The sequence below is a fragment of the Carya illinoinensis genome, chromosome 14, assembly GCF_018687715.1.
Source record: "Carya illinoinensis cultivar Pawnee chromosome 14, C.illinoinensisPawnee_v1, whole genome shotgun sequence".
In the NCBI taxonomy this organism is placed as follows: domain Eukaryota; kingdom Viridiplantae; phylum Streptophyta; class Magnoliopsida; order Fagales; family Juglandaceae; genus Carya; species Carya illinoinensis.
The window spans coordinates 17,996,843-18,068,931 of record NC_056765.1 but is presented as its reverse complement, the minus strand read 5'-3'; the positions used below and the strand labels follow the sequence as shown (position 1 = coordinate 18,068,931).

Here is a 72,089-nt window from a genome sequence, read left to right as displayed (position 1 = left end):
TAACACTGGTACAAATTTCCCAAAGAGTGCTCTTGCTCTTTTGGCCTAGATGGCGGCACTTGCATTGCTACAGTTTGCAACAAGAATGGCCTATTGAGGTGTTTGGGCATGCAATGGTGGATCGGGGTGCATACTAGATTGACTTCTCAATGGTCACAAATTCATCTTCGCAGCTTCTAATTTGCAAGTTCTTCTTTTCATCTTCTTTCTCTCATCTTCCCTCTCTTTCTCAATTTGATTCCTTCAAATGTTTTTGTCTGGGGTTTAATTTAGGTTGTTAAGGACATGTTTCACCGCCACCTACCACACGGATCACCTGCAACAAATGAAGAGGCAGCATTGGTTGCCCTGTGAAAACTCCGATGCCAAAGTCAGAAATATAATATAAGAGTAAGAGCAATAAATCAAGTTAAGTTGAGAATTTGTTACCTCTTGTAGGCTATTTATAGAGGTTATTTCCTTGGAATAATAGGAGTCTGATTAACCTTGTGAATTCTTTTCTTTTTAGGAGTGTAAGTCCATATCTTGCTAGAAGTGGGAGTCTATCTTCTGTTAGGAATCTAAGTCTGTTTCCTCTTAGGAGAGTGAGTTGATCTATCTTATCTCTTCTTGATTTTATCTCTTAGCTAAAGTTGTGGGGACTCAAATATCCCCTACGGTTATCCCACTAATTTCCTTCGTGAGCATCACGTGGAAAATTAAATACCTTGCATTCTTTGTACCTGTCTTTTACCCCGCTAGCTCATGGGCGTATGCTTGCTTTCATTTTTCCCTACCCCACTGAAGATCCATGCTAGTTAGTGCATGTGGGTGTCTTCACTTCCTTTTGGTTAGCTATCAGTTGGCTGCACTGTGCATGAGGCTCGACCTTTGGTAGCTCGGCCTTTTGGTTGTCTTAGTAGTCTTCAAGTCAACCGTAATTGAGGTAACTTACAAAAAAAGCAGGTCTGGTAACTGTGAAGCCTTATAAGGTCTTGAGAATCTTCAAGTCAATAATCTAAAAAATAAATTTAGAAACTTGGTCACTGGTATCCCGTTCGATCCCTAGTTTGTTGGACAGTCCCTGGTTTTTTATTTGTTTCATGTTGAGCAGTGAGAGGCTCAGCTTGGAGAGATAGGCGGGATATGTATTCGACCGCATTGAGTGTGAGCGTGGAGGTCAGTTTTGAATCTGTGGATGTTTGCCCAGAGTTGTTGGTCGTATTGCTCGCCTAGAGGCATTTGTCCTTTTGCTCGCCTAGAGGTGTTTGTATGACTCGCCCGGAGGCGTTTGTACAGTTGCTCGCCTGGAGGCATTTGTATAGTTGACCGCCTACAGGTGTTTGTATAGTTGACCGCCTAGAAGCATCTATATTCTTGCTTGCCTATAGGTGTTTGTGTTGTTGCTCGCCTGGAGGCGTTGATTTACTAAAACCAAAATTGGTTAGTATAATAAAAATGTACAAAGTTGAAATTTAAATACCTGAGCCTTGCTCTAGTGGTGATGGGCTTCCTAGTGAGAAGACTAACTTGGGTGTCGACGAGTTTCCTTTGTACATGGCACTGCGAGGCCGATAGCTCGCCATTGGTATTTAATAGTTGGGCAATCCCTAACCTTTCTCGCCTTTTTTTTCATGGCACCGCAAGCTGCTAAGGCTTGCCTTTGGTGCTTAGGGTCGGTGCAGTTTGAGGACCTACGCGTGTTTTTTTTCATGGCACCACGAGGTTGATAGCTCGCATTTGGTGTTTAGGGTCGGTATGGTCTGAGGACCTACACACCCATTTTTCATGGCACCACGAGGTTGATAGCTCGCCTTTGGTATTTAGGGTCGGCGTGGTCTGAGGATCTACAGGCCCTTTTTTTTATGGCACCGCAAGGTTGATAGCTCGCATTTGGTGTTTAGGGTCCGCGTGGTCTAAGGACCTACAAGCCCTTTTTTCATGGCACTGCGAGGTTGATAGCTCGCCTTTGGTGTTTAGGGTCAGCGTGGTCTGAGGACCTATGCTCTCTTTTTTTCATGGCACCGCAAGGTTGAAGGCTCGCCTTTGGTGTTTAAAAGTTGGGCAGTCCCTGACCTTTCCTGCCTTTTTACATGGCACCACAAGGTTGATTGCTCGTCATTGGTGTTTAATGATTGTGTGGTCCCTGACCTTTCCCTTTTGCAATGTCATGAAGACTTGACTGCCATCCGCTTCTATGGGTAGAGCGAGACTGATCTGTAAGGGGCACTTTATTTAGGACACAAATAGAATTGTTAATTTTAATGTTTTCCAGATGTTCCAGAAATATGCAAAAAGAGTCTCATCAATAAAACAATAAATCAAATAGAAAATAAAAACTTTGTTATCATGGGTAAGGTTCTCCAAGTGCTCTGTATTCCCTGTGCAAGAAGGTTGCTTGCCATATGTTTCTCTTGTCCCGACGTTGCTCGAGAAACTTCATTTGATTTCAGCTCGATGCCCTATCTCTATCATCATTTGAGAGCACTCTATCTCTATTGCTACCACGAGTATCTTGCCGCCTACCTGGGCTGCCCTCTCTTTGCTGGCTGTGTTCTCATTCATACCATCTCTTTGGCTTTGAGCGTTCTGCGACCATTTGCTCTAACTCTCCTATGCCTGCCAGTTCAGTGATCCTTTTCTTCATGGTCGTGCAGTCTTCTGTCCAATGTGAACTCGTCTAGTGGTATTTGCAATAACGATTGCCTGCTCTAGACTGGCGATACTCTCTATCCGACTCCTCCCTTTCTTGCACATATAGATTGTTGTACATCAATCTATTATTGTGCTCTGGTCGCCTTTCTTGTCTTCTATCCTGATGATTTGACGTAAGTTTCTTGTCACCTAGGTTGGTCTTACGGTTTGCCCTCTGCTTATCTCTTCTCGGTTCTACAAGGGCTTACAGTGTATCTTCAACATTTACAAAATCATTTGCCCTGTCCTTGAACTCCCTCAAAGTAGATGGGGTCCTCCTGGCTAACTTGGCCATAAAAGGGTTGCGTGGCCAGATCCCACCTAGGAGGGCGGCCAGAGTGATCTTCTCGTCTTGATCTTTGGTTGTCAACCTCTCTATATTAAAACGAGTGAGGTATGTCTTCAGATTCTCTTCTTCTCTTTGCTTGACTGTTAAAAGGTATGCCGATGGGCACCGTCGCCTTCTACTTGGCATAAATTTTATTAAGAACTGTTTAGCCAATTCCTCAAAGCTGTTGATTGATCTAAGTTGGAGGGTTCTAAACCACCCTCGCGTTGTTCCCTTTAGGGTCAAGGGAAAAGCTCGACATGCGATTTCTTCAGAGAAGCCGTGGAGTGTGATATGCGCCTTAAAGTTCTCCAAGTGTTCCACCGGGTCTTTAGACCCATCATACAAGTCAATCTGGGGAACCTTGAATTTAGGCGGGAGGGGCACTGCCATAATTTCATCATTGTAAGGGAGGTCTGTACGGTTCAATAGCTATTCTACCGAGGAAGATCCTCCCATCTTCCTCGCCAACTCTTCATATTTGTCAACAAGACTTTTTAGCTCGTCGTGCAATTTCTTCTTTTCCAACTCCTCAGTATCGACCCCGCCTGCACTATGGGCATCCTCTTTCGTTTGTCCATCGACTAGCAGTGCAGCACCATGCTGTCGCCTTAACTCCTCGTTTTCTTTTTGCAGTTGCTCTACTAGATCTGTCACCTTCTTCAGTTTTTCTTCCATATCTACCCACCTCGCCTCCATCTCTGTTGTGTTCCCTTCTCGGTCTCTAGTTGTTTGTGATCGCGTAGTAGTAGGCATGTGAAAAGCACGTTGGTTGCAGGAAATATATATCCCACAGACGGTGCCACTGTTAAGGACGTGTTTCACCGCCACCTACCACACGGATCACCTGCAACAAATGAAAGGGCAGCACTGATTGCCCTGTGGAAACTCTGATGCCAAAGTCAGAAATATAATATGAGAGTAAGAGCAATAAATCAAGTTAAGTTGAGAATTTGTCACCTCTTGTAGGCTATTTATAGAGGTTATTTCCTTGGAGTAATAGGAATTTGATTAGCCTTGTGAAGTCTTTTCCTTTTAGGAGTGTGAGTCCATATCCTGCTAGAAGTGTGAGTCTATCTCCTGTTAGGAATTTGAGTCTGTTTCCTCTTAGGAGAGTGAATCTGTCTTATCTTTTCTTGATTTTATCTCTTAGCTAAAGTTGTGGGGACTAAAATATCCTCTACAGTTACCCCGCTAATTTCCTTCATGAGCATCACGTGGGAAATTAAATATTTTACATTCTTTGTACCTGTCTTTTACCCCGCTAGCTCATGGGCATATGCTTGCTTTCATTTTTCCCTACCCCACCGAGGATCCATGCTAATTAGTGCGTGTGGATGTCTTCACTTCCTTTTGGTTAGCTATCAGTTGGCTGCACCGTGCATGAGGCTCGACCTTTGGTAGCTCGGCCTTTTGGTTGTCTTGGGAGTCTTCAAGTCAACCGTAATTGAGGTAACCTGCAGAAAAAATCAATTCTGGTAGCTGTGAAGCCTTAGAAGGTCTTGAGAATCTTCAAGTCAATAATCTGCAAAATAAATTTAGAAACTTGTTCACTGGTATCCCGTTCGATCCCTAGTTTGTTGTACAGTCCCTAGTTTTTTGTTTTTTTTCATACTGAGCGATGAGAGGCTTAGCTTGGAGAGATAGGCAGGAGATGTACTCAACCGCATTGAGTGTGAGTGTAGAGCTTAGTTTTGAATCTGTGGATGTTTGCCCATAGTTGTTGGTCATATTGCTGGCCTAGAAGCATTTGTCCTTTTGCTCGCCTAGAGATGTTTGTATGGTTGCTCACCTGGACGCATTTGTACAGTTGCTCGCCTGGAGGCATTTGTATAGTTGACCGCCCAGAGGCATCTATATTCTTACTTGCCTATAGGTGTTTGTGTTGTTGCTCGCCTGGAGGCGTTGGTTTACTAAAAACAAAATTGATTAGTATAATAAAAATGTACAAAATTGAAATTTAAATACTCATTCGCAACTGCATGTGGCAAAGCTGTATAACTAATTAGTAAATAGATTTCCTTTTACTACTTGTCTCAATTACTTTGGAGTGGACCTTAAAAAAGCATGACCGGCAAAAAGAATATAATTTCCTCCATTTAAGGTAAAATCATATGTCATGAATTGCAATTCTCTAAAAAAAAATTTGATTTAAATACTTTTTACCATTCAAAGAAAGATAGTGCAATTCTCTACAATATTAAATGTAATACATAAATAACATAAATTTTAATCTTATTTGTCGGCTCGAAATACTTTTTATAATTTGAAGATGGATACATATAATATCTAAATCTTAATATATTAGATATTATTAACACGCAATGTAGATCCCGACATTTACCACAGTGGCATCAATATATATATATATATATATATTGTGTCATTTACTATTTATAAAACTATGAAAAAATTGTACTAAATCCTAAAATTCATTTATGAAAAAATAAATCCTATAAAAAAATTCATAATTTTTATAATAAAATTCACTTTTTTTAGTTTGATACTTTTATATATCGTTATTCATATTTTAATTTGGGGACGAGTGGCATGAAAATTAGCAACAAGTGACAAAAGGCACCGTGGCCATCACGTGGCAATGTGTCCCCGTCCGTACAATCTGCATTACCTTTCACGCGAAAAGCACCGTCATTCGGCATTCCCACGTGACACCATCCCCTCTGTGGTCCCAGTGTCCTACCACATGACAAGCGCCCTCTCTCTCTCTCTCTATTTACAACTTTTTCCTGTCACATCATTGCCAGGATCGAAAGCTGTGCAGCCTTAGCCATAAAAATACAAATGGAACGTCGTATATACGTAAGCTATGAAGCATAAATTACTAGGTCAATAAAAAGAGAAATGGTAAATTTTCGAATTTGTTTTACCGAATTTTTATTTTTTTATTTAATCATTAAGTAAAATTTTTTAAGTGGTATTGCGTTAAAAATATATATATAAGAATATAAAAAAATAATTGAAAAAATTAAATTTAAAAAAAACAAATTTAATAAGTTTTCAATATTTTTTCAATATACATAGCACTGCTCAATAAAGTGATTTTTTAATAATCTTTGTTAAAATAAAGTTAAAGATACAGAGGGACGACAACAAATTCAGATATTTATGTCCGTTTATATTAGTTATGAGGGAAAATTTCATAATTCAGTTCTGTTAGGTACAGTCGCGACGTGCAACGGTAGTGCAGTCGACTGACGTCAGTTGAAATATTTTAATAAAAAAAAAAACGAGCTGACAAATAGTATCTCACACTCTGACATTTCCTAAGTCAGTCAGCATTGTTGGTCACCCAATTGGAAAGAGCAAAGGTTGCTAGCAGTGATGGGAGAAGCAATCTTCGAATGTCAGACCGACGAGCCCCTCCAAACCCACAACAAAATCATTGCTCAAAACCTGTGGATATCCCAAACTCGTCTTCTTCCTCGCCCAAGTAGCACTTCGAGCTGCTATTATTCAAAGCCCCTATTATTTAAAGAAGAATATCAACAAACAAACAAAATTAAATTAAAAATTAATGTAAATAAGAGTTTTCTGGAAGATGAATTATTTGAAAAATAAGAGTGAGATTTAAAGAGACCAACCTCGAATATGGGGAGCCTTGGATGGGTTTTTTACCATATTTAAAGAGAAGGGCGAGATTGGTGAGGTTTTGGGAAAGAGAGGCTGGGGTTTGGGGAAGAAAGGTTGGTAAAGCTCATGCAATTCCTCATAAACAAATCTTGCATCAAAATGATCTAGAAATGAGAGAAGTTGGCTGGCTTGTTCACCAACGACACCAAAATCAAAGAGCTAGGAATTTGAATAAAAATTTTTCAAAAAAGAAGCAATAGTGGTGGCGGTGGCTTTTGTGATTCCATAAGTTTTCTTGAACGCAGACGGCTTTGGTGACAATGTCATTCACAGTAATTTTGATCAGGAGTTACGTCTTTAGAGCACTGTCATTTTTTCCCATCGGTTCTCCTATACCTCCATGGCTTTGGATTCAAGTTAGAAGAGAAGAAAATGCAAAGACGAAACGTGGGTTAGAAGTTGCAAAGATAAAGTTGTGAAAACCAGTACTCTGTTTGGAAGGAAGGCTTGAAGGACACTAAAGAAATAGCACAGGAAAATTTGTCTGTGAAAAGATGAAGGCAAGAAGGGAAATGAAATGGAATGGTTCATTTTGATACAAATAAAACGCTGCGTTTCATTTTCCACGTTGGCAGCGACTCCCAGCACTTACGCTGGGCGACTGTATTAAGCATTTTTGCTTAACTGATACACATTATTTTCTCCTACATCTAGAGAGAGAGGCTCCTACATCTCTCTAGAAAACACAACAGATAAACAAAGCCGAGGGAGGTGGGAGCCTCGGCTCCTCCCTCCCTCCCTCCCTCCTCTTTTTCCTTTCTTTCTTGCTTTCTCCAAGCTCTCTACTTTGGGTTGTTTTTTTGTGTTTGTGTGGGTCAATAAGGCGATGGTGGCTGTGGTTATGGAGGCTTGAAAGCCCATCACCATGCACGGATCTGAGGCTTTCCCCCTAAAAAAAAAACATGCTACTGGGCATGGGTCCTTGCACGATGACGGTAGAGGCTCTTGGTTGGCTATCTCACCAAACAGAAATGCACTGCGGGGCGTGGAGGTCTTGCACGATGGGGGTGGAGGGGCTGGGTTTTGCTGGCTGACTCCAAGTTTGTCACCAAAATATAACACGTGAATGGGCATGGCGATCCGGCTCGATGGTGGTGGAGGGCCTCGGAGTGAGTTGGCCATGGGTGGTGGCGCTCTCAGATGCATGTTTTGGAAGGCTCAAACTGGGCGGAATGCATGGGTGGATGGCTCTGTGTTGGTCATGAAATGCTCTGTCTTTGGCCAAGGAAAACAGAGGAATGCATGCTGATGTGCATGGGTAATGCTCTGTTTCTATTTCTGGGATGGGCTGGACCACATGAAGACAGCCGGCGATCGGGGTTGAGGTGATGCATGATTCATGAACCGTCGTGAGCCCTGGAAGCAGCACCTTAAGGCAGCGTCGTTATGACGTTTTTCTGCAACTTTGGTGCGGCACAAGGGGTAGTACATTTTTACAATTTTGGAGCTCACAGGGCAAACCTTTCCGACAAGCTTGGGGCGTGGTGATCGGTGCTAGCGTGAGTTGAGGGGGAGAACAACCCCTGCGGCTGAGCGTTGGGCTTTGGGAGAGTGCCAAACGGAGAGGGAGTAGATGTGAGTGGCAGGTGCTAAACGCAGAAGAACGTGGGTGTTGTGTCAGGCAATCACGGTCAAAATGGGAGTGGGTAGACGACGTGGGTTAGGCACTCACAGCCTGTTGTGTCAGGCACTCACAACCTGTTGGTTGGTGGGCCATGCCGCCATAGTGTTTATTTTATTGTTTTCGTTAGGGTTTTGTGAGTGTTGCTTTATTTTATTTTACTATGTCAGTTAGGTTTAAATAAAATAAATTGAAATAGTAGTCCCTCTCCTCTTTGGAGGATGAGGGTTGTGAGTCCCTCTCTTCTTTGGAGGAGGAGAGATGTGAGTCCCTATCCTTCTTTGGAGGATGAGGGTTGGAATGAGTTTTTCTCGCAGACAAGTCGAGATTGACCCTTTTGTTTTACAGAGTCTCACATCTCAGAATGGTCTTGTCATTAGAGAGTTTTGAAGTTTAGACATTGTCCGGCACAATGAAAGTTGTGTACGGGAAAACTTATAACCGATGAGTAGTTGGCTTGTAGTCGGAGTTTGTTACCCATACTTATTAGTCACAGCTGTAACTTCCTTCATGAATGAATTGAAGTCTATTTAAAAAAAAAAAGTGAGTGTTTTATTATAGAAGTGCTAAATCAATAGAGATCATAAAAAATAAATAATAAAAAAATCAGTTGATATAACTTGATATTATACATCATATCTATTTTTCTAAAAAAAAATTTATAATATGATATACTATATTAATTTATAAATTTATTTTTATAAAATTTATTTATAAATAAATTATTTCTCTCTTCTTTTTTGAAGTGCTTCACAATGGGCAATGCATGCTGCCCCGCTACTACCCCACCTGCATAATGGGTGGCGGGAACCTAGCCTGTAGTTTGACTCGTAGGTAGGGGCGAGGGCAGTATGGGGTGGTCTCCCACCCCGTAAATATCCCGCCCTGCCCCAGTTTCATATATATAATTATAATATTATATTATATAATTATATAATATATTTATTAAAAAAAACCCTTTGGTGACCAAAACAACCTCGTTTTAGCACCTAAGGCCGTTTTGGTCACCGTTTTGGCTTTATTGAGTTTTGTCCTAACCCCCCCAGCCCCCAATACCCATAACCCACCCCCCCTCGAAGAGAAGCTGTCGGGCCCCCCAGCTCCCCCTCACCTCGCGTCATGACTCCTATCGCCGTCATCTGTGCCCCTTATCGCCACCGTAACTGCCTCCTCGAGTCCTCGTCATTGTCGCCAGAGGTAAGTCTGTCCGAATTCTCATCTCTCTCTCTCTCTCTCTCTCTCTCTCTCTTTCTCTTTTAATTTTAAATTTTTATGGAATTAAATGGAGGATGAGATTGTGAATTGTATATTGTGGAGGATTAAATTTGCATGTGTGTGATGAGTGATCAGTGATGAATCCGATTGTTTAAAATGGTTTTGTGATTTATTTCGATTTTGTGTAAATTTGTTTTTATAAAATCATTTTGGTTGGATTTTATGGAATGATCCAATTGTGGCATGATCCGATTGTTTAGAATATTTTTAGGATTTTGTGATTTATTTCGATTTTGTGTAAATTACAAAATATATAGTTATTTATTGTCCTTTTTATTGCAATTTACAATATAAATAAATATAAATGGTGCAATTTGGTGGGTAATACATAGTTATTTATTTTCATTTTTATTACAATTTACAGTATAAATAAATATAAATGGTGCAATTTGATGGGTGTTCTTTGTTTCATTTGCATTTCAGAGATAGCCAGATTGTATTTAAATACATGTTCTTTATATTTGATTGTAAAATTTGTTCAACTGAAAGCTAAACTTCCAAGGTGGACAAAAGACACTATCTAAGTAATTAAAACAGAAACCATTGATTAAAAAAAAAAGTAATTAAAATAGAAATCAAGCATGACGGAAATAATGTTTATTTGAAATAAGAACAAAACAAATACATATACACGGCTGGAAAGAAAGAAGCAACAATGGAAATCAAACAAACACAATAAATAGAAATTACCTTTCTATACATGCAGCTTTTTTGCAATGCTTATAAAACCGTGGGTGCTTATAGGAAAATAACATAGCTAAACTATATGAAATGCTTTTATTTTTAACAATTAAATTAGTTGGAATCATTCAAAATATCCTCAGATCCTAGAAAGAGTTCTTTGAACTGACTTGGTGCCACTTTAGATTTTAAGGTTGCAGATCCATAACTTCAAGGTTTACATACAAGATTTTACAGACCAAAGAATCTGATTTATTAAGGAATCTAATTTTTACTATTAAAAATGATTATTACAATGTGTTTATTTCAAATAGATATGATTTTCTCTGTGTGTACGTAGTAGTGCTGGTACGTAATTATTTCATCGATGATAATTAATATCCCCACTCCCCATTATCAAACTTTTTTTTTAATTTTCTTTTAATTTAAAAACTATATAATTTTATTAATAATCATTTTCTTAACTATTAACAAATAAATTAATAAATAATATGTTTTATAAAAGTGTCTTGCAAGTTGAACAAGAAATATGTTATATATAGGGCACAGTACTTCATATGTTTAGCATGTTATTAATTTATGTGGCTTGAAATTAATCAGGATGCTTAATTACAATTATAAACCTATTTTGGAATGCATTGCACTTGGTTGAATGTTAATACTTTTCATGTTTGATATAATTTCAAATTTATTATTTGCTTGAGTTAATGAAAATGCCGACGGATTCTAGTGCAAGCTATTGAGGGTACCCCTGCCTCTTCCCCTACCCCTACTCCTACTCCTTGCCCCGCCCCCAAATCTAACAAAAAACCTGCTTCCATATTTTGGTCTCACTTCACCAAATTAGAGGGTGGTGATCCTAGTAACCCTCAAGCCAAATGTAACCATTGCAGTAAAATTTATGGATGTCACTATAGGAAACATGGCACCTCACAATTAAATATGCACTTAGAAGAGCAATGTAAAAAAAGTCTAATTCTAAGATCTTTACAAGAGGAGTCAATTTAGATTAGAAATTGGACTCAAAAAAATGGAGGATGAGAGTAGTGGGGGTATTGAGTTGAAGGGGTACATGAAGTATGATTCTAAGGAGTGTAGGATACACCTAGCTTGTATGGTCATCATGGATTAGCTACCTTTTCAAATTGTGTATGGGGAAGGGTTCCAAGCGTTTTGTCACTACATGGAACCAAGGTTTCAACTTCTTTCTCGTCACATGGTAGTAAAGGATGTAAAAAAACATTACTGATCTGAAAAGGAGAAGTTGAGGGGTTTTTTGGTGGGTCAGTTTGTTTGCCTCACCACTGGTTGTTGGACATCGGTCCAAAATTTTAATTATATGTCTTTGACTTGTCATTTTGTTAATGAAAATTGGACATTGTATAAGAAAATTCTCAAATTTTGTCAAATTACCGATCACAAAGGTGAGACAATTGGAAGGGCCTTAGAGGCCGCTATAAAGGAGTAGGGGTTGACACGCATTGTGACATGCATAGTTGATAATGTCTCGCCTAATAATGCCGCATTGGGATATCTTAAAACCTTTCTTAGAGAGACAAATAAGACAATCTTGGGTGGTGAGTATTTGCATGTGAAGTGTACGACACATATTTTTAATCTTATTGTCAGTGACAATATGAAAAATCTTCATGACTCTATTGCTCGGGTCAGGACTGCTATGAGATGGGTGAGATCTTCTCCTATGAGATTGGAGAAATTCAATGTTGCTGCAAGATCTGCGAGCATAACATCAAAGAATGGGCTTTGTACTGATTTGACTATGCGATGCAACTCAACATTTTTTATGTTGGAGGCAGCCCAAGAGTATAAGTTGGCATTTGCCTTATTGGGTGAGGAAGACATCCAATATGTAAAATATTTTGAAGATTAAGCGGGATTGGAAAAGCCTATGACTGATGACTGGGATGTTGTATCTACTTTTGTAGATTTTCTAAGACTTTTCTATGAGGTTACCACGATTTTATCTGGTTCTTTGTATCCTACATCCCATCATTTTTGTCAACAAATATGGAAGATATATGGATTGGGTATTACCTATGGGCAAGTATGGGCGGAGCATATTGCATCAAGGGTTAGGAAAACCCTTGATAGATTATTTGATGAGTTTACCATCTTGCGGGGTGGTAATATTGCGGCACCTGCTCCTATCCCCCCAGCAGTTCCAGATGCTAGGGTTGAGAAAAAACGTAGAATGGACTGGGCTGACAGGATGGAAGGGACCCCATTCACGAAGAGTACTATAAAGGCTAAGTCAAAGATAGACAGATACTTTGGTCTAGATCTTGAACCATATGTATGAGATTTTAATATCTTAGCTTGGTAGAAGATACATGCCCCCAAGTATCTCGTCCTTGCACAAATAGCCCGCAGTATTTTGGCCATCCCTATTAGTACTGTAGCCTCGAAGTCGGCCTTTAGCATCGGAGGGTGCGTATTGGATCCATTCCGAAGCTCATTAGATCCTACCACTGTTGAGGCTTTGATTTGCACCTCAAACTAGATCATAGGGAGTCAAATTCATGTTCCGGATGTTGTTATTGATTATGATCAGGTCAACATCGAGGAGGAGGGTGATGATGCACCTGGATCTGGTAATGTCACCTGAATTCAATTCTCTTTTTATTTATCTATTTCTTTCATTTAATTGGTGTTAATTTCAAATTTAATTGTTGTAGTGATACGTGGGACGGAGTCTACAACTACCTCTGCTGCAGTATGACTTCGTTTATATTAGACTCTAGACTCACCATTACTCATGGTTTGTACAATTAATCCCTTAATTTATAAGTTAAAACTTTATATTTATAATTCTAATTCGTTTTATTTTTAACTTATTATTATTGCAGGATTTATGATCTTAAATTTGATTCTCACATAACTCAACACAACTCAGAGTCTTAGTGAACTCATTGCCACCCAAAATTGATCAAACTTCCTAATATTATAATTTTGTTAATTTATAATTAGTTGTACTGTTAATCATTAATGGTACAATTTATAGTATTTATTATTTTTATGTCTTTGTAATTTTGTAATTGTTTATTAGTTGTCTTGATTTATAATTTGTATCATTGTAAATTAGTAATACCTTAGTGCGTGTCTTAGTGATGGTTATTGCTCTGTACTTAATAAGCTAATAGTATTAGGTTGACTGTTAAAGTTTTTGAATTTGGAACTTAGTAACTAGTATTTGTATTCCTAATTTTTTTTTTAGTTTTTTTAATATATAAATATAGTTGTTAAATTTTTAGTCCAAAAACAGGTCTGGATTGTATTTCTGGGTCATTCTGAGCCCAGAAAACTGATTTTGGTTCAAAATGACCCAAATAATCTAAACGGACCAAGGCCCAATTAGACAAAAGCAAGGGGCAGATTTTTTTTTTTGGGGGGGGGGGGGGGGGGGGGGGGGAGTCCACCCTGGCTGCCAGACGAGGTACCCCGCCCCTGCATGGATAGGGGAGGGGTAGGGGTGGGGGTGGCCCCACCCCGGGGGGGAGGGGGTAGCACCCCTACTTCACATGGTACAATATTTACAAGTTTGCGTTCATTATTATAATCAATATTTATTATAGTGAATATTTTTATTTATGATTTAATAACTAAGACTTGTATGTTACACCTAACTTAATCAATTCTATATGCCGAGCCACGTACTTATCTTCCACTTCCAAAATTTTTTGTTTAACAGATATTAAGGATGAACATGCTAGTAGGGGAACTTAGAAGACACATGGGAGGATTAGAAAGAAGGCTTTGAAATAAGTGTCATCTATGGAATAGTTTAATTTTTTCCTTAAAATTTTATGGAATTTAGATTTTAGATAGACCATGAAAACCTAGGAGAACTTCATGAATTAAAAACCTAGGAGAATATTTTGGTTTGTTAGAATGGCCGATTTTGATCGGCTAAGGAAACAAAATATCTTTTGGCTTTTTTGAGACACTTAGGAAGATAATTAGAAGAAACGGATTGGACCATTGGATTTGTATGAATTTCTAGGATTTTATGATGCAATAAAAAATTTCATGATTTTCAGGTATCAAATGAGCCAATCGCACATACACCATGTCATCAACTAGCTATCAAATCACCATGTAGAATGCCAAAGTTAGCTTAGGAATAACCACATGGACACATGGCACCATCATCACCATCCATTTGGATCTCATTTACACATGTCAAGTGAAGCACACATGTATAAAGAGATTGAGTGTGAAATAAGCCAAACCCAAGCTTTCTTCGAAAAGTCTAACAACTTTTACACACACCATGCCTTCCATTAGCCCCTTGTACCACCCAAGACTAGCCCCCATTTAAATTTGAAATTGACACCCCAAAACCAAGGACCCCATCCACTCGGTAGGGGTGTAAAAATCAACAAGAAAATCAAAAGATCGGACCGGACCGGCCTAAATCTATGGAACCGGTCCGATTTTGGACTGGTTCAGTCCAAGACCAGATCCCTTAGTTCCAAAACCTACTAACATCGGTTCGGTTCCTAGCTTTTTAGGACCGAACCAGCTTTTTAATTAAATTTTTTTAATATTATATATAATATTTTTTTTATTATAAATAATTTATATATAGTATGTATATAATAATATAAATTATAATTATATATAAGATAATCACGCTATTATAATTTATAACATAAAATTTTAAACTTAAACATGAAAACTTATTTGATCATATGCTTTAACCATAATTTATATATATTAATGACATTTTAGGACCTAATAAATTCTCAATATATTCTTTTTGATAAGTACATTAGTAAATTAGTAATACTAATATACATTAGTATATAATGTATATTAATTACAATTTACATTTTATGGCCTAATACTAATAGTGTAATACTATATTACTATCAGTAATATATTTGATGTCTACATATAAATTACTATATAAATCACTATAATAAATAATTATATATGAAATAATGATATAGTAATACTAATACTAATAATTCACTATCAATGATATAGTTATAATAAATTAAAATCACTATAACAAATACTAATATATAGTTATTCTAATCACTATAACTAATACTAATTTATAAACTAATACTATTAAAACTGGAAAATCGGACTAAACTGAACCAGAATCAATAAAATCGGAAGTACCGGTTTAGGAGGGTAATTGGTGCATAATTGGTTTTCGAAAATGCAAAACCAATGCATATCGGTTCGGTCCCAAATTTTGTCCAAAACTAGACTAAACTAGATTGGTTATACCCCTACCAATCAGTTTACACTTCCCCCATTCTCAGTTGGCTTGAACAATTTTTGCAAGCAACCAAAACCCACCCCCTTGTACGGCCCGTCATGCCCATGCCCTGCCTTGTACCTCCCATGTCAACCCCAAAAACTCCTCCCATACTCAAGCAAAAACCCCCTATTCCCTCCCCCGCACAATCGGCCTAATTCAAACCACCAACCACGAAGGATTCTGTTCACTTCAATAAGCAACCCTCTCATCACCTCAATGCCTTGCTTGACCAAAAACCACATATCCTCACCCTTAGTCATTTGTTTCACTCGGCCACACCTCATTCTCCCTCACTTAGCCTCCTCACTTTCACACAAGATCACACAAAACAACTTTACATTGTGAGATTAAAACCAAGAGGGTGAGAGAGAAGCAAGTGAAGCTAGGCATTTCTCCTGGTGATTAGCTTGGTAAGCTTACTTTTTCTTAACCACTTTTGCTTTGTGTAACTTTAAGTTAGGAACTTGATGGTTTAGGTGTTGGAATGATTTCCTTAAGATTTAATGATTGAATCTTGGTGATGATGGTGTATGGTGATTTTGGGCTAGCTTGTGTTGTTGGTTTTGGAATTTTGTTTTGAAATGCCATATAGTCATAGTTTTGTTTTGATGATTTCGGTTTCTAATGAAGTTAGCGACATTTATGGTGTATTGATTAGTGGTTTGAGCTTATAGCACAAGTGATTTCATTTAAAAGATGGCATGCACTAACTAGGTTTAGTAAAGCCAAAAACTAGCATGAGTTTCTTTGGAAGATTTGATTCTTTTGAGTTCTAAAATATGGTTTGGTGAATGGGTCTTGAAATCCCTTGTTAATGGGAGTAAGATCTATGTATTAAATTCTATTTTGAGCCATGAAACTAGGGTTTGAGTTGACTCCTTGATGAATATTTATGAACACATGCTTTTGATGCAAGCTTTGAGATTCTTGCCTACTTGTTTTAATCTTAAAGTTGGCTGGGATATGATTAAAATGGTACTACAATCTAGCTAAGGTTTGACTATGATGATCATGGGTGAATAAGTTCAAGAGAATTTGCATGTTACATAGGGATTTGGTCATATTATTCAAGAACAAAAACCAAGCATGTTTCACTTTAAAGGTTTTGTGTGTGATCTGATTTCCATCTCTTTGTTATCTTAAATTTGTTGCTTACAATTGTGCAATACCATCTAAAATTGAGTGCTTACATGATAGAAGTTAGGAGATGTGATTATTTGAAGTTCTTGATGTTCATTTGCTAAAGAAATGATAAGAATACCATGCTAGCTGTGGGTTTCGAGTTGTGTAGTTGATGTTGTGTTTGTGTTGGTTAAATCATGTGATGAAAATATGACTATGAGGAATATGAATATAGTGCCTTAGCATGTTACTAACCTCAGGATTAGGATGTGATTAGGTGTTAAATTTGGATTTAAGTCTTCAATGGCATGTAAATAGGTCTAAAATCACACTTCGTGAAATTTTGAATTATGAGGGTTTCAACCATAGTAATTTTCATGTATTGGATGCACGATTTATTAATTCCTAAGCTCAAAATTAGATTTCAAATAGAAAATACTTGAGGTTTGTGAAGTTTGGTGAAATTTGAAACCCAATTGCAATTATTGAAATTTTAGGGCTTATTTGAAAATTTCAAAGAGTTAAGGGGAAATTTTGCAATAAACTCTAAGAGTGTAGGTTCTAATATTTTCCTAGTTAATGAGATTTCCTAACCATAGTATATCTCTCATTTCAACCTGCTCGCTTTTTATACGCAAGGATTTATATAATTTAGCTTACAACTTACTTTCAGTGTATGATAGTACGCTTAAATTTTTAAATACCATGCAAAGTAGAAATGTTTAATTTAAATTCTTGTTAACATTTGAATAAATATGTTATGCCATGATGTCATTTTCCATAAGCATGAATATCCATCATATAGCACGAACATATGACATGAAATATGCAAGTTCATCACATTTTATTTTGAATAAAGCATGAAATATTATGTTTTTATCACGACCCCAAATGATAGGATGGAGGAATTATCTAATGAAACTCTTTGTCCACTCTACAATGAATAAAATGGAGTGGGATCTCCTGGATTGACAAAGAATTGTCAACAGGCTTCTAATGGGATCAAAAGATCAACGAGGTGAAGTCAAAAGTCACCTAACGCAAGTGGATGCAACTGACTCATGGTAATGGAAATACTATAAGGTAAGATTCTAATGCACTCACAGTTGGAAAGTGGACCTATGATGTGATGTGGTAACCAACAGGTGCACATGGTTTATGGGGAATAGTGAGTCACCCATTCTCTATAAAAGCAAGAATTAGAATGAATGAAAGCAAATATGTTATAAAGTTTAAAGACTCTGATGTCAATGATGTTATTTTTCTTGTAAGAGTAAGGTCATGTCTGTCATGCATACATGCCATGTTTATTATCATGCATGCTTTGTAAAATGTTGGTAAATTAGTTGCATAACTTGTTGAGATTATAAAATCTCACAGTGGTAGTTCCAACTACCATTCCTGCCTCAAATATGAAATGGTAGAAAATGTTCCAGGCGAAGATGAAGAAGACATATCGGACTCAACAAGGCTGATTAGCGAAAGGCTTAGTTTAGAGGACTTGATGGAGTCCATCCTCTAGTTTAATGTAATCTTACTTTTGATAGCAAGGCTACGTGAGCACCTCGGTGTGTAGTCAAGAGACTATTTGGATTTTGCAAGTAAGGAGTTACTGCTCGAGTGCGATATCTCGTTTGTGTTAATGACATGTTTAGATTGATGATGAACTTATCTAACTATTAATATGGAAGGTATTTTTGGATTTAGTTATTCTAGTACTACAACGTATGTTTGATATAAATAAATTCCTTCTGCAATTATTGCATATTGGTAGAAACATGCTAGATGCAATGCATATTATCTATCATGAACGAGGTATATAATTTTGTGTTGATAGCTCGACTGCTCAATCTTCGCCAAATCCCAAGCAGAGATTGGGGACATCACAAGTTAGTTTAAGGGTCTTGTTGAGATGAAAATTCGAACTCAGTTTCTTCTATATAGAAGTTTTCAATTTATTTCCATGTGTTTATTCTTTAAAGTACTATCGTGGCATCATTAGGTTCACCTCCAATCCTAAGTAAAATTAGCGTGTGAGACGAGCTCTCCTAGAGTCCTAAGTGTTAGTGGTGAGTTTTATGCCAACTAGAACTTGCGTGCTCAGCTAGGTATGAAGGTATTGGAGATGTCATGCACTAGACTGGAGAGCAGCTTGTATAATGTGGTGAGCTCTACTTGCCATGTGCACTTCGTGGAGCATCAGGACTCATTTGGATATGCAATTCAAATAAGATAAAATGAGATATTTTGAATAGTAGTAAAAATTTTTAAGTTAAGATGAGATGAAAAGTTTGTAAAAAAAAATATGTTTGGATAGTGAAATGAGATGGGAGAGTTTTTAAGTTTTGAGATTTAAAAAAGGTGTGTGTCCCACTGTTTTATAAAGTGCCCGAATTGTACAATGTTCATGTACTATTCACACACTGTTCATGTTAGGTTGGCAATGTTCATGTCAATTTTCATTGTTTATTTACTATTCATTTAAATGGATGTTTTCAAAACTTAAGATATGAAATATTGTGTTTAGATAGCAAAAACTATTGTACGGTACAACTCCATATGAAATGTTTTCATCTATATTAGCTAACCAAACTGAGGCTTAGTCAATGAAACAATGCTCGCCATTTGGGCTGAGAGAGCTTTGGTCCAATGATCAAAACTCTAAATTCTTCACAAATGGTGGACTTGGCATACATTATGGAAAGAAACTTGCATCACTAATTTCTTGTTCAAGTGAAATACATTTCATCTATGACAACCAATGTCATCAAAAAATTCCATCAAATGTAACTTACGAATATGTATCAAATGGTATTTGAACTGCATTGAACAATATTCAATTTGTTCATGCATTTTCTTTGGTTGGAAGACCCATGCTTTAGTCTTTCTCTAGATACTTGGTGTTATGTTTGTGATAAACATTCATGGTTTGCAAAATAATAAAGGACACATAGATTTACATGGTTCATGACTAAAACCTATGTCCATGGATCTTGGGAGTGAAATTCACAATATCCAGTGTTTTCTACCAGCTCTCAAATCCTCTCCAAGCTCTCTATTATATTTTTTATGGAAATTGTGAGGGAAGAAGAAAGTGTCCTTCCCCTCTTGAAGATGAAGAATCTCTCAAACTCTCTTTATAATCCAAATAGTTCATCAAAATGATTTTTTTTCTAGGATGAATAATTTTATGTTAAAATAAAAAGGTAGTGCAAACGATGAGACGATGGGAGAGACAACCCGGCCCAACTAATACTCCAACCAAGTGGCTGATACTTAAAAAGATTTAAAATGGTGGGAAATGCCTAAAGAAGTTAGTCTCATGTTTCTTTGCATGAAGACAATGAATTGTCACTACAAGGATGATTTTTTGGACAAGCTACATGAAAAACGGATATTTGTGACCAATTTTTTGCAATCAAAAGACTATTTGCGACTCATTATAGTTGGAAATAATCATTTCGCTGGAAATAACCGATCGCAAATAAACAATTTACAATCTAATGATGGATTGCTATTGAATACACTATAAGATTTCAATTGATAACACCATACGTACCCAAACTGTTTAGAAAAGAGCAAAGAGTTCCCAAAAAGGCAGGACATAATTAAAAGGCAGCTGAGCTATGGAAGAGCGCTTTGTGAAGAATGGAGATAATGAAAAGGAAAAAAAAAATAGAAGGTTGCGCACACGGAATAAGAAAGTAAACTTGAAGGCTCACATGAGGAGAATGGGAAAAAGAAGATATATAGCAATTTAAGGCCGAAAAAAAAATATAAAAAAAGATAAAAGAAAGAAGACGCTGAATCGAAAATGGAAAAGCAAATTAGGAATTGATGCTGAAGAGTGAGGAAATTACTGAGATGGAAAGGCACCCTCTTGCTACGTTGGATTGCGGGTCAGCAAATGAAAATAGAAAGCAACTTGCAGAGGGAATGTGCAAAGGATAAAGTGTCTTTGTTTGTATGCATGCAGTGTGTTTCTGTCACATGCCATGCCATTTCTCTCATGCAATGTAAATGTTGGAGTAGTGCGTATAGCAGGCTTCTTGTATCCTAGTGAATTTGTAGTGTAGTGACATACATGAGGCTACTATAAATAGCAGAGTTTTGTATAGCTTTGTGGTAGTGAAAAATATACAGAGTAAAAGTAGTTCTTTCCAAACTTCTTCCATCGTGTTCTTCCAGTTCCTAGCAACATCAATGCATTGTTTTTATAATTCTTACATGGTATCAGAGCTTAGACTATGGAAGAACACAGCTCCAAAAGCCACAACCAAAACCAAAACTCAAACCCAACCAAAGACCCTGCTCATCCAAACAGTCCATACTATATTGGCACAAATGATGGCACTGGCTCCATGCTTGTTACTCATAGCTTGGATGCCAGTAACTATTACTCATGGCCTCAATCAATGAAGAGAGCATTAAGAATCAAAAATAAGCTTGGCTTCATTGATGGAAGTCTATGTGAGCCAACTGACCCAAATGACCCTCTCATGGAACATTGGTTGCGTTGCAATGATGTTGTAATCACTTGGATGCAAAATACCATGGCTCTTGATATCAAATGCAGCACAGTATATGCATAAACAACACATGAACTTTGGCTTGAGTTGGAGCAACGTTTTGCACAATAAAATGCACCTCAAATCTTTAAGATCAAACAAGCTATAACCATGCTAATGCAAAACCAAGATGTTGTAAGTTTTATTTCTCCAAACTCAAAACTTTACTTGATGAGCTTTTGAACTATGAGACAATTCCAAGTTGCAGCTGTGAAGGCTTGAAAACTGTTATACAAAACCAACAAAGGGATTGAGTTATGAAATTCCTAATGGGTCTGAAAAGAAGGGAAATATCCACTGAGGGATCTGTTCATGACTCTATGGCATTGTTTACTCGAGGCAACTACAAGGAAGGTGGTAAACCAAACACTTCTACACAAAAGAGGGATCGATACTATTGTTCTTTTTGGAAAATGATAGGCCATTCTCTAGAAAGATGTTTTAAGGCTAACCCAAACAAACCAGTTTGCTCTCATTGTCAAGTTCCAGGTCATACAATAGACAAATGTTTCAAGATTCATGGATACCCATCAACTCACAAGTTTGATGGGAGGAACAAACCTTCAGCAAATCAAGCCACAAGTTCTCCAACTTTAGCACGAGACTTGGTAAATGACAAGTGTCAAGTATCTTTAAGTCAAGAACAATATTCTCAACTTATGGCACTACTTAAACTAGTCTCAAGTCCCTCACATTTGAACCCCTCAGCCAACAATGTTCAAAGCATCTTTGCATCTTCATCTTCTGATGAAAATGTCCATCAAATGTCTGGTATACCACTTTGCCTATCTGTTTTTAATTCCAAATCTTCAAATAAATTGAATGTGCCTTGGATCATTGATACAGGGGCAACAGATGATATGACTTGCTCCCCCTCATTATTCTCTTCAATACAATCACAAACCTCTCACTCTGTTGCTCTACCTAATGGTGAGGTAGCTGCTGTTACTCATATAGGAACAGTAAGAGTTACAGATTCTCTAATCCTACAAGATGTTCTTTGTGTTCCTAGTTTCACCTTTAACCTAATTTCAGCTAGAAAACTGACACAGACACTTCACTGTTGTTTGCTTTTCTTTCCTTATTTCTGCTACATACAAGACCTTTCAGTTTGGAGGACGATTGGCATGGGTGAAGTGAGGCGAGGGTTGTACCACATGCTGCAAAGAGAGGTCTCTCCCTCAGCTTTGTCAGATGCATTGGACAAAATGAGTCTCTCATCTTCATCTTCCTTTTCAATTTCTGCTCCAACCAACAACAATGACCAAAGTTTTGATATTTGGCACTATAGACTAGGACGCGCTTCTTACTCAATTTTTGACATAGCTGGGGACATGCATTTTACCAAAACTCCTAGTGAAAAACCTTGCTCCATATGTCCCTTAGCCAAACTTCACAAACTACCATTCCACACCAGTACACACAAAACAGAAAGGTGTTTTGAACTTTTACATTGTGACATTTGGGATTCTTGCAATGAGATTGGCAGTGATGATTCAAAATATTTCTTAACTATTGTTTTAGTAGGTGTACTTGGACTTATATCTTAAAACTAAAATCTGATGCCACCACTACTCTTCAACACTTTTGTGCTATGGTAGAAACTCAATTTGAAACCAAAATAAAAATCATTCGAAGTGACAACGGAGGGGAGTTTAACATGAAAAACTTTTATCTTGAGAAGGGGATCATACATCAAAGGAGCTGTGTTGAAACACCACAGCAAAATGCTGTGGTGGAAAGAAAGCACCAACACATTTTAAACATAGCAAGGGCACTAAGATTTCAAAGTGGGGTACCTTTAAGGTATTGGAACCATTGCATTTTGACTATTGTGCATCTCATAAACAAAATACCTTCACATATCTTGAACAACAAAAGTCCTTATCAAATCCTATTCAAGACAAAGCCAAGCTACACACATCTTAAGTATTTGGATGCCTGGCCTTTGCCACCACCATTATAAATGGAAGGCACAAATTTGACCCCAGAGCAAAGAAGTGTGTGTTTATGGGATATCCCTTTGGGATTAAAGAATATACCTTACTGGATCTTGAAACCAAAAGGGTATTCATTTCAAGAAATGTAGTTTTCTATGAGAATATTTTCCCCTACAAAAATGGGACTTCCACTAATACTCATTTGCAGTCTAATCAAAACAACATCAGTTTCACTCAAGTCCCAACCATTCTTACAGAACCTGTCACAAATACCCCAAACATTGCCCAAGAAAATGAGATAGATTCACAAAACAACATCTCAGAACAGGAAGTCATTGAGGTCCCTTCTCAAATTGAGACAGAAACCAGTCCACAAGATCCTCCTCCTCATGACAATGCAACAAACACCACACCTATCAATCACTTGCCAAGAAGGTCAACAAAGGTTCAAAAAACACCATTCCATTTGCAGGATTTCATTTGTCAGCTGGTCACTTCTCTTCACCCATCTCAAATGTTGAACAAACAGAAAGGCAAGAGCCTCACAGGTAATGCTTACCCTCTCAGTAACAACATTTCATATGAAAACTTGTACAATTTACATAGAGCTTTTGTTTCCTCTATTACATCCCAATCTGAACCTAGTACTTACCAAGAAGCCAAAAATTCACCTGAGTGGTGCACAACCATGAGAACTGAAATAGATTTCCTTGAACTTAATGAAACTTGGGACTTAGTTAGTTTACCACCTGATAAGAGAACAATTGGATGTAAGTGGGTGTATAAAATTAAATTCAAAGCTGATAGGAGTGTGGAAAGACTTAAGGCAAGGTCGGTGGCAAAGGGATACACCCAACAGGAAGGACTAGACTATCATGAGACCTTCTCACCAGTGGCTAAGCTTGTCATTGTGATAACCCTCTTGGCTGTAGCAGCAAAAAAAGGATGGGGCCTTTTCCAACTCAATGTAAACAATGCTTTTTTGCATGGTGAGTTAGATGAGGAGGTTTATATGGAACTACTCCCTGGGTATCCTAGTGATGATAGTGAGAAGGTGTGCAAATTGAAAAAAAGTTTATATGGCTTAAAGCAAGCATAACGACAATGGTATTCTAAACTCTCCAACTTCATTGTTGAGCAAGGATTCACATAGTCCAAAGCTGATTACAACTTGTTTACCAAGAGTACTGAAGGATCATTCACAGCCATCTTGGTCTATGTGGATGGCATTATAGTAGTTGGTAATTGCATTAAAAGCATTAAGTGTCTCAAAACCAGTCTTCATGAGAAATTCATAATCAAAGACTTAGGGAAGCTAAAGTTCTTTCTTGGAATTGAGGAGGCCAGATCTAAAGATGGTATCCTTATATGTCAGAGGAAATATGCTCTAGACATTTTGAGTTATTCGGGAACCATTGGATCTGTACCTGTTAAGATCCCTATGGATCAAAACATGAAGTTAAGCAAGGAGGAAGGAGAGCTGCTTCCAGAACCAACAATCTACAGAAGGCTCATTAGTAGATTGTTATATTTGACAATAACTAGGCCTGATATCTCATATGCAGTCCAGTTATTAAGTCAGTTCATGGATAATCCTAGGATTCCTCACCTACATGCATCAAACAAGATCCTAAGGTACATCAAAAGGGCACCAGGCCAAGGCTTATTCTATCCAAAAAATGCAAGGTTACAGCTGCATGAATACAGTAATTCAGATTGGGGGGCTTGTCCTGATAGCAGGAGGTCTGTCACAGGGTATTGTGTCTTAATTGGTGATTCACTTGTGTCTTGGAAGTCCAAGAAACAACATGTTGTTTTCAGATCCTCCTCGGAGGCAGAGTATAGGGCCATGGCAAATCTATGCTGTGAATTAATGTGGCTCAAGTACTTATTTGAAGACCTACAAGTAGAACATCCCCAAGCTGCTCTTCTATATTGTGATAACAAGCCAGCCCTATACATAGCTACTAATCCTATGTTTCATGAAAGAACCAAGCATATAGAGCTTGACTGTCATTTAATTCAAGATATGATACAAGAAGGATGCATTATTACAAAACATGTGTCAAGTAAATCACAAGTGGCAGATATGCTTACCAAAACTTTGGATTCCCAAAGTCTCTACTCTTGCATGCTCAAGATGGGAGTAGCAGATATCTACTCTCCATCTTTATTTTTCTTTAATTTCTTTTAAATATTACCTTGATATTTATTTATGTTCAAATTTTGAAGTTTATTTTCATGAACATGTCTAGATAAGGTTTTAACTAAGGTTGAGGAGATGAAACCTCATTCAAAATTAGCAATATTATTTATGATATCGATTTTTTTTTAATTATTTACGCTTTTAACGATCTATTGTTCTTAATTAATATCAATTAAGATAGATACAGTTCTTGATATGAGTTCAATCATATTTTTCTCATGATCTAGAATAATCTTAATCAATTGAGAGTATGATCCATAATTTTATTAAGAATCAAATCTAATATAGTTTGTATTTTTTTAACAAATATAAGTGATGATTTTATTTTATATCTTTGAGCAAACAAGAACATATTTTAGATATTTTCTTAAAAAAAATAAGGTTTCAACAATGATATTGTTATGATAACAAGATTGATTTCTAAATTATCATCATGTAGATGTTCGGGAAAGAATAAATTATCATAAATATATTATTATGAATTAATGAGGTGGAATCTAAAACCTTAGTTCATTCTCCATTAGTAGTTTATTAATTGTTTAGATTAATTTGCATATTTAAAATTTATTTTAGTTCTTTTATTGACTTATTAAATTAATTATTTCTTGCCTTGATTAATTCATTGCTTTTGAAATAGATTAGAATTTATTTAGTTTATAATTTGATTAATTTCCTACATTTTTACAAGTCCCTGTGGGTTCGATCTCGTTCTTGCTAAACTATATTTCAGTACAGTTCGTGCACTTGCGAGTATAATTAAAATTTCACAACAGTTGTTCCCTAAATACTTCCTCATTCAAGTGGTCATGCAAATGCATTTGAAATATCCAGTCGATCAAGTGACCAGTTATAAGATACTGTCAGGGCAAGAATTTTTCTTATAGTTGTTGGCTTCACCACAAGAATAAAAGTTTTAATAAAATTAATGTGTTTGTTGCTCAAACTCCTTTGCCACCAAGCGGGTCTTGTGTCTATTGATGGTACCATCAACTTTAAGTTTTAACATGTAAATCTATTTATAATGGATGACATTTTGTGTGGGGGTCGGGGGCAGAACTCCCATGTTTGATTAGCCTATAAGGCTTCAAATTCAATTGCAATGGCAAGAGTCCAATTATTAGATATTGCATGTTGAGAAAATGTGTGAGGTCCAACATGTAGAGTAGAGGTGTGGAACGAAACAAAGGGATGCTTGGTGCTATAGAACATTTGGTAATCAAGGTACTATTTAGGACAAGAATTGCCAGCTCAAGATCTAGTGGTTATGGGTTGACGAGTGAGTGGACTAGGGACTATTATGGGTGTTTGATGGGAAAGAATGAGGGCATGGTAATGTGTGGAAACTATAGGTCATGAAGAGGGCGGCTGCATTGGTGAATTAGTGATGTTGGTTGAGGGGAAAGAAGGTGGTGCTACAAAGTGATTAGATAAAGAGAGTGACAATGTTGGTGCCGGTAAAATAATGGGAGAAGCATGGGTCTAAGGGGCTGAAGCATTTACCTTATTTTGGGTTGGGAAGGTGCATTCATAAAAAATAACATCATGAGATATGTACACCTGATTGCTCTGTGGATCCAGACACCTATGACCCCTATGATTCATATTGTAGCCCAAAAAAATGCATTCCTTTCTACAAAAAGTTGAGTTTGTGAGAAATGTAAGGACTAAGTAAGGCATAACAGTAGCAACCAAAGACTTTAAATTTTTTATAGTCTAGTGGCTTATGGAAAAGAGTGGTGTAGGGTGATTCAAGGTTGAGGAGAGGATTAGACAATCTATTTATACGGAACATAGCCATCAAGAATGCGTCAATCCAATATTTGTGAGAACAACCTGAATATGCTAATAAGGCTAGCTCAATTTCTATAATGTGTCTATGTTTTCTTTTGGCAGCCCTATTCTATTGGGGTGTATGAGGACATGACATTCGATGAAGGATTCCATTTGTGTCTAAGAACCTCTTAAACTAATGTGAGGTGAACTCAACAGCTCCATCAATTTGGAAAGACTTGATGGTGGTATTAAATAAATTTTCAACAAAGTACTTAAGCTTGAAAAAGCATGAGAAAATTTCATGTTTCGAGCTATTGGAAACAGCCACGTAAACTTGGAGAAGTCATCAATAAAAATAACATAATCATTACAACCTCCAATAGATGAAATAGGAGATGACCAAACATCAAAATGAATAACTTCTAAAGGACTAAAACTAACTCTTGAAAAACTAGCTATAATGTGAGTGTTTGCCCCACTGTCAACATACCATCATGCTTCGTCTTCTAGGTTTGAATTTTTGGTGTCAACCATGGCAGCTACTTATTTGGGAGGATGACGACCCTATAAGCATGATTCATCCTATGAAAGCAATCCTAGGGTTGGTGATTTGTTCTTTGAAAAATTTGACATGGAACTCATGTAGGTATGGAAGGTGAGTTGCTGGACTTGAAGTTCCTATGTAGGGCTGATTGCTTTTTGTTCTTGTATTGATGATATTTCTTAGATAAGCCACAGTATTTAGACTTGGAATGGGAAGGGTGACTATTAGGTTTATAAGAGTAGAGAGCAAGCCATGGGTTTAGTAGGGGTGTTTGTGCAGTCTGTAGCATTTTTTAATTTATAAGTCTTCAAATGTCAAGGGAGTATTGCGAGTAGCGAAGTTGAAGGCAATGAAATAGAAGGTGTAAGAAGGGTTAAGTCCACTAGTGATGTATGAGATGAGATCCTCATCATCTTCTGATTTCCCCACTACTACTAATTGATTAGCTAGTGCCTTGGCTAAGGAAAGAAACTCTTGGCAAGACTTTGACTCTTGATTAAGACTCTATAATTGCCTTTTGAGATAAGCAATTTTTTAACGAGATTGAGAAGAAAATATTGTAGCTAAGGATTGCCACACTTACCTTGAAGTTTTAAGATCATACACAGTTGAAAGCACAACATCAATAAGCATGGAAATAATCCAATTGAGAAGGTACTAATCCTTCTTATTCCAAATTATATGAACTAGATTTATAGTTTGAGAATTAGGAAGGTTTCATGGAGGGCATGGCTCAGTGCCATCAACAATGCCCAAAAACTCATGACTCCTTAAAACACGAAGGAATTGTCATAGCCATAACAAGTAATTTGAACCATACAATTTAGCAGAGACCAACTGTGTGATATTGGGAAAAGAAAAAGTGGTGGGAGCAGAGCTAGAATTAGACCTTTGGGGCTCGAAACCATATAAGAACAAAGTGTTGAAGGAAGAAAGTTCTACATTTTTATAATAAGATTTGTACAAGTATATATAAATTATGTAGCCAGTATGTTGAGTATTGTGGAGTCTGGTCCACATCGCTCGAGTGGAGGCATTGGCCGCTCGAGCGAATTCAGGCAGAGTCGAACGCTCGATGTCAGCTCGACAGTGAGCTCGAGCAGGATGCGGAAGGGAAGTTCACTCGACGCGAGCTCGACACGCCACTCGAGCGAACATGCATTTTTAGGGTTTTCTGCCGTGTAACTATATATATGATATTTTTGCATCATATGGCCGTACGAGTGAATACTGTGGACGTACAGTGTTGAGATCCATCTTGTAGTTTGATATTCCTCAATAATAAAATCCTCTGCAGCTCCCGTGGACGTAGGCAATTTGCCAAACCACGTACATCTTGTATCGTGTGTGATTGCGTGTGTGTTTTTCTCGTTCAATATTATTTCTCAATTCATTGTCATCGTTCTTCACAACACAGTAATCTCTTAATCTATACAAGGTAACAAATCAACATTAAATACCTATCCATTATAAATATTCAAAGTGCTGCAATGATGGAGTTAATACCTTGGATTGTGTTGTTTGCACTATGCTGGGAACTTAAGACTTGAATGATGGTTGATATGCAGTAGCTTGAACCACAAGCATATCAACAGGAGCTTGATTCTTGGACACCTGATTTGCACTTCCCATTTCATCTTTAAGAGTGCTCCCATGGGGGCACAAGCACTTTGGCTTTTTTTTTTTTTTTTGAAAAGAAAGACAGATTCATTACTAAGATTGAATTAGTTCATTACACACTAACTCATCCATAATGGATCTTCTAACCTCACTTGGGCCATCCTCCAGCCACACACTCTCACAAGAAACATTGACTGCTAGCTTAGCTGCTACATGAGCACTAACATTTGCAGATCTTCGGACAAAATCCAATTTCCACACAGGATACGCTGCCTTAAGCTGTCGAATATCTTCAATTAGTTGGCCATCCCACGAGTTGTCTTCTGTTTCTGAATTTACAGCATCAACTACAGCTTTTGCATCCCCTTCGAAACATACATGCATCAAACCCAGTTCAATACAGAAGACCATTGCTCTATGAAGAGCATAACTTTCTGCTTGGAAAGCCGAGGTGACATTCCTATTTGGTGCAACCAAACTCCCAATCAAAGCCCCCTCCGAATCCCTTACAACCACCCCTATCCCCATTCTTCCCCTTGCTCTATCAAAACCTGCATCAAAATTTGCCTTGTAACAAGGCCATACAAGAGGATTCCAAACCTGTCTGGAGTCACTAATATGAATTCTAGCTGCTATCCCAGTAACTACTGCCTGTACCTCCCTATACACAGAGTAATCAGCTTGTGCCTTAGTGATAACTGCATTCGGAGACTGAAACCTGTCATTGAAAACCATTCCATTTCTCCTCAACCAGAGGCTATGTACAACTGTAGCAGCCAGCTCTAGCTCTTCCTGTTTTAGTTTCGTCCCCATCTCCTCCCACAAGGACTGAAAATCAAAGAAGTCTCTTCTCCATTTCCTGAACACAATAATCCCACCCCACACATTTGCTGCAGCACGGCACCCCCAGCACACATGCACCACAGTTTCGGGTTCACTTAAGCAAACAGGGCAGGTATTATCCTTCAGAATATTTTTCCTGTAGAGGTTATCTCTAGTTGGAAGAATCTTGTTTGCACACTTCCATAACATCATCTTTACTTTGCCTGGTACCTTTAGACCCCAGATTCTTTTCCACTGCCCATTAACAGCCCCACTGAAAGATGTATCACCCGCGTTCCTTTTCTGTAGTGTACATTCCAGAACATATGCACTTTTGACTGAAAAAACCCCTTTAGCTGAAGCAGTCCATATTCTTCTGTCACTTGCTCCTCTATTGCTCAAAGGAATTGACATGATCACTCGTGCTTCTTCTTCTCTAAAAACAGTAGCAACAACCTCTTCTTTCCATGATTTTGTACCTTCATCAATCAGCACTTCCACTTTGGTTTCTGCATCAAAGATGTTTATAGGGGTCTGAACATGAAAAGTCAGTGGACAAGGTATCCACTTATCTTTCCAGATGTTAATGCTCTTTCCATTCCCCACCCTCCAGACCATACCTTCCTTTATCAAACCCAAGCTGCCCCATAGACTTCTCCACACATAAGAGGGTGAGCCTCTTAGCTTCGCTTCCATTAGGTCACATTGCTTAAAATACTTTTGCTTGAAAATCTGAGAGACTAGCAGATTCGGTTCCTTCAAAAATCTCCACAACAGTTTAGCCAGAAGGGCTTTATTAAAATAGCTAAGGTCCCTGAAACCTAAGCCCCCCTGATTTTTAATAGACCCCAAAAACTTCCATGTTTTCCAGTGGATGCCTCTCCCTTCTCGTTTGTTATTCCACCAGAATTTGGCTAGTAAAGCTTCAATTTCCTTTAGCAAAATATCTAGTAGCTTAAAAACACTCATGGCATATGCTGGTATTGCCTGAAGAACACTTTTGATCAAGACTTCCTTGCCTGCTGTTGATAGAAAACTTGTCTTCCAGCCATTTATTTTCTTCCATATCCTATCCTTCAGATCTCTAAAAGAGTTGTATCTTGATCTTCCAACCACTGTAGGTAGGCCCAAATACTTATTATAATCATTGCACCTCAAGCCATTAACTTGTTGTAAGATAAAGTCCCTTGTTTCCCCTCTTGTGTTGGAGCTGAAAAAGACACTAGTTTTTTCTTTATTTAAAGTCTAACCTGAAGCTTTTTCGTATTGGACCAGCATGTCATGGATTACGTATCATTCTACTATCCTTGCCCTGCAGAAGATCACACAATCATCTGCAAATAGAAGATGATTAATCCTAAAACCACCCCTTGCTACTGCCACCCCCCTGATCTATCCTCTACTTTCAGCACGATGAAACAAGGCACTAAGTCCTTCCACACAAAACAAGAATAGATAAGGTGATAAGGGATCACCTTGTCTTAAACCTCTTGATGGGATAAAAGTCTCTCCCGGGGTTCCATTTATAACTATTGAATATGAGACAGATTTAACACACTTCATCAGTAAATCTGTCCATCTCTGTCCAAAACCCAGCCTTAATAACATAGCCTCCAGAAAATCTCACTCCACCCTATCATAGGCTTTTGACATATCTAGCTTTATTGCCATAGATCCTTCTCTTCCCTTCTGTTTTGTCAGCATTGAGTGAAGAACCTCATAAGCCACCATAATATTATCTGTTATCAGCCTTCTGGGAATGAATGCACTTTGATTCCCCGAGATCACCTTATCTAGCATGCCTTTCATTCTATTTGCTAAAACCTTAGAGATGAGCTTGTAAATCACATTGCAAAGAGATATTGGCCTAAAATCATGTACTGAGACAGGTGAGCTAGACTTCGGAATTAAAGCCAGATGTGTGTGGTTTAAGTCCCTTGGTAAGTTACCTGATCTGAAGAAATCTAGGACACCTTTTGAGATCTCAGGACCCACTATCTCCCAATGATCTTGAAAAAACCCTGCACTGAAGCCATCAGGACCTGGAGACTTGAAGGGAGACATCTGTTTTAGGGCTACCTCCACTTCCCTTTCTGTAAAATCCCTTTCCAACCCTTGTTTCATATCACCTGTAACTCTCGGTTCAATTCCCTGGATACATTGCTCAATACAAGCTGAACTAGGAACTATCGACTTATAGATTGCTGTGAAAAGATCCTTAAAACCTGTAGCTATATCTTCCCTTTTACTCAATTCAGTCCCTTCCCCATCTCTTATTTTTGTGATGTTGTTCTTCTTCCTTCTCTGATTGACACAAGCATGATAGAATTTTGTATTTCTATCTCCCCCCATCAACCAATGCCTCTTCGCTCTCTGCCTCCATCTTGTGTCTTCTTGCTCCAACAAAAAATCCAGCTCTTTCTGTATACTTTTTTGTTCATTCATAGTTCTGGAATCTGCTCGGCTTTGCAATTCACCCAAAAGCTGAGTTTTTTCCTTAATAGCTCTGTTTCTATCTCTAACCATATTTCTGCTCCAACTCTGAAGCCCCCTCCTTGTTCTGTCCAGCTTATTTAAAATCCTGGTCAAACCAGTTTCTCCTCCACTACTACCATGCCAAGTTGCCCCTACTGTCTCACTACACCCCTCTTCCTTACTCCAATTGGCTTCATATTTAAAAGGAAAAAAGTATCTAGATTCTGAACACCTCTCAATACTACAATCAAATAGTATTGGGCTGTGGTCAGAGCAGATAGCTGGAAGTGTTTCCACTAAAACCTTTGGCTTGTTTTGTGTGTGAGCTGTTGTTGCTTGTAGTGAAATGCAGGCACTCTTTGCTTGCTTGGATCCGAGCACACTCTGTGGTATTTAAAAGTATCACTTTTTTTTATTGAATTTAAAATTCAGTGGCTCTATAACTATGGGAAATTTCGGTAATGTAATTTTTTTTATACTTTTTGAATATTTAAAAAAAAAATTAAAAATTCATGACATTGTTTAAAAATATTTTTTTAATCACCAAATGAAAAAATATCACTGTCAAGATCTCCGGTCGAATAACGTGGCTTCAGCATCTCTGTTTGCAATTTCAATAACAAATAATTGTACATGTTTCATATCGAAGAAATAGAAAGGGCAGGGAAAAAGACATTGGAGAAAGGTGAAGCTCTGCAACTGCCACGTCTCATTGCACGGATGCAGGCTTGATTAAAGGAATATCTGTTGCCTACGTAATAATTTCATGGGACCATGCTCAGGTACTGTCACTGTTGACATTAATGTGCGTGTAAGATTGTGATAGAGTTTTCATTTTCTCTTTGAAGATAGAGAGAGAGAGGGTATCGCAGAAGTTTTTTTTTTTTTTTTTTTAACATGTATCGCAGAAGTGGTTGATCATGCACGAAAATATCAATTCGCAATTCCTAAAATTAAATAATATTCAAGAATTTTACTAATCGTGAAGGAAGAAAACTTAGAGTGAAAATTAAATAGAAAAGAAATAAATCGAGCTTGCTGATATAATAAACAATATATCATGTACTGATAGTTAGAATATTCTATTTTTTTATTCTCATGGTAAATATAACTTCCACAATAATTTTATTTTTTAATTTATATAAATATTGATTAATTAATTGCTTAGATGGGCCATGCACATTACAAGAAAACTACTTAGTTTTGACTAGTTATTTCTTATAAAAATAATTATTTTTTATCAAAATGAGTTTAATTTTATTACAAATAATTATTTTCATTACATATAATTCATCACGAATGCTAATTTTTCAATGCACACATGCTGCATATGGAAGTTAAGTAACATGCTTAAATGGAAACTCTTCTTTTTAATGGTTTATTAAGAATCAAAATATTGCTAAAACCCCAATATTCTTCGACCAAGCTAAGCTAAGGAAGTCATACATAGGGAGAAAATTCACAAGGTTTTGGTGTACGTACTACACCATCCTCATTAATTAACAGCAAGTTGTAATCATTTTGTTACTGAGAATGTAAATTTAGTCTAACTGGAGTCTCTAGCAACAGTAGTACTACTTGATAGATAGCAAGCAGAAAACTTGGACTGCAAATTTGATCTTGGAATGAGACTGGGTACAAGTGATTACTCTTCCACTAATTAGTAACGATTTGCTACAAAGATTGCAGAAAGACCCCAATGCTCAATTAGGTGGAATGACGCATTCTCGAGTAATGTTATAAATGCAAAAAAATTTAAAAATAATAAATTCACAAATTAATGTGACTTCATATAATATGTTAAATCTATTTTATAATAAAAATAATTTTATTATTTGACGTATTACGTACATCAAACTATATTATTTTGTGAGTTTACCTTTACGAAATTTATTTGTAGCTAAAACGTTAATTTCTCTTTTAAAAAATGAGTTTCGTGTGTGTCTGTGTATCTATGTCTATATATATATATATATATCCAAAGTGATAAATACCCAATAGTACTCAAGGGTCTCTATTTTCCTATTATTCTTCCTCCTAATCCACCTTGTAAACATGGGTTCTTATTTGTATTTCGATTTTGATCTTCTACATTTTACATGCCTCAGTGATTGAAGTAAATTTGTATCACTTTAATCCACTACATATTGCCACATATACACCCGAGTGGGGGTGTAATGATCGATAACATTGAATGGTGAGTAGGGTTTCTTTTTTTGATAGAATAACCAACTTCATTGAAGATAACAAAGATTACAGACATTTATCAAGCCAAAGAGTTTGAGAAAAAAAGTTTGGAATACAATCTTCCCACATCTCAATATTCTCAACATTCCAAACATATCGTGCAAGACTATATGTTGCTGAATTACCCTCCCTAAATACAGGTGTAAAAGAACAAGAAGCAAAACAAGTTTTTAATCTCATAACTTCACCATAAAGAGCTTCAAGTTCAGAATCAAGCATATCATTCTTGTTCAAAGAATCAACAAGCAGCAGACAGTCGGATACCACAATGAGGTTCAGGACAGACCTACCAACACACATCTGCATCCCATGGAAAACAGCCAAGAGTTCAATAATTTCCGGGTTGTCCACTTCATTTTCATCCTTACTTACTGCCATAAGCACTTCACCCTTATCATCCCTTAAAATCATCCCAATTCCAGTCTTCTTAAGGTCACAAAACATGGCCCCATCAATATTAAGTTTCAAGTACTCAGTTGGAGGTGGACACCATCTAAGATGTTTCTACAATTGTGTAGGATTCTATCCCTTTACAGAATTGAAGCTTCTCATAAGGCCTATGGCATATTCAACAACCTGCTTTATGGGCAAAACCACATTCTCAAAAAGCTGCTTATTTATTATATACCAAAACCCCCAAGATAGAGAACAAAAAATAGCCAAACTTTCATAATCCTTCCTTTGACAAATTTAAGAAACTAAATCAAAGAACTTAACAGTCGGATTCATAGGTAAACTCGGATTAAACTTTTTACAAGAATCTTGAAGAACATTGCAACTAAGCACAGCATGATTTAAATCCTCAACTGGATACTCATAGAAACTACACTTAGCTTCAGTAATCATCTTTTTCTTCATAAAATTTGCCTTTGTTGGAAGGCCATCTCTACATGCTCTCCAAGCAAATATTTTAATCTTACTTGGCACTAGTAGTTTTCACAAAGCCTTCCAAATCACTTGTTGTGTACCCCTCTATGAATTCTCTGCTAAACTAGCCCTTAACTGGTTTGATATAAACTGATAACAACTTCTAACTGTAAAGTTACCATTCTTTTCATGCACCTAAATTCACTTATCAACTGTATTTTCTGGCCCTATCATCAACTTACTTATTGCTATGACCACATTTGGGTTGAAGAGAGATCTAAGCAACCTCATATCCTAGCATCTATGATTTACAGCAAACAAACTCTCCACTTGATCTTTTCTGTTATCCTTAGAAATTACATAACCTTCATGAATAAGAGCCTTATAACTAGGTATCCATCTTTCATCCCATAATTGTACTTCTTTTCCATCACCTATCCTCCTTCTACATCCCTCTTGTAACCATCTCCTAGCTTCTCATATACCTCTCCATGTGTACAAAGGACAATGACCCAAACCTTCCTCAAAGAAGCTTGATGTTGAGAAATACCTAGCCTTAAACAATTTATTAAACAAAGAACTGTCATCTTGAATTAATCTCCACCCTTGCTTAGCAAGAAGTGGAAGATTAAAAGTCCTAAAATCCTTAAAAGCCATTCTCCCTTTTGATTTCCTCTGACAGATACTACTCCAACTCACCCAACAGATCCTCCTTTCATCTTGCTTTTGGCCCCACCAAAATGTAGCCATAAGACCCTCTAGCTCAAAACAAAACCCGCAAGGCAAAAGAAAATAACTCATTGCATATGAGGGAATGGAGAGAGCTATACATTTCAATAACACTTCCTTGCCCCCTTGAGAAAGTAACTTTTCTTTCCAACTTTGTAGTTTCTGTCATATTTCCTATTTTATGAATTGGAAAATTTTTTTACCTACCCACTATTGGTCGTAGACCAAGATATGTCTCATATTGTTGGAACTCCCCATTACCCCCACATTAGCCCAATTTCTTCTCTCTTTTCCCTTTCCACATTACTACTGAACACCATGGCAATTTTCTCCTTATTTATTTTATGACCCGACACACTCTCATAAGTAGCCAATAGGGCTTGTAACTTTCTATTCTCTTCCACTTCAGCCTTACAAAAAAATCAAACTGTCATCGCTAAAAGCAGATAATTTATGTTTGGAGCTCCCCTACAAACTTTAATCCCTGAAATTTGAGCCCTCAACTCAGCTTCCTTTAACAAAGCAATCAATCCCTTAGTACAAAGAAGAAAGAGATAAGGGGACAAAGAGTCCCCTTGCCTCAATCCCCTACTTGGAATAATAGGTCCCTTTTGCTCCCCATTGACTAACACAGAAAAGGAAACTAAACTGACACAAAACATAATCAAATCAGTAAATGCCCTCTTAAATCCCATGATAGTCATAACATCTCTAATGAACTTCCACTCAACCTGATCGTATACTTTACTCATGTCCTAATTTATAGACATGGAACCCTTTTCCCCTTCTTTTTGTACTTAAGGAAGTGAATCAATTCATAACCAATGAGTACATTATCCATGATTAAAAGACCTGGAACAAAAGCATTTTGACCTTCCTCAATGACAAAAGGTAAAACAATTTTCAACCTATTAGCTACAACTTTAGCAATCAACTTATAAGTCACATTACATAAAGAAATAGGCCTATAATCACAACTGATTTAGGGGATTTTTTCTTGGGAATAAGGGTTATATTTGTATGATTAAGATCAGTGGGGAAAACACCTGAGTTCAAAGTATTAAGTACTACACGAGTGACTAAAGGCCTCACCAAATGCCAATACTTCTGATAGAACAAAGGTGACATCTCATCTAGCCATGGAGCTTTTTGAGGATGCATTTGTGCCAATGCAGCAGAAACTTCAACTTCAATAGACATCTTATATAGTTCTTCATTCATTGATCTTGTAACTTTTCCAACCATTGGTCTAAAAAACTCAAGAGAACCCGTAGGATTAGAAGTTCTGAAAAGATCCTCAAAATAGTCAATAATAATCTGATCTCTCTACTCACCAGTATGCCAGTCACCATTCCCATCTTTTACCCTCACCAGCCTATTCTTTTTTTGCCTCTAAGAAACCTTCATATGTAAATATCTTGAATTTGAATCACCCTCTTTTAACCACAATACTTTAGATCTATGTTTCCACATTAATTCATCCCTTTCTAGCCACTTTTATACCTCATCACGAGCCCTACTATGAGCCTCCCTATCTTCCTCCAAAGGATAACACTCATGCAGAAAAGCTATATGTCTTGCTAAATTCAGCTGTTTTTTAACATTCCCAAAAGAATTTTTATTCCAATAACTTAATTGAATCCCACATTCCTTTATCAACCCCATTACATCATTCATACTACCATCAGATGCATCCCTCCTCCAAGTAGATTTAATAATCTCTTCACAAACCTTTTCCCCAACCCACATTGACTCAAATTTGAACTGTTTGTTTGGCTTTTCATAAATCTCCTCACCCTCAGTATTAACCCATAAAGGAACATGGTCTGAGTATGCAACTAAACCATGTACAATTGAAGCAAAAGGAAAACGAGTTCTCCATTGGCAATTAGCGAAAGCCCTATCCAATCTTTCATGAACACAATGCTCACCTCCCCTACGATTACTCCAAGTATATTTCTAACCCCTATAACCCAAATCCTTCAATTCACACTCATTTACAACATTTCTAGAACCTGTAATCTGCCACTCAGGCCTAGGGTTACCTCCCCACTTTTCATGGTGATGCAACACCTCATTAAAATCCCCTATAACTAACCAAGGGTCCCCATTCTAAGCACATAGCCTTTGAATCAAATCCCACATTTGAACCCTTTGTGCCACTTTAGGATTCCCATAAATTCTAGCCATAAACCACAACCAATCCCTAGCATCAAACTCTATGGCAACATGAATGTGATTGTGCAAATAATTTAAAACAGATAGTTCTACTTCCCTTCCCCAAAGCAAAGCAATCCCCCCCTCACGACCACAACAATCCACAACTAAACAATTTGAAAAACCCAAACGAAATTTGCAAACCTCAAATTCACACGCTTTTAATCTTATTTCTACTAAATCACAGAGGGTTCAAATGCAACATGGGTTGCCAAGTGCACGGACATCCCATCTTAGGACCTTCATTGGTTCTGGCAGGGTTGTTCAATAGCTACCTCCGATACACTCTGCTCAGTTAATCCATGCACAGTGCTCCGCTTCAAAGGTCGCATTCCAGAAACTATTTCACTAGAAGAAACCTTCCTCTTTCTATTTTGAGATGAAAGTAACTGTTGAGACCCAATCCTTAGAGGCTTTGACTCCAAAACCGACAACTTCTTCCACTTTCTACCAACAAGCCCATCAGGCTTTTCACATTCCAAAGACAATACCTGAGAATCATTTCGAGCTCCCTCGATTGGCCCACTGAACAAATCTGGCCCAGCATCTTGACTTTTAAACATATTCTCAACTAATTCAGAATTATTGTCATCCTTCAGTAATGGCTCCATCAAATCCTCTTGAACATCTTCCACCCTTTTCGCCTCCGTCTCTACTGCCATAAAATTTGTTTTTGAAATGCTTGGCAGAACCAACTTGTCCATTTCAACAATTAAAATATGGCTGTCACCTATAATGGCCTTTCCTCCACCCTGCTCTAATGAACCACCTGCTGGTGATGATCCACCCACAGCCTGACCACGATTCGTCGATGATCCAATCATAAAAGATTACTTTTTCTGATCACAATCCCAAGCTTTAGTATCTTTGATTCTATTACTAAAAGAGGAAGCTCTCAAACACGTACCATAGGGATACAAAACTTCTTTCATACTCTCCGATGGTTGTCTTGCACACTCCTTATCACCGTGCCCCAAGCATCCACACCAATAGCAGAAATTTGGAAGACGCTCATAAGAGAAACGAACCCAAACTGGAGTATCCTCCCCCATTATGAATTGTGTTCCCTATAGCAGAGGCTGAGTAACATCCAGCGTTACACGAACATGCATAAACTCTCCCCAAGCCAACTCTCCCTCATCCAAATCCACTTCCTCAACTCTACCTATTTTAGTACCAACCCTCTTTCTCACATAAGCATTCCTAGCCCTAAGTGGGAGATCATGAAGCCGAACTCAAAACTGAGCATCTTAGATTTTAATATTATAGACTTGTTGACTACCATCCACCTCCTTCATCAACACCAAATGCTTATCGAAAGACCAAGGGCCTTCACGCACCACCTTCTCCTTATCATGGAGATCCTCAAATTCAACCAAAACCAAAGACGGACTAAGATCATGGAACCGAACACTCTTTACTAGACGCCATGCCTTCCTCATTGTAATCTTAAATGCATCCCTATTGAAATGATTATCAGTAAGCAAAGACATTACCAAGCATTTTCCACCACGCAGATTCAAATCCTCCAACTTTTCCATCTCCACCACCACTTCAGCATTTTCATGCTCTGTCAACAACAAACGCTTACATATATCCTGTAACTCACTTTCCATGCTACCAGCGAGACACACCCCCCAGAAAGGAAAAGAACAAAATATGTGAAACTGTACGAAGACAGTGAAACACACCTCTACAATCTCCCTAGCAACCCAAAGAGAGAGACGAGCGAGTAGGGTTTCAAGTTCACAATCTTTTGGTATATCTAAAGTGTCGTTTGTGAATTTAATTTGGGACAGTTACATTACAACAAAAGATGAAGAGAAACACAAAGACAAGCTGTTATAAGTAGCAAAACCAGGTGAAAGACACCAAGCTCGAGGGCTCAAAAAAAAGGGAAAGTCCGAGGCAGAAAGCACCAAGTTTTAACCGGCCATATTGAGAGATAAATAAATAAATGAAAGACAGAAGGCATGTTTAAAAGGAAAAAAAAAAACAAACAAAGAAAAGCCAAAAAATGAAACTTTATTATTCCTTGTTAGAAATGTTATAATGTAGACAACCAAAGTACTAAAACTACCCTAATTCATGATTTTCAAAAAATAAAAATAAACAAACCAAAGTACACTCTCCTAGTTCTGTATTTCATACGGAGACATGTAGTTGGTATTCTATTTTCTAATCTATGGATTTCGTTTCTCAGTTAAATTAAGATCCTTTTCTATGATGTCGTTTATATACACACGCACATAGTCAATTGATGAGTACCATGCACGCATGCATCAAACTTGAACAAACAGAAAAAGAGTTATGTTTACTTGCATGTGACTTTGAGCTTGACCCACAAGTAGAGTTATGACCAGGCAGGTGGGATGAAAAGAATGGTAATTGTGGAACACAAAGAGGCTAGGTGATGTGCTAATAGTATGTCCAGTAGTTGGTGAAACCAGAAACCATCTTTGTGGCATGTGTACGTGATAAATTATTAACTAAACCAATTACGTACATCAATGTTTCACACTATGATATAGAGTTTAAAACATAGTTTAGAAGTAGTAATTTAGAGTAGTTTTAATTCTGAAAAGAAAAAACTAAGTTGGAGATTGAGAAAATGAAATATAATTGAAAATAAAAGAAATTTGAAAAAGAAAAAGAAAGTTGTAAGTATGATCGAAAGCCCATAATAAACATAAGAGAATGCCCTTAATTAGCTCATCGCCCCCACCACCCAAAGTAAGACTCGCTAGGGTTTTGGCCGAAGATGGCGACGCCCATATTGGGGCAGTAAAGAACAGCTAAGCATCTACCACTAAAAATATAAAGATAGTACAAGCTCATAAGAGCCAATAAAATTTCGGGTCCGCCATGTTTATATATATCTCCCTCCTACAGTCACTCCCTCCATTGTTTTCGTCCCTAGCTATGAGCTGATCTCTCTCTCTCTCTCTCTCTCTCCCTGATCTCTCTCTGAGGACTTGAACTTAGAGACAGATCTCGGACTTATATGCTTCCTTCTCCTCCGTTTTTCGCTCAGTTTTATTGCTTATATTTATTTGTTTCCCTTCCCCCATCCCCATATGTATGTGTTTCTTTAATTGAACTCCATCGGGCTCGGCTTCTCACTTTTGTTTTTTTGTTTTTTTTCCCTTCATTTTATGAATTTTTTTTCCTCTTTTGGTCTCCTCTTTGTAATCTGGCATGCAAAGTTATAATACCACTTCTTTCCTGAGCCGGAATCTTACTCGGTTCGCTTTTAAACTGTTGTTCTCGCCGGAATCTAATCGGAAAAATCTGATCAACATATGATTTGAAAGTTTTTATTTATTGGATATTGCTGGTTCCAGTCTTATGTTTGTCTGGCATCATAAATACAAGTAAACATAAATTATTTTTTTCTTTGGGTTCAAAACATAATGAATAGGGTTTTGTTTTATTCCAAGAGGTCCTTATTCGATAATTGAAAGTATTGTTTCTATGGTAGAGTTAGAAACTGTAGATTCTTCTCGGGGTACCCCTCAAGTAGTTCTTTATGTTCCAGCCACTGGTAATCCGACACCTCATCTTATGCCCGTGGCCTTGGGCTAAGTTGTACGGGAAATGTCATATTTTGTCCTTTTCTTTTCCTTTTTTTGCTTTCTTTCTTGCTTTGTTTCTGCTTTTCATGACGAGGTCTTCCTATGGAAATATTTTGGATGTACTTCTGCTTCTTTTCTTGATATAAAAGTCCACATTTTCGGTTAATTAGGATTTGTGCATGATGATAGATTGACAGTCAGTTGTTTGCGGGTGTTGCATCTTCAAGATTCACATGGGAAAGCACGGTTGATGATGCAAAATCTCTCTGCCAAAGCTCTTTGAAATTGAGAATCTTGATGATGCTGCATCGGCAAGAAACGACTATACAAAAGTGGATTTTCTCCCGCCAATCAGATCGAGCTGCCATTCAACAGGTATATATCTTTTGTTTCCAAGCACTGTCTGTTTCTATCTGTTGCTGTCAGATTGGTTTCTTAATTTCTTTCTTCTAGGCTTTTCTCTTCTTTTATTTTTTTTCTTTTTTGTTTTTCATTAAAGCAATCTATAAGTCGGTTTACTGTATGTATTTTATATGATCTTCTGCAAACTGCATAGAATCTTATAGGCCATTCAAGGACCAATGCTTATCTTTTGCAGATCTGTGAATATTCTTCTGCACAAAATTTGTTAAGGTGGGAAATAGCATCTTTTCAGGTGCTTCTTGCTGGAGATGTAGATGGGGTTTTATTATTTTATTACTGGAAATTAAGAGAAAGAGAATGTTGATGATGCTAGCTGCATGAGCTTTAAAATATATATTCTGGAAAGGTGATTTTTTGCCGTCCATTTTTTCGTTTCCTCGAGGGTTTCCATTGGTGGCTGTTGTAATTTTAGATCCATCCTTGGATTCTTCAAATCCTCGATATGAATATTTTGTGGGTTTTCATGGCTCATGTGCAGATCGAAAGGCAAAGAAACATGAGTTTAAAGGTGAAATGTTGAACTAATTGCTTGAGTTCGATCTACGAATGGCTTGGCAAATGTGAACAGAAACTGAGATGAAAGGTGAGCACAAGGAAGCTTTCACGTTCGGTTCTTTTCTGCTATCAATTATAGCTTCCTGAAGTTTTGGTTTTTCCTTCCGACCATCTTTTTTTCTGCCCTGCTTGATTCAAAATATATATGGTATTTTATGGACATTATCCTAGATAATTGAAATTTGGATTAATAAAGAGTTTGGATACGAAAATAATGGCGTGAACATATTATCCCTGCCATTGTTGTCTTGCTACAGCATTAATCACCCATTACTGATCTTGTTGGTGGACCAACCTAACGATCGATCGACAGACCTCTTGCACTTGGGCCCTAAATCTGGCCTGTACTCTCGCATATATACATACATACACACATACATATACATAAATATATATATTCTAGTCCATCTATTTATCACGTCTTCAATAATATCACCCAAAAAGTTGCACAAAAATGGCTTTATATTCTGCATATTCATCATGATAGTTATAATTGTCATTTCAAGATTATGGAGATCTGTGTGCTTGCTCTATCACTGTCCAAGCCCTGGTTTACTTGGTATATATGGGGCTGCAGTAGGGTATATCTATGCCCGTGCTTTACTTTTTCTATTCTATCCGATGCAGTGAAATACTTTGGTCCACCGATTTTCAGAGTACTATTAGTGAGGAGAATCGAAGAAATCATACTGAGTGTAAGAATCAATATGCGTTTCTTCTACCTGTGCCTTTGCTCATCTAAAGACCATGCATTCTGAGTTGAAGTTTCTGTGATTTGCTTTTGGTTTTCTGTGATAATTAGTGACTCACCAAGATTGTTAGACCCAGAAACATTCTACTGCCCATTAATCTTTATAACATATATATCCGGGCAACATGGATGCAGGCAACACTCTGTTTCAGTGGCATGCAGAACATTTTTAGGGTTGATGCTTTCATGGCAGTAATGAGTTAATTTTGGTTTCTGAATTTTATAGTTCATATTGATTTTAGATAGGGTAGTTGGGTTATCAAAATTCTTTCTTAGTATTTAGTGTGAAGAGAGTTTACACATGGCCAAAGCCATCTCATTTACTAGTTTAATTAGCAACAAATTCTAAAAGCAAATAATAAGAGAAAATATGAATATTATCTGTTTAACTTGAATCCTTTGTACTATAATTAGAAAATAACTACATGGTTCTTTTGGATCTAAAAACCCTAATAATAAGTACCGCGTAGCATTATATTAGTGTAAACCCTTTAATCCTTAAAATTTTTTAATGTTTTTAACCTTTCCTTTAATGTTTATATTTCAAAGTATGATACTACTTCAAATCATCAAGGTCACCTTATGTTTTTCCCAATCCTGAGCTCATTTTTACTTGGGCTGGTAATATATATAATTCAATTCAAGTTATATTACATATAATTATTTTTGTGTACTCCTTGCACACTATACTGATCTGATTTGTCAAATCAGTTTTATAATATCACATTTGATTAATATCTCATGCATTTATATAAGCTTTTTTTGTATATCTCTCATCCACAGTATTAATAATTTCCAATTACACCTAATTAATAACTACTAACCCAATTCAGTTAAGTACTACTACTTCCAGACTGTGATCTTGAAGTTGTTGGTCCTACATGAACCATCTTATTAATTGCCCTGATCATATATCATCATGATGTACTTCAATGGTTTTATTTTCTTGCAAATATGGCCAGGTAGTACGTCTTGATGATCTCCAGACATCCCAGCTGCTCATAAGAAAGTGCCGCATGCAAATATTATGTTCAGACTGCATAAGACCGGCCATTTGCCAATTTGTGTGTTTTTTGGAAGTGATACTTTACTGCAGATTCAGGCCAGTTTAGTACTTTATAATTCACTGCATCCACTACTATAGTTAGTCGTTAAATATCATAATGTACGTATTAACAAATACAAACAGCATTCATTAGGCCAGCGCGCATAAGTTTGCATGCATCAAGTGCATGTTTTGATGGAAAATTTTAAAAAATGTTAAAGAACCCACTTATATTGTTTATCTGATATCCCTCTAAACTCTAGAGTTTAAACGATCGATGCTCTTGGAAATGACCTTATAAATTGCATGTCTACGTACAAACAGCTTGTACGTATCGCGTTGGCAACGTCTAAAGGCCGGATGCATATAGCTAACTATAATTTCTGGCTTATTTCATCCTATACACTATTTTTTAGAAAAATGAGTATTTATGATAAGTTATTTACGACGAGAATAACTATTTATGATAAAAATAAACTTATTTTAAAAGAAATAATCATTTTCATAGAATATAAATGATCACAAATAAATAATTTTCTTATGATGTGTTTTATATATGATACAGTTATTTATATTTGTAGATTTGATTCTGATTAAATCCTTCAACATTTCTTAATTAAGAGACTGCATGTCTGATCTAATTTTTGTATTTTAGATTCTTGATTGTATGTTTAAAAGTTTTTGGGAGTTTTGAGGTTTGTTAAAAGAAACAATGAGAAGCTGCTACACATTTATTACTTTATAGTGTATTTGAAATTTTTATTTTTTTATTTTTTTATTTTAAGTATTTTTTTAACATCTTTAATTATTAAGAAAAAAATTAAAAAATATATAAAAATTTATTAATAATCACTTTTTTAACTATTAATTAAAGAATAATAATAAAAAATACAAAAAAAATAAAGCAAATGGATAGTAGGACGTAATAAGCCGATCGATCATTATCATATTTGTAATCAATCAACTCGTGTGCTAGCTGGTGCCCAGATTCCTTTTTCTTTGACTTTCCTATTTTCCAAAAAAGGGCGTAACTGGTGTAACCCTGCCTAAGCTTTCTATATATATATATATTATAATATTCAAAGCATCTCTTATATATATATATATATATAATTAATTCATCAAGAAAATTTCTATTTCTTACTAAAATCAATATATTCTCATAAAAAATAGTTATTTTTATTATAAATATCTTGTCATAAATACTATTCTTTTTAAAGGATCGTACGTTTCATATATATATATATATATATATGGACGAGTATTTTCTCTTAGGTATATCATGATCATCTGCTCAATCAGAGCATTAATGTAGAGGTTTTAAAAATATTTGCAACCACCGTAATTTCTTTACAAATAAGCATATTTGCAACAATACAATAGATATCTGTGAAGCATAATATTGGTTAATTGGAATTAAAAATATTTCCAACCATCAAATTTTCGTTGCACAAAATATGTTTGCAAGGATAACAATTTGGTTGCAAATAAAGATAATTGCAACGAAAACTCCTTTGGTTGGTAAAATACCTATTAATTTACAAAGTTAAAGTATATATCGTGGGTAAAAAATATTGTTTGTAATGGATCGAAAAGAAAATTGTTAGGATAAACTTTTCCTGACGCAATATTTGCCACAGTATAACAATGCAATTTCATCATACATTGCAAATAATATTTTGCAATGAAAATTTTGATCGCAGCTTATAACAAGGTTTTCTTCTATATATATATTTTAATATAGAGGTGGAGATCAGTTTTAAATTCAAGTTTTCTATTTAGAAAACCGAGTCATATGCCATCAGACCTTTAAATTCTTGACAACAAAGTTTTCTTCCTTGCAATAAACAAACTTTGTGGTAGTGTTATTATATGGTTCTATTTATGAAAAAATCTAATTGCAAGTACAACTGCGCACTAATATGTACATTAATTTAATGTAATTGATTAAAAAGTAGATTTTATTAAAAATAATGTTAATTTAAATTTTAAATATAAAAAAATCAGTATTAGTATGCAGATTAATACGTGACTTTGCTTATATAGGCATGGCTTGGTTCAAGGAAGATCCTATTGTACAACTGGTGATAATTCTGACCTGCTAAAATTCTCTCTATTTATATATACAAAAAATATGTACAGTCATTAGTCATTTTTACATATACTTTTTACGTATTTTAATGAAACGGTAAAACTCAACAATTATTTTATATTAAAAAAATGGTGTAACTAATCAAGCTGACTTATGTTTAAAGAGTACATAAAAAATATATAGAAATATATAACTACAGAAACTACTAATAAAATTTTTGATATATTAATACGGAAAATATTAATCTTTTTATATGTTTTTCTTTCTCCCTGAAACGTCTATTTAATAGATTTTAATTTTTTGGTGGGTTCCAAGAGTAACTATGTATATATTGGTCCCCGTGCGGACTGTGTGGTCCTATTGATGGTACATGGCATGAACTTTGGTGGGCATACAAGTGGCAGACATGCAAGTGAAAGGACCATGTTTGGGTCGCATGCAGAAAGATTTTGTTAGACAACAAAATCCAACTTACAAGCATGGATGCAATCACGTACAGCGACCAACTTGATTTCTTCTTTGTTTCTTTGTTTCTTTCTTTTTCCCTAACTTTTTCAACAATTAAGTTTCTTCCTAGTTAGTTAAATCAATGCTGTAGTGCTAATTAAATTATAAATGGGGTAACAGAATCAAACATAATTAGTTGAAAACAAAGGATTCCGTATCAACGTTTCATTTTTTTTTTTTTTTTTAAAGAATGAATCACTTCATTGATAAACTTAATCAAGGGAAATAATACATGGTGGACAAACTTCTAAATCAACAATATCCTCACTAACCCCTAGAGCATGCTTTGCTAAACAATCAGCTACAGAATTGGCTTCTCTCCTTGTATGAACTGCTTTCCAAACTTCCATCTGAGCCAATAAGCATCTGATATCCCATGTAATAGGCCTAGTTTTATTGCAAACTTCATTATGGTTAATGTCGTTTATCACAGCTAAAGAATCCCCTTCCAAAATAATTCTTCTAAGACTAATATCTTGAGCAAACCTCACAGCTTGACATGCCCCGTAGGCTTCTACAATAAGTGGATCCTGAGTGACTGATCTTCTCATTCTTTTGACTGCAATAACATGCTTTTCATGGTCCTTAACAATAATGCCAATGCCCACCAGATTGTTGTTTTTGCATAATGCACTGTCCCAATTCACCTTATAGAACCCTTTAGGTGGAGCTATCCAGCTAATTATGCAGGTTGAAGAAACTGGTTGAGGGGATACTTCTGTGACAGTAGCATCTTTGAATTCCTCCACTACCTTCAAACTTTGTCTCATCAAATCTGAAGGGTGAGTAAACTCTGCCCCTTCTAATTTAGATTTGCCCATTTGCCTCCAGGAAACCCAATTAATCTTCCTTTCAGATTCCTGTTGGCCCCACCAGAATTGTCTCATAATATTGTTCAGTTTATCAAGCAAACTTTTAGGGAGTTTAAAAACCCCTATACAGTAAGTTGGTAAATCTTGGATTACTACTTTCAACAACACTTCTTTCCCAGCTTTTGACAGGAATTTATTCTTCCAATTGCTTATCTTGCTACTGACTCTATCCAAGATAGATGAGAAAGCCTTGGATCTAGATCTTCCAACAAAAGCTAGAAGTCCCAAATACTTCTCATAGGAACATGAAGATCGAACACCTGCTATACTCAGAATCATTGCCTTTATATTAAGAGGAGTGTTTTTGCTTAAATAAATAGAAGTCTTCTCCTTGTTCAACCTTTGACGAGAAGCCTTTTCATAACATTCCAAGAGATAGAGCAAATTGCTCCATTCTAAAGAAGAAGCTTTACAAAACAATAGATCATCTGCAAAAAACAAGTGATTAATGCAAATCTGACCTCTAGCAATAGGTACTCCTATTATAGCTCCAGAACCTTCAGGTTGTGACAACATGCAGCTTAAAACCTCAGAACATAGAATAATGAGATAAGGTGACAAGGGATCACCTTGCCTCAAACCTCTAGATGCTGAAAATTTCTCCTAAGGTTATAAGTAAAGAGAAAGATACTGACTCCAAGCACTTCCTAATCAAGCCACACCATTTCTCATGAAAACCCAACTTAGATAATGCAGCAAGCAAAAATTCTCATTCTACCCTATCATAGGCCTTACTCATATCTAGTTTTAAAGCCATAAAACCATATTTACCCTTCAATCTATTGTTCATAGAGTGCATAGCTTCATAGGCAACGATCACATTTTCCATAATAAGTCTACCAGGTATAAAAGCACTCTGGTTTTGAGAAACAAGAGCAGGTAAGGCTTTCTTCAACCTATTTGCTATCACTTTAGATATAACTTTATAGATTACATTGCAAAGTGAAATAGGTCTATAACCAGTCACCTTGGCAGGAACTTTCTTCTTAGGAATTAACACAATAAATGTGTCATTAATGGTGTTTAGATCTCCTCTACCAAAATTCAAGAAATCGAGCACTGCCTTACTCACATCCTCCCCCACCACCTGTCAATGTGCTTGGTAAAAGCCTACACTGAATCCATCTGGCACAGGTGAGCTCAGAGGGTTCATCTGAAAAACTGCCACTCTAACTTCTTCTGCCACAAAATCTTTGCACAAGAAAGTAATCATCTCTTCTGTGACCTTAGGAACCAAAGATTGTAAACAATAGTCAATCCTTGAACGCTTAGAAGATGAAAATAACTTCTCATAATATTCTTGGAATAGACCTGCCACCTGAGTTGCATTAGTGTAGAGACTACCATCTTCCCCTTCCACCTTACTAATTCTATTAGCTTTCCTTCTTTGGTTGGCACACATATAAAAGTACCTTGTATTTCTATCTCCATCTTGTAACCATCTCTATTTTTCCCTTTGTTTCCATCTTAAATTATCTTTTGCTAGCAACTGATGCACTTCCTTCTGCTTCCTTTTAATAACAGCCACAGACTGCCCCAAATTCTCCTCTTGAAGCCTTGAAATATCCTTCAAATTTTCTAACACCAGCTCCTTATTGTTCTTATAACAATTCTTGTTCCACCTAGTGAGAGCATTTCTGCATAGTATCAAGCCTCCCAAAACCGAGTGGAGTTTGCTACCCCTTGCTGCTTTTAATCTCCATTCTTCTTCAATAATCTTTCTACATTCCTCCTTCTTATCGCAAGAACATTCATATCTAAACAAATGCCTTCTCTGAAAAAAGTTGCTTAGATCATTAGACATGGAGACAAAAAGAGGAGAGTGGTCTGAAGTTTGAGCAGGAAGGGTGTGAACCTCTATATTGCTAAACAAGAGGGATAATTGTGAATTACCCAAGCCCCTATCTAGTCTTTCTTTGGTGAACTGGTTGTTTTCTCTGTTATTACTCCAAGTAAACTTGTTGCCATTGAATCCCAGATCACTAAGGCCACATTCATCCACTGCTACTCTAAAATTCTCCATCTGATAATAAGGTCTCATAGCAGCCCCAACCTTCTCATCAACGTTTCAATTAAAAGTACAAACCACATTACCTATAATAAAAGAGGATTCATTAATAATATAATTGAAGTTTTATTGAAATATTATAAATATCAATAATTTCTCATTAACAATCAATATAGGATCCCATTAGACATATATATATATGCTTCCGCTTATTCTTATCATATGAGAATATCGAACAGTATAACATGTTTGTATCTAAAGTTAACATGTATAAACACACATACACACACAAATATATATATATATATATATATAGTTTGCTTTTGGGTAATTGGTAGATTTTGTAAAGCATTTCATTAACAAAGAGAATTTAGGGCAAGCACGTTTTTTGGGGCATTTTCTTTTTGGAAGGAGGCTAGGGGAATTTTCATTATTAAAACACAATACCTAATACAATTTTACCAAACTTTCAAATAAAAAACAAAAAATAATATAATTTTTTAAAGTTTAAAACAAAAATTATATTAAAAATTATATTTAAACATTCTTTTAATTTGATAATATTTTTATTCAATTTCTTCTCTCTCATTTATCAAAACCCAATAAAACATTTTAATTCAAACAATTTTATTATTATTCATAAAATTCTAAAATATATATTCCAAGTGTCCTAACAAGCCCTTTTAAATGTCAATTTTAAATAGTTTGAGGATTTAGTCTCCCAATTTTGATAGTTTTAAGTGCAATATGTTAAAATTGTGATGGTCTGAGCTAGCATGTAAAATGTAAAAGACTGGTAGTTTGAGGTTGGAAAGTGTCCTTTTTTGAATAAAAATCAAGTATTTATGACGAAGAATTATCCAACTTATCAATCTTTTACACATCAATTTTGTTTTAGAACTAAAGAGTACACAAAAGTATATCTCATTATGTTGGACACATATACATATTAAAGGTACCAAAAAAGTTAATAATATCCAATTGTTGACTATGCCAAAATTAGCATTGATAACGAGGAAGTCATCAACACAATGCAGCGGTAACAACCATACATGGAAATATTGTAAACGGCTAGCTATGTATAATAGGTATATCCCTTTTTTTACAATAGTTATTTTTCTTATGGTATTATTCACTGTAAAAGAACAAGAGTATCTTACTCCAATTGCCTCTATAGTAGTGTTTAATGTTAATAATTTTGTAACTCTGTACTCCCAGTCAAGAAATTACCCACTATGAAAAGAACAGATTATGGCCTTGGTTGAGAACCAAGATCTTGTAGACCGTCTTACAGATCACTTGACACCACAACTGCAATAAAAACCAACAATCCATGATGCTACTAGGTACCAAGCAAGAGCTCATCCATACTTACCTTTAATGGCACAAGGCAAACCACCTCCTTCATGGGTGGATAATCAGCATTCATCACCCTTTCGAAGGAAGCTCTACAAGCTAACAATACTTGAACCCTTGTCCCTCGTGACTCTCATATGGAGGTCATTGGCTGTAAATGGATCTTTAAGACCAAGCTACATGCTAATGCATGGTACTCTTGTTTTTCCTAAATCTCACCTCGTTACTAAGGGCTTCAACCAAGTTGATGGCATCAATTAGAATGAGACCTTATCTCCTACTATCAAACTTGATACCATTTTGATCTTGCTTAGCCTAGCTCTTAATATTAGTCATTTTGTGGTGTCCTGTTCCTTGGTAAAGGACCTAGTGAGGATCTGTGGTGCCAAGGTGCTAGCCTTATGGCAACACCCAAGGTTTGAATCGGGTTAGGCTTACATTGTTCTCTAGGAAGTGCATGTGCAAGGAAAGATACATGGTTTGCAACAAAAAAGTAAAGGTTAGTCTAAAGGCTAACCAACTTGGTACCATAAATTTAATAAAACTCATAATGTATTTATAAAATATCCACACATCACTTCATTCCTCCAAAGTTATACACACATCCAACTATTTGATTTGTACACCCTAAATAAGGTCGACCAAAATACTTGGTCGCCTAACTACTATTTACAAGTACAGTGCCCTTAGGCAAACAAGTTCTACAATAGAAAATAGGCCTACACACTTATTGCTAGAGCTAGGTTTACTATTCCTCCTCGGGTATCACTCTTGATCTACCTCTACATCAAAGTCTATAGTCCTGATACCAAAAATATGCGTAGGTTAGGCAGTTATAACAAGACCACTAATGAGAAACAATGATCGTGAATATGCAATGAGCAATTTTATGAGTAAAAGCAACAGTGAATGCATGTATTAGTGCATAGTGAGGAATCATCCTCTCTGGGGAAAAAAAAAAAACACGTGTATTCATAAATTATGGCGAAGAATCACCATCTCAGTAAAATGTGTCTATAGAGCATTGTGAGAATCACCCTCTAGGGAGTTATTCTCTATGCAAAACTCAATATATATACACGTAATTATGCATGCTGCCAAGGCGAGGAATCACCCTCTTCTCAAACACTTAAGTTTGTAACACCAATCACATAGCAATTCACAATTATCGCAAAGATATTTGTCATATAGTCTCTCACCTGATGGGCCAACAGGGGATAAGCCTCTCCACAGTTCAAAATCGGGTAATCTTTCCCACCCAACCAACATGGTGCAAGTCAACTCGTTTGTACCCCAACATAGATTGACTCTCACACAGAGTATATATGTTGCATCGGGAAAACATTCACCCAGCCAACCAACTCCAAGACAACAACATGTAATACGTGCGAGATTCTTCATCCCGTCTATCTGGTGAGGCCAACACAATACCAGTCCACCCCAATCATTCAAGAGAACTCTCTCTACTGTTATGAAGCTAATGCCAACATTTCGTAGGAATGATTTGGGGAATTCTTAGTCCAGTCCCATGATGATCAACACATTATATAACAATTCAAATGAAAAATATAGATACTCACATAGAGATATCACCAAAAATAAACACATTCAAATATCATAAAACATGGTGTAAAAATATTCATAAACATAATGGCAAAACATTTATTATTTCATGATTAGAAAGGGGGAGATTATAGAGTATGCATGAGCTAAAATTCTATAACATCCTCATACCACATGTATCCCCCATTCCTCAGCACTATCTTAGTAGCTAACATACCTCATTGTCTTAGAGTTAAGACAGCGTTGCGCTGCTCCTTTCTTTGTCTTCTCTAAAGTCACTTGCTTCCTTTGAAGATTCTGACTCTAAGGGCTCTTACAATCTCAAAAGTGAGATTTTGGCTTTTACCTTAAGTCTTTTATGAAACAAGTTTGTCAGGTGTCCTTCTAGCATCCTTCTAACTCTGGATGTGATTGAATAGGAGTCATTTAGTCTCAATCATCCCATTATATGATGATAGAGATAGACTATGTGGATTTTGCCTACACATCTTTACATCTTGCCTTATGTCCAATCCTCAATCTCTCTCCAACTAAGGATCTTCCATGTGTCACTAGACCATACATCTGGGTTTAGGTGGTATGGTCTATAGGTCACAATCCTTTCAATAAACGTACTCCATATGTGACCCTTCAGATGGTGTGTGAGCAACTACGTACAACCCTGCCACCTTCTAAGCATTTCTGTGTAGTTCTGGAAAGCTCGTATGTGTCCTCAAGGGTCCATTCCTTGATTGTTTTTCACCTTTGTACCTTAGGCGGCTTTTCTAAATTAGGAGCCTCTTTAGCTTCTCATTCTCTTCTACGTACCTGCTTGCCCTTCTGTTAGACTAGCTATACTCTGCAGACCACGGCTACCTTATTTTCCATATGAATCAAGGAATTAATCATCTTTGCCTTCCACTTGGAAAGGATAGGTTCATTCTTTCCTTCCTTTTGCTCTTAAATGGCAATCTGCCCTTTTTCACTAGTGTAGTCCTCACACATTGGGATATTCACCAACTCAACATTAAGAATGTCTTCCTTCATGGTAATTTACAGGAGTTTGTCCTCGTGGAACAACATTTTCATCCTACTTGTCCCTCTCATGTTTGCAAATTAAATAAGTCTTGTATGGATTAAAACAAGCACTACATGCATGGTTTGATAAATTTACTATTTTTTTATTACTTATGGCTTCATAACTAGCATAATTGGTCCATCTCTTTTTATTCATCATTCATCTCATGGCATGCTTGTTTAATTGCTCTATGTTAATCATATACTTTTAAATGGTTCCATCACATCCCACCTTAGTGATTTCATTAGTGTCCTTAGTCAACAGTTTGCCATAAACAATCTTAGTCACTTACATTACTTCTTGGATATTATTGAAGTCACACCATGATGGTGAACCTGCACTAAGAATTAAGTAAGAACTAGCTATGGAAATGGAGTCTCACCACACCTAAACTCTCATCTCAGGATCAACAAATAATTTATTCAATAAGCATCAAGTGTCCATTTACTTTACAAACAACCCCTTAAATAACTATTGCTAACAAGTTGATCCTAGAATAACAACAGATTGGGAATAAAATCCCTTAACTAAATTTCTAAATGCTAAAATTAATGGATTAATATCCTTATTAATAATCACTAGTGGATTGACATCCTTATTTTGTTGTTGATAACTACTAATTAATAGGATAACTTCCACTGATTTATTGCACAAACTTCTCCTAGTGACTCTGTCAATTTTCCCCTCCCCCGAAAGAATCTGACTCTGACAAATGTTGGGACTAATAGAGCTCTAAGATATTAGGGTTGAGACATTGCACTTCTTCAGTTTGAAGCCAACAGCAATCTAACAACGCTCTGTCCTTCCATTTGACAAGAAATTTTCGGTATCCACCACAACTAGTTAACATTACTTGGTCGTCTAAAATGACCTCAATATCATCACATGGCTTATGGGTCTTTGGTAAGTTAGTTGTAATAGTGCTCCCATAAAAAGGGGGATCATGCCCATGATAGGAAGTGAGATCCTCAATATTGAAATTAGGACTAAATTGAGTCTCTAGTGGGAGCTCCAGAAAATAAGCATTGGAGCCTAAGCGTCGTAACACCTCAAATGACCCTGCTTTTCTTAAGTGTAACTTTGTGAGTGTACCCTACAGAAATCTCTTAGGTCGATTGTGGGTAAGTACAAAATCCCCAGGTTGGAATTCCACATGTTGACGTTGGGTATCAGCATGCTGCTTGTAAGCTTCATTGTTATTGGTTATTTGACATCACACCTCCTTGTGGGCTGCCTGCATATGATGGTAAAAATCATTGACGCCTTCACTGATGCATGGTGGCAAGGGCAAAGGAATCAGGTTAAGTGGGGTCCTTGGTTTCATGCCGATAACTACTTTGAATGGAGAACGACCTGTACTGAGGTTTACTAAATTGTTGTAGGCAAATTATACATGGGGAAGAAGAAGATCCCAAGTAGTGCTATAATCAACAACAAGACAATGTTAGAGTTTTTCAATGTTGTGATTGACAGCCTTGGTTTATCCATCTGCTTGTGGATGAAATGCACTTGAGAACTATAGTTTGGTTCCTATCTTGGCCCACAATGTCTTCCCAAAATAGCTAACAAACTTAGAGTCCCAGTCAGATACTATTTTCTTTGGCAAACCATGGAGACGCACCACTTCAATGAAAAATGCAGAGGCAGCCCAGGAAGCATCATATGTTCAGTAACAAGGAATAAAATTAGCCTTCTTCAAAAAATGATCAACCACTACAAAAATTCAATCATGACCTCGGATTGTTTGCGGGAAACCTAGCACAAAGATTCCATGCTAATATCTTCCCGTGGCTTCTCTTGTACCAACATTGGTGTTTAGAGTCCTGTATATTGCTTGTGACCTTTGGAAAGTTGGCACACACGATAGCAACGAATGATTATGTGCACATCAAGTTTGAGACTAGGCCAAAAAAACTTATCCTAAACAAGATGGATGGTCTTGTCACAGCCAAAATGTCTTGCAATTCCCTCTACATGTAGTTCTCAAAAAACAAAATCTCGAATGTTGGTGTCGGGTAAACATAACCTATTGCGGAAGAAAATGAAGTCACCTGGGAGTGCATAATCAGGGTGGGACCTGGGTGTACCTAATGAGAGAGCACCATATATAGCTTTGAAAGTTTTATTTGATTTGTAATCATCTTGGAGCTAAAAGTTTGGTGACTGCCATCATAGTGAGTAAGGCTTTGGCTAAGAGCGTCAACAACGCAATTTTCAGCTCCAGCCTTATGTTTTAGGGTAAACGAGAACTGCAGCAAATAGTCAAGCTAGTAGGTGTGCTTGGCACTCCAGTGCTTTTGGGACTGAAGGTGGCAAAGAGAGTTGTGATCCATATAGAGAAAAAGTTCTTAATGAATGAGGTAGTGTCTCCAATGGCGCAAAGATTGGACAATTGCGTAGAACTCGAGATCATAGGTAGAGTAACAGTGCTCATGCTTCGTTCAACTTCTCACTAAAGAAAGCAATGGGGTGGCCTTGCTGACTAAGTACCCCTCCGAAATTGGGGAGCTAGGGAATAGGGGCTTCAGTGATGCGCCATTTGATTTCTATGAAGGCTTTATCGGCTACTGGAGACCACACGAATGGACCCTTTTTGTACATTTGTTAATTGGAGCCATAATGCTATCGAAGTTCTTGATGAATTGCTGATAAAAGGAAGTGAGGCCATGGAAGCTGCGTGTTTCATGTACATTTGTTGGTGCTGGCCAGTCAAGAATGACTTGTACTTTTGATGGGTCGGTTGAGATGTCATTGGTCGAGACTATAAATCCTAGGAAAAGTACAGAATGTTGGGCAAACCAACACTTCTGTAGGTGTATGTAGAAACTCTCGAAATGCAAAACTTGCAAGACTAGTCAGAGGTGGTGTAGATGGTTGGTGTAGTTGGGGTTGAAAATGAGTGTCGTCGAAAAAAACTACCACAAACTTGTTAATAAAAGGTTAAAATATTTGGGTCATGACCCGTATAAAAGTGCTAGGGGGTTTGTGAATCTGAATGGCATAACCAGCCATTCAAAGAGCTTCATCTTAAAAGCTGTTTTCCACTCACCTCCTGCATGTAGGTGAATTTGATGATACCCTCTCCAAAGATCAATCTTCAAGAAAACCTATGCATCATGTAGAACATCTAACAAGTCATCTAAACAAGAAAAAGGGAATCAATATTTTACCGTGATCCTGTTAATAGCCCAATTGTCACTACACATACGCCAACTACTATCTTTCATTGGGGTGAGTAGCGTAGGCACAACACAGGGGCTTGGGCTCTCACGGATGAAACCCCTATCGAGTAGTTCTTGGACTTCCTGCTGGAGCTTCTTGTGCTTAGTGGGACTCATTTGGTATGCAGACATGTTGGGTAGCATGGCTCCAAGTGCTAAGTCCACGACATGTTGGATGTTGTGCATGAGAGGCAAAGCGCGAGGTAGCTCTCCTAGTGTGATATCCTAAACTTTTTTCGGGAGTGTACTGATTTCGGCGAGTAAGGCTTTGACATTCGATTGAGGTGCATTGGATTTGGCAACTTGAGAAAATATGACCCATAGTCATGGATCTCTTGTGTGAATTTTCGAAGGGTGAGGACTTGGTCCTCTCTTGTTTGTGTCTAAGTCATTAATTTTCATAGGCTGTAGGGTCACCTTCCTGCCATTAAATGCAAAAGAGTAAGTGTTTCCATACCCATCATACCTAACCCATCTGTCATAAAGCCACAACCATTCCAATAGTAGATGGCATCCCTTCATAGGAATCACATCACAGCACAATATATCCACATAGTGTTTTCTCAAAGAAAAAGTGACCAAACACTAGTATTTGATGGGAATCGACATATCATCTACCCAGCTTAGCTTATAAGGGCTAGGATGTTTCTCCACTAGCAATTTTAGCTTCTACACTACGTCATGAGAGATGACGTTCATTTCACTGCCATTATAATTGATAAGATTCAAGGCTCTACCTTGATGTTCCACTCATGTATGGAATATATTTCTACGTAGCTAGTCATCTCCACTTACCTCTTCCTTTTTGCTTCCCATTAACACTCTTCGAATAACACATACAGGTAGCTTAGAGCCTTCCAACACTTCTTCTATTGTTCCTCCATCATCTTCCTCCAGATTGAAGTACATCCCTCCCTTTTCGAACATCAGTTGATTTTCACAAGTCAATGTACGTGGCTGCTCCCGCATGGGGCAAACCACAGCAAAGTGCCCCTTTCTAATCCATTTCACGTTATAGGACTAGAATATGAGATAATATATGAAAGGAGCTCCTCACCATCCGTTTGGTGAGAATCAAAGAAGCCTACCAACTAACCTTGCGTGTTGAGCAACAATTTGGATCTTTCACCCATAAAGATTGGCACACAACTAGGGGACACCCATACTAAAGAATACCAATTGAAGCTCCATCACCCCATATATGAGCACACCCGAGCACAATTCCAGTAAATGTAAACCCAAGGAGTGCTACAAGTTCTTTCACTCTCTTGCTCTCTCCCACTCTACCTAGCTCCCTCTCGCATGTCATTGTGTGGTTCAAACAATCGTGAACCAACTAACTTCACCACCTTGAGCCCTCACTTCTCACCACTCAATCATGTTTCTGAACGTGGTAATAAAAGATTTGCTTGACGATATTGCTTCAAGATTAGATTTTCATCTAATTAATTAACTTAATTCTTTATGATTATTTCCCATACTTATTTGGTAGTTGAGAATGTTTAAGAAAATAGAGGGGCCGATTATTATTATTTCTTTTGTGTGTTTTGGATTTTGTATTATGAATGAACTACAAATGCTATCCTCAAGTGCAATGGATCAAATATTTTGTATTTTGATGACATATTCATCTAAAACCCATGCTATTCTAGACCTTCCAAGTCCTGGAGACCCCACAATGACAAAGTGGTCCTGTATTCATTAAAAATAAGTTAATGATATAATTTTACGAAATTTCAAATATTAAGTTGCAATCAATATAAAATTAAACAACTTTCTCTTGCCTTACATAAGGTCCCTAAAGAGTTGCTAAAATGCAAGATGGTCGTATATAAGATTATGTGATAAGTGTAATTTTTATGTAATTTTTATTACTATTTTATTTATTATAAATGTCATTTTTCCTTTAATTATATTAATTTTATTTTATCTCTATATATTTTTCTTTTTTTTTCTTGAATTTGAAGGAATGAGAAGATTTAGTGCAAAATGAGAGTATTTTGATACAAAAGAAGAGACTATGGATTCAAACCAACAAGAGGCAACAAGACCTTAAGAGAGCCAAGGAGATTTAGGCAAGGAGCTATGTCTTATGATACCCCACATTTATGTATATTTTAATTAATTAATTATTTCATTTATTAAGATTATGACCTTTTTTGTTTTAAATTTTGGATGATTCACATTGTATTATTTTACGACTTCTGACTGTAAAATTAAATTTAATGTGTTTCTTGTTATTAAATATTGTTCATTATTTAAATTGTTCTTTATTCTAAATTATTTTATTGTTAGATTTTATTATTTTATTTTATTTAGTTACTGCGGTTAAATTATTTTGTTTAAATTGCCATTTTGAAATCATTTTCGTTTTTTCCTCCTCTCCCTTCAGCCCATGCATTGCCCCTTCCCCAAACCCATTTCCCTCTCTCAGCTCCCTCAGCCTCACCGCCAGCCACCCAGCCTCACCGCCAACCAGTAGCTCCCCTCACTCTGGCGACCTTTACCCCACCACCGATCTCCTCCCTGGCAACCTCTCCCTCTCTCTCATCGCAACACCCAACCCATAGCCCCTCCCCTTGATCTCCTTCTCCTACATGCTCCATCGCGACGCCACCGGAGCCCAAGCCCTCTCAGCATGCTAGTTACCCTTCCCTCCACCAGACCTTGCCACCGCAGCTCCTCTCTTCCCCTTTCTTTCCCAAAATGCCCCTCTCTCTCTCTCTTGGCTTATTTCCTCTCTATAGCTCCCAGCGCTGTTGTGGCGCAGCCCCATGCTGCCAACTGCCTCCCCCTTCACCAGTGAACCCCCAGCCACCGAACCAACCCCTCACAGCAGCACCTTCCCCCCCACATGAGCACAACCAGAAATGGGTTTCCCCCTCTTTACACTGCCAAATCTGTTGCCCATCCACCATCCATGGCCTCTAGCTCCTCTAGCCTCCCCTACCTCCTCCTTGCCCAGCCCAAGTTTCCCTTAGCTCTCCTCTCCATTTTCCTTTCTGAGACCCAGACAATTGCTTGGAAAACACTGTCCGCAACTGCTCCACCACTTTTGGCATGACTTTTGATCTTCTAGAGTTGTCTTTTGTCATTATAAGTAATTTTTCAAAGAACTTTATGAGATTTAAATATATTTTTACACTAACACGTTTTTCTGCAATCTGTTTGGTTGTGCCGGACCTTAGGTTCGAGGAGTTTGGATTTTTGGGTCAAATTGGAAGTTGGGCATATTTTATGTGTTTGATGGTGTTTGGTATTTTACATGTTGTGTTTGATGTTATGTTATTAATTGCATTATTGCATGCATGTTATGACGCCCCCAGATTTTGTTTGGGATCGGACGGACATCCGAAGTATCGGAACATGCAATACAAGATTACATGTCCCCGTTCATGACATATAAGATGCAATATTCCTACCATGCATCTAGGATTATGCAATATTCGCAGCGGATAATTTTTTTAGCAATACTCTGTACCAAACTTATAATATCTCAAATACTTAAATTGTAATCCAAGCATACTTGACAAAAATAAACATCTATAATTTCAGTACGAGTCTCAGAAGACTGTAATTTCAAAAACATGGGAGGCCAGACTCCATATTTACATTTTCAAAATACACTATTGAAAAAGTTTATCGAGTGACTCATGTAACTCAACTAAGGAGGCCAGAATACTGTCCAAAAACTAACTATGCAAATTGTAAATTCTGCGCTATGTCTACAGTATCTAGTCAACCTCCTTCAGTCTACCAATGTTCGCTCCTGCTCTGATACTGACATATCGCCTACCATTTGGGGGGAATGGTAGTTGAAACTACCACAGTGAGATTTGATTACAAATCTCAGTATGTTAACAATAAACTCTCACACAAGTTAATGATGCATGCATGGTAGTAAAACCATGAATGCACAATTAAAGTCGTGAGTAAGCATATCATAATTTAACATATAGCATGACAAAACTGACATAACCTAAACTAAAACGTGAACTGAACTTGACTTGACATGACATAAACTTGAACTTATAATATAACATGGGTGACTCACTCAAAAATGAATAGCACAAAGGCTATCCTAAGTGCAGGAGGATGTCGTGTAATAATTAGGAATAAATTCCTAGATCGTCTCCTCAGGGAAAGTTACTTAAAATTAAACTCGTTGAAAAATGTGAAAAACTTCACAAAGAGAAAACAAGATGATGATATGTGCAATGGATGGAAAAGGGTACTAGTCATGGACTAGATTCATGTTTTTAGATTTTGATTGTCGGATTGGAATGTAAAGGACTAATAGATTAAACTCAGAAATTACTCAATTAAGAATTAAACTAAATTAGAAAGTAATTGACAAAACATGCATTGAAAATTGAAAATGCCTAAGACCAAGATTCTAGAATTCGTCTTTGTATTTAAATCACAAATTCTCAAAATAGCACATAACATTGTAATCACTATTAAATGAAAGCTTAAAGAAACAATAAAAATAAATAACATGAAATAAGTAAACAACAAATAAATTACCCAACTAAAACAAAAACAAAAGCTCTCTCCTTCACTTTCTGAAAAATATAATTCAAACCAACTAAATCTCCTCTAGAAAAATAAATCTAAACCGACTCACTTCACTTTACGAATGAAAAGCTCAATTCCCTCTACTCCCATGTATCATGTTTCAGAAAAATCAAAAACAAAAGCTATCAACCGAACCCTTCTTGCAATAAATTAAGGTAGCACACTTAATGAAAACTTCTAAAACAATTCTTTTGTTTCATGAAACCAACTAGCACACTTGATGAAAACTTCTAAAACAATTCTTTTGTTTCATGAAACAAACTAGCACACTTGATAGAAATTAAGGTATTACACTTAATGAAATAAAATTTTAGAAAATTCTTAATACACTTAATAAAAATTCTAAAACAACAAAGCATTGAAGCCAAAAGGAAAAACAAACTGCCGAGCAAACAAAATGTTTAAGTCAAAAAAAAAACAAACTGCCGAACACAAGAAAGAGCCAATTATTTAAAGAACATAACAAAGAAATAACAAAGCAAAAAAATTCCTCTTGTCTCCTTCGGACTGCACCCCTTATTTAAAGAGCCAATCCACCGACTTCAATGATGTCCAATTCGGTGGAAAGCTTCAATCACGCCTCTTCATCTATTCAATCAAGCACTGATTTCTTCTCCTCAATTCAAACCAATCAAACCAAGTCCAGCACGGCTACATACCTCCAGAAAATTCCCTCTAATCCCACGTATCATCATCCATTGCTTTATACAAGTCAAGCACGGTTCTCTTTCCTCTAATCATGCACCGACTTTGCTTTCTTTCCTTTTTATTTTTCAGTTTGAGCACAACACACTTTAATTCCAGCACAACACTCACATGCCTCTCTCTAATCATGCACCGACTTTGCTTTCTTTCCTTTTTATTTTTCAGTTTCAGCACAACACATTAAGCACCCACCGACTTCTCTCAATTCCAGCTGACCGACCACAAGTCAACTCTCCTACTTAACTCTAACGTCCCTGCCTCTCCACGTAACACCTTCCAGTCAATTCAAAGTAACTGATTCAATGAAATTAGAACAACCCCCAGCATCGACTTTTCGTTTTCTCTCTTCTCTCAATTAATTCCAGCACAACACTCACACTTCAGCTCAAGCAAATCATGCACCGAACACGTTTCTCTCTAATCATGACTGCCTTCTTTCACTCCTTCAATCAAAACTCTCTCTCGCCTGCACCTCCCTTTTCTTCCCTTCCAATTCAAGCACAGCTCACTCCCTACACGTCTACCTCCCTACTCTCAGCAAATCCTCCTACCTACTCCCTTCAATCACGGCATCTCTCCTTTCACACCTTTATTCTACCGTCCAGCCACACACACACACACACACACACATATATATATATATATAGATGGCTGAATTCGGTGCTTCTCCATTCCATCCAGCAATATATATATCAAGTCAGCGCCAAACTCCCCCAACTACAATTCACTCCAGCCGACTTCTCTTCACAAGTCAAGCACAGCATCTCTCCTTTCTTTTCTTCATCTAGCAATATATATATATATATATATATAAATATATATATATATAAATAGCTACCCCAAGTTGCAAACTCACTCCTCCAATTCACGGCTCTTCATTAATAATCACCACCAACTCCACAAGTCAAGTAATGCACGGCACCTTTTTATTTCTTCTATGGGATCACATTTCAGCTCCTTCTTCCAGTTTGCCAAGCTGTTGCCATGTGAATGGATTAAATTCATGTGATATGCAACCACTTGGAAGACAAAAAAAAGTATTTTTTCGTGGGTTGGAAAGGAGTTGGTGGATTTATTTGAGTGTGAACGGAAGAGGTGGTGGATGATTGATGAGAGTGACTTGGGTTGAGTTGGTGGGATGAAGTGCATACGGCACTCTTCAATCTAGAGGTGGTCAACAATTCAATATATCTTTCCATGCCATGTGTATAGGACCTACAAGCCAAAATTCATTGTTTTGAGTCATGCATGCATTAATGACTTCCAATCTATTCAAAAAGTTTGACATATGGATCACACACAAAATTTATCTCATACCAAACTTTCTAAATAAGATAAAATATGCATATGAATAAACATTATCCAATTAAATTCAAGTTATAAAATTAAGTATAAACTCATGCTATTAATCAATTTAAATCACAACTTGTATTTATTCTTATTAACCATTTTTTCATTTAAAACCAATAATAATGTCATGATGAATTTAAAATACATTGGTTTTAAATAGATAAAATATGCAATATTTCAGCTCAATCACACCCCCCAACTGAGCAGAATAGTGAAAATTAATTGAGATGGCATAAAGATCGAAATTCAAACAAAAACAATTAAACACAATTCTGAATTCTCACAAAAGTGACATGTTACTACTCAACCCCCAAGGGTTATACCCACCAAGACTATCTCAACAATATTTCACATAGAATTAAGGCAAATATCTCAGGACTCAAATGTGTGTGTGGAGCTAGACCGGTTGTGTGTTCCTCATTACTAGCCATGATTTGCCATAGGATTTTTCAACCTTAAGATTAATCATTGTTGATTCTAACTACCTCAAAGCCCAATGGACTAGCAGTTTTCACGCCAGCTCTGTTTTTAAAGTTTGGACACTCAACTCCCAAAGTCTTGGGTAACTGTTTCTAGCCCTTTTTACTTAGGAAAGTTCACTAAGTTACCTTTATTCCTTTTCTCTCTCTCTTTTTTTTTCATTCTAATCTTTTCAATTTCTTTTTTTTTTTTTTTTCTTTTTGGCATGGCTCGGTAGTCCTGCAGTTTACTTATCTAGTATTAAATCAATGAATCGTAAATAAGGAACACTACAAGCGTAAGCATGTGCAAAATGTCCTTCAAACTTTGCCTTTCGTTCTACAAAAATTTTATCAAGTTTCATCTCAATAAGCATAACATCCCAAAGTTTCAAGCCACATATCAACAAAATATGATGCGTCAAAAATCATGCTCTGTATTTAAGCTTGAAAATAAATCTTCACAAATGATCCCGCTCAACTACTCCACCAAGATGCTCAAATTTTTCAAATCTTATTTTTTATTTTTTATTTATATATATATATATATATATATTTTAAACTGTGCACACATGCTACCCCCCAACTAGTGAGAGACATAGTCCTCAATGAACCGAACGAAAGAAAACAAAGTGCATAAAACTAAGCAAGCAAAACAAACAATCAACATGAAATATAAAACCAAAGCAAAAGAACAAATAAAATAAATGCAAGTAAAGAAAACTGTAAAGAAGGAAAAGCAACTTAAAACACTTCCCTGGGGTCTTGCACAAGTAAGATCTCTTCATGTGGATCAAAGATTTTCAGAAATGATTTTAGACGTTGTCCGTTGACAATGAAACTATTACTATTCTTCGGATTGACAATGTCTACCACTCCATGAGGATGAACGGTCTTTACAATGTATGGCCCACTCCATCGGGATTTCAACTTTCCAGGAAAAATATGCAAGCGAAAGTTATAAAGAAGAACTTCCTGACCAAGTGTGAAATGCTTTGAATGAATTTTCTGATCATGCAGAATTTTCATGCGTTTCTTTGCCAGTTGCGCGTTGTCATAAGCATTCCGACAAGCTTCATCCAATTCATTGATCTGTAATTTTCTCAACCCTGAAGCTTCATCAAGTGACATGTTAACATGTTTTATGGCCCAAAGAGCTCGATGCTGAATATCAACAGGTAAATGACAAGCTTTACCATAAACTAATCAATAGGGAGACATCCCTAGATTTGTTTTAAAAGCTATCCTATAAGCTCACAAAGCATCAAGAAGTTTAATCGACAAATCTTTCCTATTAGGCTTGATGGTTTTCTCTAAAATGATTTTTATCTCTCTGTTTGTCAATTCAGCTTGCCCATTTGTTTGAGGGTGATAAGGGGTAGAAACTCTGTGTAATACCATATTTCTTCACAAGTGTAGAAAATGATTTGTTGCAAAAATGAGAACCCTCGTCACTAATGATAACCTTGGGCATGCCAAATCGAGCAAACAAAGATTGTAAAAATTTTAGTACAACATGATGGTCATTGGTTTTACAAGCGATGGCCTCAACCCACTTTGAAACATAGTCCACAGCCAATAAAATATATGTGTTTCCAAAGGAAACCGGAAAAGGTCCCATGAAGTCTATTCCCCAATAATCAAAGATTTCTAAAGAGTGGGGGAAAGGGGCATCATGTTTCTTTTGCTAATGGCTTCCAACTTTTGACAAGACTCACATGTTTTACAAAAATTGTAAGCGTCCTTAAACATGGAAGGACAATAAAAACCGCTTTGCAAAATTTTTGCCACTGTTTTATTTGCTGAAAAATGACCACCACATGCACCCATATGACAAAATCTCAATACTGAAGAAAACTCATCATCTGGAATGCATCTCCGAATCAATTGGTCTGAACAATATTTGAAAAGATAAGGGTCATCAAAGTAGAAATGTTTTACCTCAAATAGAAACTGACGCTTATCTTGGGTTGACCATTCAGAAGGCATTCGTTCAGTCACCAGATAATTGACTATGTCAGCATACCAGGGAGCTCTATCAACCACAAACAGCTGCTCATCCGGGAAACTATCATCAAGAGGAAGGCTGACATTTGAAGAAGGAGATGATGATAATCTAGAGAGGTGGTCAGCTACCACATTTTCAACTCCTTTCTTATCCTTAATGTTGATGTTGAACTCTTGAAGTAATAGAATCCAGCGAATCAAGCGTGGTTTTGCATCTTTCTTAGCCAACAAATACTTTAGAGCAGAGTGGTTAGTGAAAATAGTAACAGGAGAACCAAGAATGTAAGTCCGAAATTTATCAAGTGCAAAAACTACTGCAAGCAATTCTTTTTCAGTAGTGGTATAATTTTTCTGGGCATCATTCAAGGTTCTACTGGCATAATAAATCACAAAAGGTCTGTTATCCACCCGCTGCCCCAAAACAGCTCCTAAGGCATAGTCACTAGCATCTGTCATAATCTCAAAGGGAATGTCCCACTGCAGGGGTTGCACAATAGGGGCAGTGGTAAGCGACTTTTTCAAGGTATCAAAAGATTTTTGGCACTCATCAGTCCAAACAAATTCAATATCATTTTGTAAAAGAGTGCACAAAGGTTTTGCAATAGAACTAAACCCTTGAATAAACCGCCTATAAAAGCCAGCATGACCAAGAAAAGAACGAATATCCCTAACTGTCCTAGGGATAGGAAGTTTAGATATTAATTCAATCTTTGCCTTGTCAACTTTTATACCCTCAGAAGAAACAATATGCCCCAATACAATGCCCTGAGTAACCATAAATCAGCATTTCTCCCAATTAAGTAAAAAAAAAAATTCCTCACATCTCTGGAGAATACGTGCCAAATTATGCAAACAACTCTCAAAGGATTTTCCAAAAACAGAGAAATCATCCATGAATATTTCACAAATATCATCAATGATGTCAGAAAAAATACTCATCATGCATCTCTAAAAAGCTGGAGCATTACACAAACCAAAAGGCATTCTAGTAAAAGCAAAAGTGCCAAAAGGACAGGTGAAAGTGGTTTTCTCCTGATCCTCAGGTGCTACAGCAATTTGATAATAACCAGAGTAGCCATCCAAGAAACAATGATATGCATTACCAGCTACTCTTTCCAAAATTTGATCCAAGAATGGTAAAGGAAAATGATCCTTCCTACTGGCTGAATTAAGTTTTCTATAATCAATGCACATTCTCCAGCCAGTAACTATTCTAGTTGAAATCAATTCATTTTTATCATTTTTTATGACAGTCAAACCAGATTTTTTTGGTACCACTTGAGTTGGACTTACTCACTTACTATCTGAGATAGGGTAAATGATACCTATTGCAAGTAGCTTAAGCACTTCCTCTTTCACAACTTCCTTCATGATAGGATTGAGCCTACGTTGACCATCACAAAATAACACTTGGAGTTTTTTGGTTTTTCACTTAGTCTAAAAATAGAAACTTTTTCCTCAACTAGTTTTAATAAATCTCTTGATCAATGGCTTAAGAAAGTGAAATCTTCAAAATAAAGCATTACATGGTTTAAACTGTGTCCAAAAGAATATCCAACCATCAAAATTAAAATCACATGGCTAAAAATCAATAAAAGATGGATCTAATCCAAAAAATCAAATCTTAGACCTAACTGAAATCCTCTTGCATAGAAAAATCATATATTTGAAACTAATACTAAATATCTTCAAAATAACATCCTAACATGAAAATAAGAGACTTAGGATCATCATATAAAAATATCAAAGTTTTAGAGTAAGATCAAACCTCGAAATATTCAAACTTTCTCCAAACAAAAACTGTTTTTCCACTTCCAGTTTTCAAGTTTCTAGATCTAAAAAAATCTATCATCAAAAACTTTATTCATGTAACAAAACCTCAATGAACACTCTTAAACACATGCTAAAAACACTCCATAAAATTTTCGGACCAAGATATGTCCATTAGTTTGGTCAAAAACTCCAAAACATAACATACTTTCCAGTTTTACACCCAGAATGACATTTTCATGGTTAAAAATACTTTTTACCGACCACATGATCACGGAATGATACGAATAATATATCTATGAAAACTATACTCAAAGAAAAATAAATTTTATGAAGGATTCATCGTGTGAAAATACTTACAAGGGGTCAAAATTCTTCATACAAAAAGACCCAGAAATCTGCCCGAGAGAGCTCTTATGGGTTTCTCTCTAAGAATGGGGGTGAATAAGTGATTAAAGGGAAATAAGTGTGCCTTTCACGACTCTATAATTCTGGAGGGGGAAGATATGAACTTGAATGAACTTTGATTTGATGTGGCTATGTGACATAAAATGGAGAATAGTGAGGGGAAAGGACTACCTGCAGAAGTTGTAAGGTATGGAGGTTGATAAGGTGGGTTTCTCCATCACCTCAATGCACTATTGGGAGCAGCTAAGGGCAATGGATGGTCTGCCATGTGAGGGAGGAAATTTCTTCAAGAAGATTTGCCAAGGTGGCCAAATTTGTGGGCCTTGGTGGGCTTCAATTTTTTAGAGGGGGTTTGGTTAGGGTTTGAGATGGTATCAAGCCCAAATCTAAATTTTCTTGGCCCAATCAAATTTTCAAGATTTAAAATGTTGGGTAATGATGTCATAACAAGGATTTGAGAAGTTAATAGTATGTGGAAGTGATTTAATCAAGTGATTAAATACAATGCTAGAAATTGAATTGATAAGGGTTTGAAGGCCAACTTTAGGGTTTAGGGAAACCGTTTAGGGTTTCAGTTTCAACCAAGCTTTTAGAGTTTTAATTGGATTCCAACCATTTAGAGTTTCACTAGGGTTGAAATTTTCTTTAATCTGACTCAATTTGATTGATCAGATGAAAAAAAATTTTGCTTCGTTGGCATGATCTCACACCTTGATTTTCTTCACAAATCCATCTAATGGTTCCTCCAAGTGTCTAATAATATTCACTATATGTGACTAAGATCTTACCAAGTATCCAAATAAAACTTCTCTAACCTAATTTAAAAATTCCACACTGTGATTTTAAAAACACTGCACTTAGTAGGATTATCAAGGTTACTATTCACTCCAAAAAAATGCATAATAAACTTAATACTTAAAAATCATAAATATTCATATTAACCTACAGTGAAAATCCTTTACCAAAACTCAACCCCGAAGTACCCCTAAAAGTAATTTCACATTTTCAAATATGCATTTCGTCCGAAATTATGAAAATGGGTTATTGCACCATAAAATCCTAAATAATCAACTGAGTCTAGTGGCATAGACCATAACGTAGTTTGACACATCTAACTACCTCAAACAATTAAAATCGCATTTCTGGCACCATGGTGAGTGATAACACTGACTATATTAACAAACTAAAAACTTTGTAATTAGTTGATTCGTGAAAACTTACAGAGTTTTCACAAGGTTCCTAAAGTTTATCGAAATTTTACTATTGAATTTCTAGCGGGCTGTTACAATATTCATGTGTTGTAAATGAAAATTCAGTTTTCATGTGAGAAATGATTTTTGGGTGCGTGCATATCACAACCCCAAGCCGAGATTGAGCATTATCATGGTGGAGCTCCTCTGGTCACTTGGGAGCGTAATATACTAGGTTGTTGCTAGGCAACAACGGAATCTGATAGAATGGTAATGCTCTAGTGCCGACTTTGTGGCCCCTCTATTGGCGGGGCTAGAGGATACTTGGCCATGAACGTGCTGGGCTTGGAACTGAACATTTCTCATTATGAAGTCACACACACGATCATTACCCGTAGTGTGACGAATGAAGTCATGGTATACGGATGGTCTCTAGAGGAAATCATGGTGCATACGGAATAATTTGGATAATGAGTCATTTTCTCGAATATGGATATGACAAATGGCGGGTTTTGACAAATGGATATGAGAACCATTTTCTTAAAAAATTGTGGTTTTATACTTGGGCTATTTTCTAGAAAAATGGTAGATGTGTCTATTAATGGACTTGTTTTTGGACCAAATGGGATTTTGGCATGTGTTGGAAAATGATGGTTTTGAGCTCATGCATATTGCAGCATGTGCATGCATACATATTGGTTGTTCAGATGTATTTTTATCTCGTACGTTGTTTGGTTGGTTACTTACTTAGATTCACAATCTAACATAGTATTCAAACCCTTTGGTTCTGTTTTATGAAATCGTAGATTTTGATGCAGATGAGGACATTGAACTTGAGATTTCAACTCTGCCAAAGGAATGACCTGGGATCACATTATGTGTCTTGGGATTCATTTTCCGCTTTTGATCATGTATTTTGGTTTTTATTATATTTTCACTTGATAACTGTATATCCATTTAAAATGCTTTGATTTAAGTGATTCTGTATTTAAAGTTATGGTACTTAAATGACTATCCTTTAATTTACCCACTACAACTTTTGTTGTACACTTTTTGCATGTGTGCACACTTAGCACTCCTAGTTAGGGTGCGTTACCCATGTTGTCATTATCTTGATGCCACGATTTCCGTATTTTTGTACATGGAAGTCGGGGGCATCATATGTCTCGCGAGCAACAAAGAGAGTTATCTTACACAAATGCTAGAAGACATACCCTTTAGTAGGCGAATAGTATTTCCTCTAGATAGGTGAGGAGACCCAAGGGCGACAAGACTTGGCAACAAGGTTCCGAGCATTTCAATTAGGCAACTAGCTTGGGCAATGAAAGTTGACCCTAAACGACCAACTTAAGCAACCAACCTAAACAACATCGTGGGCAACAACTAGCAAAGACGGGTAGTTTTACCGGTTGGTAGGTTTGCGAGAGGGCTCTTTAATCTTGATCAAGAATCTTTCATCTTAGTCAGGTACCTTACATCTCAACATTGGGGGATGAGACCAATTATTAGGGGTAGGCAACGGGGCCCCGCTACCCTGCCCCCGTTCGCCCCACCCCCCCCCCCTCGAGGCACGTGCGCATGGCGGGGTGGATAACACCGCCCCGCATGGGCGGGGGTAGGGTCCCCCGCCCAGCATCTAGTCCCCCTAGCAGGGGCGGGGGGCGGGGAGGGCCCAACCCCGCCCCGCATTTCCCCCCGCCCTGCCCCCTACATATATATATATATATTATATATAAAAACATAAATATTTATATATATTCAAAAGTATAAATATATGTTTATATATATAAATATAAATATATTTTTATATTTTACAAATTATGTATATATAAATATATATATATATATTACAATTTGTTAGACTTGTTTACAAAGTATGTATTAACAAATTTAAAAACTACATAATTTTTAAATTATAGTCATATTTATAAAATTTAAATTTA

At 36.8% G+C, this 72,089-nt stretch overlaps 1 protein-coding gene and 1 long non-coding RNA gene across 2 annotated transcripts; one reads left to right on the top strand and one right to left on the bottom strand.

The window, feature by feature from the left end:
- Positions 1-2,878: 2,878 nt before the first annotated feature.
- On the bottom strand, positions 2,879-3,394 carry LOC122293660. Its single transcript, XM_043102178.1, has one exon. The coding sequence runs from the start codon at positions 3,392-3,394 to the stop codon at positions 2,879-2,881; it is 516 nt and encodes a 171-aa protein (XP_042958112.1).
- A 38,012-nt stretch (positions 3,395-41,406) lies between these two features.
- LOC122293321 lies at positions 41,407-45,244 on the top strand. The gene is made up of 5 exons (XR_006237240.1): positions 41,407-42,605; positions 42,829-42,999; positions 43,132-43,236; positions 43,836-43,903; positions 44,922-45,244. It is a non-coding gene; the product is annotated as an uncharacterized LOC122293321 (long non-coding RNA).
- Positions 45,245-72,089: the final 26,845 nt, after the last annotated feature.

Bases quoted from the DNA above. Each gene is read 5' to 3' on its own strand.
- LOC122293660 (XM_043102178.1), bottom strand. From the start codon at position 3,394: ATGGCAGTGCCCCTCCCGCCTAAATTCAAGGTTCCCCAGATTGACTTG.